This window comes from Rhinolophus ferrumequinum, assembly GCF_004115265.2.
Source record: "Rhinolophus ferrumequinum isolate MPI-CBG mRhiFer1 chromosome 15 unlocalized genomic scaffold, mRhiFer1_v1.p scaffold_54_arrow_ctg1_1, whole genome shotgun sequence".
Taxonomy (NCBI): domain Eukaryota; kingdom Metazoa; phylum Chordata; class Mammalia; order Chiroptera; family Rhinolophidae; genus Rhinolophus; species Rhinolophus ferrumequinum.
Genome location: NW_022680357.1, coordinates 3,113,113 through 3,167,022, shown reverse-complemented (window position 1 = coordinate 3,167,022; position 53,910 = coordinate 3,113,113). Strand labels below are relative to the sequence as shown.

Below are 53,910 nucleotides of genomic sequence, written 5' to 3'. Positions count from 1 at the left end.
CGGGAGGCCGAGGTGCGGGCTGGGACCCCTGCCCGGCTCCTGCAGTCAGGGTCTGGGGGTCCACCCCCAGCCCTTGTGTGAACGCTGGTCCTTCCTGGCCTCGCTGAGTATCTCCCCGTCGGGCCAATTCCCAGGGCCAGCTTCATTGCCCAAACCCCAGCTCTGGGTGGGGAGAGGGCGCTTCCCAAGGTCAGCCCGCTCCGCCCGTGGGCGCTTAGGGATCAGGCCGCGATGGGTGTGGAGGGCGCCTGACCCTAGCCGCGCAGCGGGGGGTGCTGGACAACCCCAGCGATTTGCATTTACTCCTTTCCCTCCCTTTTTTGCTTCCTTCCCTCCCTCCATCTCCCTTCTCTGGCCCTCCCCCCACACCCCCAAGTGCCTCTTTTGGCCCTGTGCTCAGAGACTGTTGGCTTCCCCAGGGGCTGGACCATAGGTCCGGTGTACTATGTCCCACATCTGGCCCAGTGCTCTGAGTGGACGAATTCCATGTGCTCCTAGCCATCCTGTTACTCTGGGGCAGTAAAATGAAGCTGAGGGTCTCCTGGGTGTGGTGGCTCTGCTTGGCTGGATTGGGGGTCTGCCTACGATACCTCCTGGTCAGCCGTGGCCCAGAGAGAAGGCGTGGCTATAGGGACTGGGGTCCCAGGTGACAAAGGCCGGAGGGCCCCTCCGGCGCCATTGAGCAGAATGTGAGCGTTCCAAATCCCTCCCAGACTCTGAACTCCAAAGAGGCTGCTCTCTCCTGGGTCCCCACAATGATTCAGTATCTGCCTGGCCTGGGGACGCTGCCTGCTTCACCCAGGCAGCTATAGTTCTCAACCTCGGGGTGCCAGAAGCATCAAGGGGCTTGTCTGTGACACCCTTTCTCTGGTTCCCCAGCCCTGGTTGGCCAGCTCTGAGTAGTCCTCAAAGTGTGCCTTATATAATGAGTGCCCCGGCGAGGCCTGCCACACACCTCAGCTGAGCTACACTGGAAGAAACCAGCTTCCTGCTGAGGTGCATGGGCCTTAGGTACCAATGCCATCTTTCTCATTCGGGTGCCAGGAGGTTTGTTTGCACAGGGCTGCTTGGGGAAGGCACGCCGCAAATGGCCAGTAAAAGGTGGTGGCCATTGCTGGAGTCAAGAGAAGAACCAGGAGCCCAAGAGGGCTCAGCATAGCCAGGGGGCAGAGGGAGGGCGCAGCTGGTGGCCTGGATGTGGCGTGTCGTGGAGGGCCTGGGCCTCCACATTCTGTGGGCCATGGGGAGCCATGAAAGGTTGTGGAGCAGGAGACTCAGGGTCCTGGGTTCCATGTTTGTGTGTGGAACTGGAGATGGTGAGTCGTCCAGCAGAGAGAACTTCCATCCTGGTGAAAAGGGGTGTGAGGCCCAAAGTCCCTCATGCAGGAAGGAGAATGTTGGGACTGGTAGATGGAGAAGGAAGCGTGTAGCAGGAGGGTGGGTTGGAAGAGGGCAGGGAAGCTACCTCAGATCTGGTATCGTCAGCCCAGGAGCCTGCATCTGGCACACACGTTCTCAGTGATGGCCCCTGAGCCATCCATTCATCAGTCAGTTCACAAGCATTTATCCAGCATTGACTGGCCTTGAAGAAACTATGTTGTAGACGGGGCCACATGGCAGGGCCCTGGGGCAGCATCCAGGAGCTGAGAATGGCCCTCTGCCAACAGCAAGCCAGCCAGCAAGAAAGCAGGGACCTTGAGACTTCAATAACAAAGAGCCGAAGAATGCCACAACCAGTGAGTTTGCAGGAAGTCCCTCAGCCTCAGATGAGGACTGGAGAATGCCACCCCAGACTTTGGAGACCTGGAGCAAAGGACCCCACTAAGCCTGGGCTTCTGATGCACAGAACCTGTGATAATAAATGTGCTTTATTTAAAGCTGCTAAGTTTGTGGTAATTTGTTACACACTAATAATTAAAGTACCTGGTTTAGGTAGGGTGGTCAGGGAGGTCTCTGAGGAGGTGACCTTGAAACAGGAAGGGAGAGCAACATCCAGTTGTTGGGAGGGCTGGGGGAAGAGCCTTGGGGTCAGGAGCTGGAGGTGGGGTGAGGAAAGGCCGAGAGGCTAGGGCAGGGTAAGCCGGGGGATGGTGGTACGGGGTGCAGTTGGAACAGGCAGTGGGGACCAGACCTCGAATGAGATTTCCAATGTGCTGGTAAGTTTGCTGTGTGTCCAAAGTGAAGCACTTCCAGTGGGAGGGGGGATTTGATTGGGTCCAGCTCCCTGAGTACAAAGGAGAAACAGGTTTGCAGAAGGCTTTGTGCAGAATCAGTGAATATAAAACGGGGGAAGGATTCAAGCTGATTGTACCAGGTCATGTGGCCACCTGGTGGGGAGGGAGTGGTAAGTGTGATTGGGAGCTGCCTAGAGTAGGGGCAGTACCCTGTCCCCTGGGTTCTCGCCAGGGGGCCGAGCTGTGGGCACGAAGGTTTGTGTGCAGGGTCCATTGTTCAGGGGCTGGCTTAAAAAGAAAGATCTAGAAGAACGAAGTTGGACTCCTACCTCACACCACATACAAAACTAACTCAAAGGCCTAACGTGAGGGCCAAAACTATAAAACTCTTAGAAAAGAAAACGGGAAAATCTTCATGACACTGGATTTGGCAATAATTTCTTGGCTATGACACCAAAAGCACAGGCAGCTAAAGAAACGGATAAGTTGGATTTCATCAAAATTAAAAACTTTTGTTCCTCAAAGGACTCATAGTAGCAAAGAGGCAATGAACAGAAAGGGAGAAAATATTTGCAAATTACATATCTGATAAGGGAGGTTAATATCTACAATATATAAAGAACCCCTTCAACTCAACAACAACAACAAAAACACCAATTCAAATATGGGGAAAGGGTCTAAATAGACATTTCTCCAAGAAGATACACAAATGGCCAAAAAGCACATGAAAAGATGCTCAAGACCACTAGTCAGTAGGGAAATGCAAATCAAAACCAGCAGGAGATACCACTTCACGCCCAATGGATAGTTACTATCAAAAAATGGAAAACAACGAGCGTTGGCAAGAATGTGGAGAAATCGGAAGCCTTGTGCATTGGTTATGTAAAATGGTGCAGCTGCTGTGGAAAAGTCTGGAAGGAGAGACGGCTGGGGGCCTGAGGGAGCCCATGAGGGCCTGGACCTGTCTCCCTGAGCTTGGGAACTGTCTTTGAAGGATGAGGAGCCCCACATTCCACTCTGGGGGGGGTGCATGCGGACTGCAAGGGGGGGCACCGTCCCCTCCCCACAGCCTCCATCTCCTCCATCCCAGCCCTGGGGCCCTCTGCTTCCTTCTGCTCCAGCTGTGCCGAGGCCACATCCTGGGGCTCTGGGGTTCTTCCTGCCCTGCAGCCCAGACTAGCTAGGTAGAGCCTTTCACACAATGTTCCTATGTAGCACTGACTTGGCTGTGGGAGTGTCGGGGAAGATGCTGGACCAAAGCTGAGCCTAAGCGGAGGGTTCTGGAAGTGCCACCACGGGCATGTGCACCTTCGGACCATGGAGACAGATATCTCCAGGTGTGCCCAGCCCCCCTTCCAAGGGGCTCCCTTTCCAAGCTCCCCAAGGGAACCCTCTGACCCCAAAGGGCTGGGGAACCCCTCTGATCTCTGCCTGACTCCTTGACCCTGGCCTGGCCCCACAGGACACAGGAGTGCCTTCTAGTGGTCCCAAGCTGGGATGCTGAGGCCGCGGGACGGTGTCATGTCCCCCATCCATGCAGGTATGAACCTGGTCAGTGGTCCTGAGCTTGCTCCATCCCACCGGGGTGGTTCCTACATTAGAACAGAGGAAGGAGCAAAGTCTGCGACCAGCTCTGTCTACCTGTGTCATGACCATGGGGTTGATTGCCTCTCCATGCCCCATAAGAAGGAAGATGGTCCTTGGATGCCATCACTGCCAAATCACCAGTCACCAAAGAGAGAGGCTGTGACTAGTTGGGGCACTCAGAACCTGATGGTGGCAGACCCCCTGCTGTGTGCCCCTCCCAGCTGCTACTGCTGGTGGGATCTATAAGAAGGCAGTCTCCATTTTTGCTCCAACTTGGCTAGCAGATAGGTAAGCCATCCGGACTAGAAATATCTGAGTGTTTCCACTAAAAGGAGAGAACGAAGGGACCTCCTGGTGGAGCTAGGATGTCCCCCTCACTACTGTGCAGAAAGAATCTGGCACCAACAGTTTGGCCCTCAACCCCCCTGAAACAGAGAGAAGAGGCCGTGCAGCAGGATGCATGGGGTGGTGGCCTTCTCTGGCCACATTCCTTCCCACCTGGTCATGCATTCATTCATTCATTCATTCCCTGTTTATTGAGCATGGGGCCAAGGAAGGGATTGTTTGTTTTTATTTTATTTTAAGATGGGAGGACATGTTTGCTACTGAGAGAGAGAGAGAGAGAGAGAGAGAGAGAGAGAGAGAGAGAGAGAGAGAGAGAGAGAAAGAACTTTGGGCGCACCTTGGAGTACCTGTCCTGAAGGTGCATATGGCCATGGTGGCATTTCCAGAGCCCTCGGTTCAGCCTCAGCTTTGGTCCAGCATCTTCCCTGACGCCCCCTCAGACTCAGCCCCCCACGTCTAAACGAGGCATTTTGAGGACCTCAGAGCCACTGTCAGAGCCCGCCCTGGCCCACCCGGGTGAGTCAAATCCCCTCTTCTCTGTCCCCCATTGCAGCCGGCTCAGCCTCAAATGAAGAGACTAAACCCGAAGCCCTCAGACGCCAGCAGTCAGATGGTTCCTCCTCACTGGCCTGCCTGCCGCTCCCGCAGGCCCCTTCCTGCCTCGGTGCCTATACCCGAGCCATTCCCTTCCCCTCCCCCAACACTGCAGCCAGGTGGCTCCCTCCCACTTGCTCTAAATCCCACCCCCTCCCGTAGGCCCTGGAAGCCCTCCCAGCTTGTGCTATAGCCATTTGTTTAGGGGTCTGCCTCCCTTCCAACCTGCGCCCAGGTTGGGAAGGTGTTCAAAATCTGCCGGGTGGAAGAATGCAGGAAAAGGAGCCTACCTGGCTCCGGTTACTCCGATGTGGAATCAGCGCTCCGGGCCCAGGTGGCCACCAGGTGGCAGCAAAGAGATTGCAGCTCCCACCGCGGCTGCAACAGCGGCGAGCAAGGCAGGTTCGACCCCAGGCCTCAGCGCCCCATTTTGACGCCGCCCAAGCAGCCCGGTGCCAGCTGACCTAGCGATTGTTTGCTCACTCATCTGGGAAAATAAGCGAGTGTTAAAAGGAGACTGTCCATCACAACGGGAGAGGGATAGACCCTATAGGTTGCACCCATAGAAACATGGTGCAAACCCCACCATGCTGCTGGTTTCTACCTGGGTAGTGTTACCTGCCAAGATTCACGCCTGGTGGGCTCTTTTTCCGAGACTTGGAGAGGTGATAAAGTAACCCCCTTGGCCCATAGTGGAGCCTTTCTCTGTTTTTAACCGGAAGGATTTTACAAGAAATGGGAATGCCTCCTTCACCCTGTAATCTAAGGTTATTTAATGCAGGCGGCTTGAACCCCTGAGAAACATCTGTGGATACATGTTCTCCATGTCCCCACTCTGAATGATGTGCTTAAACACCAACATGCCCCAAGGCCATCATGACATGTCCCCTTCCAGTTTCCTGGTGAGTGCTCTGTCTCCACATCCTGGACTCCAGGTTCTGGTGAAGCTCAAGGCCCAGGGTGTGTGTCCTTGCAGCCGAGCCAGGTCTAGGTCTCTTGCTGCCTGAAGAGGTGGCCTGAAGAGGGGGACAGTCTCAGAGGGGCCAGACACCCTGCCCAGAGCGCTGAGGCAGGGAGGGCAGCTCAGCCACGTTGGAGTCTCCCCTGCTGCAGAGCCAGCCCCACCTTCTTCCCTGGCACCTGGGGCCCTGTCCACCAGGGGCCTCTCCTGGGGCTGACAGCCACGTTTGCCACTTCCCTGGCCTTGCCCGCCCACTCCCTACCTGGCAGGCTGTGATGCTGATTCACCTTCAGTGTGCCTTCTCTAGGTAATGAACTCAAACTGCTGAGGGGCCTCCAACGTCATATTTACTCTCTGTTCCCCTTGAGACAATTGCTGATCCCTCAATGTGTGTTCATGTTATGTGCCCAGCTTGGAACTGGGGAGCAAGGGGTCACAAGTGAGAACCCATCCCTGCCACCCCCCAGAGCCGACAGTCCAGTGGGGAGAGAGCTGAGCAAAGGGGAGCTTGTCACACCCGGGTGGAGGAAAGGCCTCGACATACCGTTGGGCAGCCATCCTGGGGGCAGGTGCTGGGAGGCGAGGGAGGAGTCTTCCACAGGATGACGGCAAGGGATGCAGTCAGAGCGGGAGAGTGACTCAGAATGGCCAGGGTGGAAGGACAGGGAAGGGGGTCCAGCAAGGAACCCAAATGTTATCTTGTGTGTGTGTGTGTGTGTGTGTGTGTGTGTGAGTGTATGTGGCAGGGAGGTGAACAGGGTTTTAGTAACATGGGTGGATTTGTATTCTGGTTAGATCACGGAGTGTGCACAACAGTTGGGAGAGGTCAGGACCGACAGGGAGATCAGCTGACTCGACAGAACTGGGGGTGGGGGATGCGTGGCCTGGACAGGGAAGAGGAGAGAGGTGGGTGGGTGGAAGCATATCTAGGACTTAGAGTTGTGGGGTCGGAGAGAAGGAGAAATCAAGGGTGCAACCTGGCCTTGAGGTTAGGTGGCTGGGAGCGGAAGGTCCTACAGGGGATACCGGGGTATCTGCAGGTCTGTGGAACTGGGGTGGGGGAGCCCAGTGTGGGGCACCTTGGGTTCCGGGTGCCATGAGACACCCCATTCAGGTGCAGAGTGGGGCATCCTTGCTGTGCAGGTGTATCTGAAGCCCCAGGATGGAGGAGCCCACCCAGGAGGGGTGACACAGAGGGCAGGAAGGCTTGTGTGGAGTAGACCCGAGGACACCAGCACTCATCCGTGGTGGTGAGTGGCTCCCACACGTGGCCAACAGAGGAGTGGATACGGGGCAGGAGAGAGGTGAGCAGCCCCGAGGAGAGTAGTGGAGTGATGGCCGCCGGGAGGGCAGGCAACATGGAGGGTGGCTGACTCCTCGCAGTTTGGTTTTAACAGTGAAAGGCCCCTCCCATGTAATGGAGCAATTCCACTCTTAGGTAAAGACTCAACGGAATGGAAGCCAGGCACACCCGCAAAAACGTGTGTTCATGGGATTACTGTTCCCGCAAGGTGGGAACCGCAGGGCTCTCAACGGACATGCCATTAACAGACTGTGATCTGTCCACACAATGGACTATTAGTCGGTTATAAAAAGGAAGGCAGACGTGACACACGCCGCCACGTGGGTGGGCCTGCAGACCATGCTGAGTGAGAGAAGCCAGACCCAACAGGCCGTGCACTGTAGGATTCCATTCAGGAAATGTCCAGAACAGGCAAATCCACAGAGATGGAAAGCAGATGAGTGGACACCAGGAGCTGGGGGAGGGGATGGGGAGTGACCGCGTCACGGGCACAGGGTTTCCTTTGGGGGCATGAAAATGTTCTGGAACTCGAGAGAGGTGGGGGTTGCACAACACGGGGAATGTACTAAGTACCACTGAACCGTTCACTTTAAAATGGTTACAATGGCAAATGTTTTGTGTATTTTACAGTAATAACAATAAAGCCTTGAAATCACGCCTCCTTGGGAAGCCCCTCAGCTATGGGCTGCCAGGATGGCAGGTCACCACCACACAGGGGCTGTGAGGGAGCACGAGCTGTCACGCAGTGGTGGCTGGTGACTTTAGCAGATGACCTGCCCTGTGCAATGGTGCAGGGGCCTGGCTGCAGGGTGAGGGGTGGGCAGGAGAGAAGCCATGGAAACAGCTGGGGGACCAGTGCTGTCTGGCTTTGAAAGGGGAGCAGGGCAGACAGGAGGCTGGGGAAGGCACCCGTCAAGGGAGCACCTTGTGTTGTTTTGTTTTTAAATCCCAGCAATTTGACGTGTGTTTAAATGCTGACCAGAAAGTGAGTAGGTGCAATGCATTGAAGAAAAAAACAACCAGTTTTTTTTCTAAATGGGGAGAGAAAAACATTATCATCAAACGACCCACGAAGAGGGAAGTGACCTTACTAAATGAAGATCCACCAACACCAACAATGAGTAAAACACCGAAACCTGAAAAGCTGGTTGCCTAAGGATGACCAGAAGCCAGTGATTCACAGAAGAGGTACTGAGATCAGGGATAAACAGACGGGGAAACTGAGGCCTGCCCACGGTGAGGCTGAGACTGTGGGTGTGGGGAGACTGGACAGGGCCTGGGGGTGGTGGTGTGGGGTACCCATCCCTGTCGTGCTTCTTGGTGAGCTTCTCAGTGCTGGTCTTTTGTGGGGTGAGTGTGTGAGCAGGAGAGTTTGGGGACCATCAAGAGAGTTTGGGGAGCAAAGATAGCAAGGCAGAGGATAGAAAACCCTACAGGGGGCCCCTTCCCCTCCCAGGTTCAGGGGCAACCTCAGATCCTAACCCTGCTGCCCCTGGAGGCATTAGCCTGCCCCAGGAGAAGGGCAGTGTGTGTGGCCAGGGACCTGGGTTCTCACACCATCTGCTCTCGACTGAATTGTGCCCCCAAAGTCTGTATGTGGACGCCTTTTCCCCTAGGGTCACTGTGCTTGGAGATGGGGCTTTTAGGAGGTGACCGAAGTCAAATGAGATAAGGGTGGGGCCCTCATCCACTAGGATTAGCGGCCGTATAAGAAGAGGAAGAGAAATGACTGCCTCTCTCTCTCTCCACCCTGTGAACACACAGTGAGAAGATGGCCGTCTATGAGCCAGGATGAGACCTTCGCCAAGACCACCCCTTGCTGGCACCCCGATCTCAGACTTCCAGCCTCCAGAACCATGAGAAATAAATGTCTGTGGTTAATAAGCTCGTCTGTGGCATTTGTTATGGTGGCCCACGCACAGTAAGACACTGTCTGAACACCTCAGAACACTCAGGCCTGTCAACTGTCCTCCTACAGGTGCAGCCCATAGGCTGCCTACCGTGGGGGCTGCCTATGAAATGGCACCCATGGGGAGACTGCTATAGATCCCCTTTTTGTTCTGGGCTCCACTCAAAATTGGCGGGTGATAAGTGGGTCCCCTAGCGTATACACTGCCTCCCAACCCCAAAAGTGCCACTAAGTACTGTGTCTCTTTTTCACTGGCAGGAGGTGCGACATATAACTTGTCCTGTACCTCGCAAGGGATGTGTCAGCCATCCCCAAGCACTGCACCCCAAGAACTTCGTCCATGAGTCAGGCCCGCGGCAGGCGGGTGTCTTACCAGAGACTTCCTCCTTCAGTCCAACGATGGTGACGTCCTCCACACGCAGGCCCTCTGCAGGATGGCTAGGTGATCCCGGGCAAGACCGTAGGTGCTCACTGGTGTCCTTCCCAGGGGACTGAAAACTGCTTTGATCCTCTGTTCTAAGGGGGATTGGAGAAAACAGTCGCCAGACCAGGAGTCACCGTCCACGTGGCTGAGGCTGGGTGGCTCTGTCCCAGTGAAGATGCCACCACAGCATCGATGGCTGAAGCGACCAACTACACCGGCTCCACGTGGTGTTTTCAGGGACTGTATCGGTGAATTCACTAGGCCGGGAGGAGGACCTCCACCCCCGTCTCTGACGTCCGAGCGTGGCGCTGTCTTCGCGGCCCTGCCTCGGTTGTACTGCCTCCTGTTACCCGCAGACTGAGCGGGAGGGGAGAAGGGGTGTTTCCAGGGGCTGCTACTTCGTTTTCCCCGCCACAAGAGCTCCAGAGTGGATGGGGAGATCCCGCTGGGAACAACGGAGGCTCACGGCTCTCTCTCCTCTCTGGGTCCCTAACACCTCACTCAACCTTTTACTGACCGCAGGGCAGAGTCAGAACCTGGCAGCAGGCTTTGTTTGCAGTTATAACGTTTGTGTTGTATTTCTATTTATGACAAGAGACAGGGGCTTTCTATTTCTGGTAGTACTTTAGGGTTCCTGTTTTGATTCCAGGTCTTAATGAAACATGTAAACACATTGAATTTAAAGAGAAAACGTGGAGCCAGGACCCGGGGTGGAGGGTCTGGGTGCCCTTGGGGTCAGGAGCCCATAGGAGCCGCAGCCTCTGCTCTCTGCCGCCCTCTGGTGGCTGTGTCTGTGGGTGGGACGCCGTGAAGGCGCAGTTTTCGGTTCACGTTTGGGGGTGCAAACTGAGTGCCCACTCCGCGCTCGGCCCCCTTCCTTCCCTGCTCCCGGGTTCCAGGGATGAACCGGAGACACGGCCCTGCCCTGGAAGAGCTCCCGGGATGGCTGACGTTTTGTGGGAAATGGACGGCGAGGGACTGGGGGTAGGAAAGTGCAGTGGCCTCTGGGCTGGGCTCGGCGCGGTCAGTGGGGACCCATCGGAGCGCACCGGGACCTGAGCCCGGAGCCGCGCCTGCCAGGGCTGGGGGTGTTGGACAGTGGGGACAAGCTTCCGCCAGGACAGCGGGGCGCCTACCTCCCGGTCTTGACCTTTACCGCTCTTGATCCCCTCCTCGTCCTGACCTCCTCGGAGCCCTGATTTCCTGCGCACCGTGACTTCCGCCCTCGGACCTCTGTGCACCGACCTCCTCTGCGCCTTGACCTCCGTTTGCTGACCTCTTCCAAATGCTGACCTCCGCGCTACGACCGTGCCTGCTGAGGTGCTTAACGAGATGGGCCTGCGCCTACTCCGGTCACCGTGGAGCCCAAGCGCTCCGTGCCGGAGGGTTGTGGCCCAGACAGGGCTGCAGGTGGACCAGGCGCCCTAATACCCCGCCGCTGTGCAGGTAGGGGCTGGGCTGCCCACTCCCAGGGGCGATTGACAGGCCCTGTAAACTCCACCCACTTCCAACTTTTAAACTCGAGCTTCCTAGACGGGCTTTCGCGGCTACAGAGAAACTGCTTACTTTTGTGTGCGGGGTGTGTGTGTGTGTGTGTGTGTGTGTGCGGGTGTGTGTGTGTGTGTGTGTGTGTGTGTGTGTGTGTAGCGCATGCTTATTCGGTGCAGGCAGTTTTGGAATGCAAAACGCCCACAATAATTTGGAGGCGCAGGTAACTGAGGTTAAGAAACCTGTTCCCTGCTGTGCCCTCTTGCTAATCTTGTTTAGGTTTTATTCTCCCACACTAGACTAGTCACACACTCCAGGAGGGCAGAGATATTTGTCTATTTGCGTATTCCCAGTGCCTAGAACAGTGCCTGGTGTACGGTGATTGCTCAGTAAGTATTTATGGAATGAATGAATAATGAGCCAACCCTCCCGGGTTAACTGAAAATGTCTGCACTGAGTTGGGCTGACCCAGACCAGGGAATTGAGAGGGGAAAACATGATTTCGGTTATAAGACACAGTTTCACTTTTGCACACCCGTAGTGGTGAACTATGCTGATGGTCACATCTGCACACTTGGCCTGTAGCATTCCACTATTCCTTCTACCCTGGGGTTAGGGAGGCGTTGGAAGGCTGGGGCAGCTTGCTGGGCTGTCCAGAGTGGGAGGGAGACTTGGTGGACAGACAACAGGACCCTTGGCTGAGAAGATGGGTCTTTCCTAGCTCAGCCTTGCCTGTCTCCGGGGAAGTGAATCGAGACCCAGAGGAATTGGCGGGTGGAATTTCTGTTCCCAAGTGATGTAAAATCCGCTCACTTTTCTTTGCTGCGCCCCCTGGTGGAACTCCGCTGCAATACTCGCTGGGGCCGGTCATCCTCCCCGCAGGCCTCCCCTGGGGCCCTGCCCCACGTGTCTGCTTTGATCCTCCTGGAGTCAGGGATTCTGGTCCAGGGCATCCCTCCTCTCAAAGGGATTCCTGCGAGGGTCTAGCTACGTTGCTGAGTGAACTTCCAATTTGTTGCTTGCTCTTCTCTAGGATGCTCCCCTTTTGATGATCTGTGATCTTATTCTCCGTGTAAGAATCTTCTCTGGGCTATTTGCCCAGGGTTGCAAACACCTAATTTCACTCAATATGGCTAAATGATTCCAGACCGGATGGATGTACAAGCTTGTACCCACCCCACTCTGGGGGTTGAATGGTGGCCCCCAAAGTTCTGTCCATGTCATTACCTCCAGAACCAGAGGCTATTACATTATGTGATACACGATGTGATTCAGGATCTTGAGAGGAGGTGCTTCTCCTACATTATGGGGGGGGGGCCTAAATGCAACCACATACGTCTTTATGAGAGACATACAGAGGGGACGCAGGCATTGCAAATGTGGAGGCAGAGAGTACAGTGACGTGGCTGTCACTCCAATTAAAAAAAGAGAGGAAAATCAATACATTCTGTTGTTTTCATCCACCAAGCTTGGCAGTTTGTTATGGCAGCCCCGGGAAACCAACTAATCCCTTCAGAACAGAAAGAGTTCCCATTTCTCTACATTCTCCCAACCTTTGATGTCAACTACGCTTTTAATTTTTCCTTTCTGATGGTTGCGATCTTTGATTTCTGCCTATCACGTGCACCAACGTCATGCTTGCTTTATTTCAGTAACTTTAAAGTCTCTCTCTGTTTAAAAAGAGGCAGCTTTACTCAGGTATAATTTGATAACATTCACCAATTTTAAGTGTATGACGTGGTGAGTTTTTTGACATATACACACAGTGTCGCGAGACTTCATGTCCCCACTGGTTGATATGGCAGAGAAAACAGGGAGCTCAGACCTCTGTCCCATTCTCTCCCGGTTCGAGCATCCTTGGTGCAGAGAGCCGTCTCCCCTCAACACCAGGCCTCCACTGTTCCCTGCCTGTCAATGGGGAATCCTCCCGGTCTCCATCTGACACAACCTTTCTCCCCTGGGCTCTCTCCAGCGTAAGACTGGTGTATTCCTGAGGCTGCCGTAACAAAGTACCACAAACTGGGGGGCGGGAGGGGCTTAGAAAAACAGAAGTTTATTTTCTCATGGTACTGGAGGTCAGAAATCTGAAATCAAGGTGTCAGCATCTTGGTTCTTTCCAGAGGCTCTGGGAAAGAATCTGTTCCATGCTTCTCTCCGCTGCTGGTGGCCCCCGGCAATCCTTGGCGTCCTGGGGCCTGTAGACGCATCGCTCTACTCTCTGCCTCCGTCTTCACATGGTTTTCCCCTCTCTGCCTTCTGTCCTCTTCTAAGGACACCTGTCAGGGCGTTTAGGGGTCACCAAATCCAGTATGACCTTGACTCATTACATCTGCAAAGACTCTGTTTTTGAATAATCACCTTCTGAGGTTCCTGGTAGACATGATTTTGAGGGGACGCTATTCCAACCCTCTGTGTCTGGGAAAGGGAGCCAGGAGTGCACACAGACCTCTTTCCTGGCAAGTGGAAGTGGCATCCCAGTGTCCTTTCCTGAAATCCCTTTTCTGCTGCGGTCGGCCGGAGTTGCTGTCTTGGCTGGTTCCCCGGGTGTCTGAGACAGGAATCCGCAGGAGGTGTGGCCAGGTGGCCAGGTGGCCTGACACTGCCATGATGAAAAGTCACACGTGGGTCAGATGTGGGACAGGGGAGGGTCCAGCAAAGATCTGCCCCCCCTTCCCTATCCTGCAGGTTCAGCCCAGCTTCCTGGGTGATACACAATATCTGACCTGCACATCTCAGCTTCCTGCATACGGGGCCCTGGCTGTGGTCAGTGGTGGGGGGTGTGCCCCATCAACCCGTCTCTCCTGGTCTCCCCACACCTGCAGCAGTTTATCATAGCCCATGGGCGTGTCCCAGGAATTGCACGGTGTCCTCGCAGATACCAAACCATCCTTACCTTCCTTCCTCTCACCCTGCAGACCCCACTTGCCAGGGGTGACCTGCATCGCAGCCATCCAACGGGGTCCACTTCTCTCTCACACGCTCACTATGGGCTGGATGGTGAGGGTTGCTCCTGCCACTTTCTCCTGGGGACGGCTACTCCCAGCAATCAGAGGTGCAAATGCCAGGGTCTCTAGGGGTTGAATGGGGACATCCTACGCCCGGCCGTGCCCACAGATGGCGTGCGCACCTTCACTCCAAGTTCTGCTCTGTGACCACCAACTCCGCCTCACCACTGGTCACCTTCCCATCTGCCACCTCTCTCAGCTCCCTCTTTGCCGTGAGCCCCCCTCAGACCTTCTTTGTTTCCCTAATAAATGAAAAGAAAATGAAAATAGATTTTATTTTTCAGAGCATTTTTAGGTTCATAGGAAATGGTGTACGAAGTTCAGCTCCCATACACACAGTTTCCCTTTCGTGAAGTCTTCCATTAGTGTGGGAAGTTTGTTACAGGGGATGAAGGCATTTGGATACAATCTTATTAGCCGAAGCCCACAGCTGACATCAGGGCTGCCCCTTGTGCGTTCTGTGGGCTTTCACAAATGTATAATGATATGTATCCAATGTCACACTGCACCTTTGGCTCTTCTCCACCAAGCACACTCCCATCTGACCACGGCAGCTCCCAGGAATGCTTTTCTCACAGAAAATTCCAACCTGATGATTATAGAAGTGTGTTTTGTTTAACACACTCAGCGCCTATGTTTGTCACCCTCAGGCTTTGTGGGGGGTCCAGCCCCCTCTCCAAGAGGAGACCAAGTGCACTCCCTGCAGAACCCTCCAGGGGCACGCGGCCAACACTCAGAACACTCTCTTTTCCCTACTCTCTTACTTCTTATCTAATAGCAACTAACTCCAGCCTGCCGTAGGAGTTTCATTTTTCTCTCAAGTAAAACAAGCAGCTGGTGAGAAAAGCGAATAAAAGCCACACTGAAATTCCATTATCTAGACAGCAGATTGACACAATTGAAAGGCCCAAGCACGCCGAGTTCAGGCGAGGCCGGCTTGATGGGACTCACTCTGTTGGTGGGAGTGACATTGGGACGGCCGCCTGTGGAAATGTCACCAGGGAAACCTCCCCCTGCAGTCCATTTCTGGGTAGAAACGCTCTGGCCTGGAGACAGGCACCCTTTCGTCTGGGGCAATGTTGGCCATTCATGGTCATTCTTGGTGACACATGCAGGGTCCCCCACCATCAATGGTGGAAGACGTACAGGATTGACAAGTACAGAGCAACAAGAGGGCATGACGGCAGTGGTACCCAATGTCGGGGTGGATCTCACCGACCTCCAAAGAATCCAAACACACAAGTCAAGAAGGAACACGCACTGCATGATTTCAGAGACAGACCTCAGAGTTAGGGATGTGTGCAGTATACCGAAAAGCAACGAAAGTCAGGATTGGGGGTCTCCAACCAGATGCCCCAAAGGTGTGGTCTTCCCGGGTCTGTGTGAGCTCTGGGTGCCTCGTGTGATCCAGTGTTCCCAGCCACCTGTCCCCTCTCCGCCTCCAGCCTTGGGCCGGTGTGAGGTTTGACCCAGGTTGTGCAGGCAGAGGGGACCCTCGGGGGGCAGTTTGGTTCATGGGGAAGCCAGGCTCCAGGCTCTAGACCCCAGCAGGGATGAGAATGACACCTGGCACGTTCTTGCCTCATAGCCTCCAGATTTTAGCTGAGAAGCAAACTTCACCCCAACGTCCCCCATTATCCTGTTTTATTTCTTTCTACACGCATCCCTTCCAAAAGCATAGTACTTGATTATTCGTACCTGATTACCCCAGAAGGATGCATCTCCTTGGGGACAGCACTTCCAAAATACAGGGTCCGTGTCAGGGAGCTGAGATTATGATCTCGGTCAGCTGACAAAGGTGACCCACGTCCTCCACACCCCAAGTTCCACCAGAGCCTGTCTGCTATGGGGTAGGATGGGGTGGGGGGAGCAAGGACATCACCCTGCTGAACCCAGAGACCCCGTGACACGTTCCCGTCATGTCAGGCTGATCTCCCTCCCTCCAGCCCTGGCCAGACAGGACCTGTGCTGCCCACTCAACCAGGCCCTTATTTGCCTGTAATATCTTTTTCTATCCTTGTACTTTTAGTTTTTAGTTCTGTCTTATAAATACCATATATCGGGTGTGTTTTTTACGTCAGTCTTCAGTATTGGCAGTTTAACTGGTTAGGTTACTCCCTCTGTATGTATGATAATCATTGATAGACTGGTTTCTACCGTCTTCGTTTACTGTTTCATATTGTTCGGCTACTTCTATATCTCTTTGTCGTCCTTTCTTACCTTTCTTCTAGTATAAACTCTCTATGTCACCTCAATAGGACGTTTATCACTCTCTCACATCCCCTGGTCTCACCTCGCCTCAAACCCACCATGCTGATATGATCTAGACTGTTAATTCTGGGTTATTGGATATATCTTCTCTTCTTCTTTGATGCTATCTATTTTTAAAAGATAACAGTAACCTTTATCATGATATTTGATTTCCTTTGCTGAATGTATCTCTTGCAACACTTTTCTCTTATTAGGAACTTGATCTACACTATTTCAAAGGCTGTCAAAGCTTTGAGACAATGTATCCCTCAGAACACTGCTAACCCCTGGCCTTCTTGAGTACTGCACTTTTTTTACATGTTCACATTAATCCATCACATGTGCCCCCTGGGGGTCCAACTGGAAATATTCAGGTGGGCGGTCTGCCCCAGCTTCTTACCAAAGTGCCTTCATTAACGAGGGAAGATGTCATTTGCATGTCTAGGCTTCACATCCAGTTGCACCTGTGACAAGACCCCTGGGCACCTGCACGCACTGAGCCCCAGGCCATGGGCAGGGCCCTGCGGGAGGGCAGCTGGTTGTGGGGCCGGCCTCCTGGGTGCAAGGGGAGCGGAGAACCAGGGCCTGATGGAAGACCAAGAATGGCAGCCATCACCCCAGAGCTCACTCGGACCTTCCTTGAAGCTCCCCAGAACCCCCAAACTGCCCTGCTTGTTTAAAACTGGTGTGAGCAGAAAAGACCAGGATTTTGTCTCCTGCCCTGAGGTTGGGCTGGGGTTTCTCACCCCTTCTTTTGGGCTATGTGGGTGTCCCAGCATCTGCCCCTCATCCCCAGGGCCGGGAAACTCCTGGGTTCAGTTGTGCTGCAACCTGGGCTGGAGCCAGTGGCTTGGATTTGGAGATAGGGGTTGGGTAATGCCCTCTGTTCCCCTCACCTAATCTCTCCTTGCAACACTGCGTAGGGGCCACAGGTTACCTCTGGGGGTGGCTGAGGCCAGCAGAGCGTGGGTGTCCCAGAGGGTCTCAGCCATGAGTCGTGTGCCCCGAATGCCCCTTTATTTGCCCTCCTTTGGGTCTCTCACACGAGGCTGCAACCCTGTACATGAAAGAAAAACAGAGTACAACTTGGTAAGAAGTCTAAGACATCTCAGGGCTTCATTTCTGCCTGTGCACTATCCACGAATCATAGACAGAGCAAAGCATCTGAAGGAACTCCCAGGACGTCAGCCCATCCTAATTTGTTCTGAGATGCCCCAGCTCCGCCATGAGCTTTCCTTGCCCAGGGCCTTCCTGCCAATGTGCTGATGAGAAGCAGGGCACAGGCTGACGAGTCAGCTCAGGTGCCAGAACAAAGCCCACAGACCAGGCGGCTTCAACAACACAAATGCATTTTCTCAGAGTTCTGAAGGCTGGAAATCCGAGGTCAGGGTGTCGGCAGGGCTGGTTTCTCCTGAGGCCTCGCTCCCTGCCGTCTCCTCCCTGTGCTCTCATGTCGTCATGTCTGTGTCCCAATAACCTCACCTTATAAGGACACCAGTCACATTGGATTAGGGGTGACTCATATGGTCCCTGTTTACCTTAATCACCTCTTTAAGGACCCTGAGCTCCTGAGGATTAGGACTTCAACATAGAATTTTGGGGAATGCAACTCAGGTCACAACAGGGGCCCATTCAAGTTCAACATCCTTTCATGATGAAAAACGCTCAACAAAGCCGGTACATGAGGAACATATCTCAACATAATAAAGTCCATATATGACAAACCCACAGCTAATAGCATTCTCAATGGTGAAAAGCCTTTCCTGTAAGATTAGGAACAGGACAAGGATATCCACTGTCACCAATTCTATTCGACATAGTATTGGAAATCCTCGCCACAGCAATTAGACAAGAAAAAGAAATAAAAGGCATCCAAAATGGAAAGGAAGAAGTAAAACTCTCCTTATTCACTGATGACATGATACCATACCTAGAAAACCCTAATGACTCCCCCAAAATCGTAGAATTAATAAATGACTTCAGTAAAGTTATAGGATACAGAATCATTATATGGAAATCTGTTGTGTTTCTATACACCAATAATGAATGATCAGAAGAAGAAATTAAGAAAACAATTCCATTTATAAGTGTATCAGAAGGATAAAATGCCAACACATAAATATAATCAAAGTGGTGAAAGACCTGTACTCTGAAAATTATAAGACACTGAAGAAAGAAATTGAAGAAGAGACAACTAAATGGAAGGATTTACCTTGCTCATGGATTGGAAGGATTAGCATTTTTTAAGATGTCCTTACTACTTAAAGCAATATGCAGACTCAATGTGTAGTCCCTATTAAAATACCAACGGTATTCTTCTCAGAATTAGAACAACCAAAGGATATACAATGGGGTAAAGACTGTCTCTTCAATAAGTGGTGTTGGGAAAACTGGACAGATACATGCAAAAAACAAAATTGGACCACTTTCTTACACCACATACAAGAATAAACTCAAAATGGATTAAAGACTTAAATGTTAGACCTGACACCGTAAAACTCTTACAAGAAAACGTAAGCAATAAACTCTGACATTGATCTTAGCAATATATTTTTGGATATGTCTCCTTGGGCAAGAGCAGCAAAAGGAAAAATAAACAAATGGGACTATATCAAACTAGAAAGTTTTTGCACAGCGAAGGAAACCATCAACAAGACAAATAGACAACCTTTTGAAGGGGAGAATATATTCACCAATGATACAACCAATAAGGGATTAATATACAAAATGTATAAGGGACTCATAAAACTTAACACTAAAAAAACCCCCAAAACAAAAAACAGTCCAATTAAATAAAATGGGCAGAAGACTTGAATAGACATTTCTCCTAAGAGGCCATACACGTGGCCAACAGACATATGAAAAGATGTTCAACGTCACTAATCATCAGGGAAATGCAAATTAAAACGACAATGAGATGCCACCTCACACCTGTCAGAGGTGTGAGGCTTTCATCAATAAATCAACAAATAACGAGTGCTGGTGAAGATGTGGAAAAAAGGGAATCCTCATGCCCCATCAGTGGGATTGTAAATTAATGCAGCCACTATAAAAACGGTATGGAGATTTTTAATTTTTTTCTCAAAAAAATTAAAAAAAAGAGCTGCCATACAACCCCGCAATTCCACTTCTGGGTATATCGAAAGAAAACAAAAACACTAATTTGGAAAGCTATCTGCACCCACGTGTTCATTACAGCATTACTAATACAAGTCAAGGTATGGAAGCAACATAAATGTCCATCACTAGATGAAATGGATAAAGAAGATACGGTATAGACATACCATGGAATATTATTCAGCAATAAAAAAGAATGAAATCTTGCCATTTGTGGCAATATGGATGGACCTAGAGAGTACTATCCTAGGTGAACTAAGTCAGACAGAGAAAGACAAGTACCATATGATCTCCCTGATATGTGGGCTCTAAAAAAACAAATGAATAAGTAGAAGAAAACAGAAATAGACCCATAGATATAGAGAACAAGATGATGGTTGCCAAAGGGGAGGAGATAGGGAATTTAAAAAAAAAAAAAAAAAGCTTCATGGAGGAGGGGGCCTTGAGCTAGATTCCCCGCCCCCAAACCCCAGTGAAGCTAGAGAATGACTCTCCAGGCTTGAGAAATGGTGGGAACAGAAATAAGCCGGTGAGAAGAGGCAAGGTATATTGTAGGGATGGATCCCAAAGGGAACAAAGGGTAAACTAATTTGGCTGGAGAAGAGGGGGAATCCACGTGGATTAGTGAGCGAGAAAGCCAGAGAGCACACGCAAATTTAGGGCTGAGCTGCAGTTCTCATGGTATGCTCCAAGATCCCTAAATAGTGCTGGTATTTTTTTAAAGTCACACGAATCAAAGGCAGCATAAACTTTTATGTTCACAAAGGTCATCTTTTGAATACCGGCTTGTGGCAAATCTATGGGGAGGCACATATTTGTCTTCGTCTCCTTTACATCATTTTTCACTGCTTACGTATTAGAGATTCTTTGGAACTCACTTTTAGGTCACATTACATTAAAAAAACAAAAAAAGGGTGCCAAAAACCCAGAGCCCACTGCTGGCTGTACCCACAGAAACTCTTCCCTTCCCTGGGAAATTGGGAGACATATCTCTGTCTTTTCTGAGACAGGCCGTCTTCTCCCAAATGCACCCAGCTCTCCCCACACACATTTAGCAAAACCTTCTCCAAACCTCAGGCTCTCCTGGAAGACAGCTTGCAGGTGATCTGCAGGCAGCATGGCAGAGGCATGCCAGGCTCCCCAAGGGCTATGAACAGGGGCCACGGACGGACCCAGGGAAAACCCCACAGCCCCCTTTCCTCTGATTTCGTTCGTGGTCTGAAATCTGGAACACCACCAGCCCTCAGCGACCACCCACTCCATATGTCCCCAGATGGGTCCTGCCCTTGGAGGCTGTGGTCAGCGGTAACTATGCTGTCCCTTTGTCTCCTCCAGGTGACAACATATTCCCTGGGCTGCAGGGACCCTGGGTTGGGTCCCCTATAGTCCCGTGGCCCTCTGACAGCCCTGCCCACCTTCTTGTAGCCAGAACTTTATTTAGCCTGAAATTGGAGGCTTTGTTTCGGAGTTAGCATTAATAAATGTGAGAACCACAGGGGCAGGTGTCATCAGCCTCAGGTGCTGGGCTCCAGGCCCACGGGGAGCATCCGTCACCCCCCCCATTGGTACCCAGAAGTACATGATTATAAGCTGGGGGCAGTGACCCAAGGCAGAGGAATGGCAGCTGCAGTTACCCCCGCCCCACTGAAAGGAGGAGAGCTATTTGGCCACAGCACAGACCCGGAGTAGGTAGGGCTGGCTGCTCTGTGCCCACTTCCTGTGTAAAAAGGATAAATGAGGCCCTGGAGGGATAGCAGAGAGGGGTGAACCACGGAGGCCGCACTGAAGGAGCAGTTTGCTCCCATCTGAACATATGTCTGCGCCTCGGGCCTCAGGTCCCAGGAGCTAGTGCTGGGGTCCGAGCTCTCTCCCGCCAGGTGCCCTGTGCAGCTGCTGTGGTTGCTGTTCCCGACCCTCCCCTGCCCGGGGGCTCTATGCCCACGACCCTGAACCCGGGTGAGTCCTGACTCCATCCTGTACCTGTGGGGCTCCCAGGACCCGCCCTAGGGGACCGGGGACCATCCCTTGTGGAAAGCTGCCCCTGTCCTTGAGCCCTGATGGACCCTCCACTTGTTTCCTCAGACCCTGGCTCAGGACGTGAGCGCGTGGGCATCGTGGGTGGGTGCGATGTCTCAGCCAGCAAGTATCCATGGCAGGTCAGCCTGAGGTTCTACAATATAAAGCATCACCTGTGGCAGCACGAATGTGGGGGCTCCCTCATCCACCCCCAGTGGGTGCTGACCGCTGCTCACTGTGTGGAACCGTGAGTAACGCTCACCCCCACCTCCATCCCCATGGCTGGGTCCGGGGAGGGTGCGGGGCGAGGGGAAGTGTGCTGTGCGCAGGGTCCTCTGCAGGAGGTGGGCCCCTCCCCAGCTCTGAGCACCCCCAGACTCCTCTGAGAAGCTCCTCGTCCCTGCCCCCCAGGGAGGACTTGGAGCCCTGTGGCTTCAGGGTACAAGTCGGGCAGCTGAGACTATGACCACGACCAGCTGCACGAGGTGGCTCAGATCATCCGCCACCCCAAGTTCAACTACAGCCTGTTTGCTGAGGGGGGCTCGGACATCGCGCTGCTGAAACTGGAGGCCCCTGTGTCGCTCTCGGAGCACGTCAGCCCTGTCACCCTCCCGTCTGCTGCACTTTGAGTTCACCCGGGGACAATGTGCTGGGTCACCAGCTGGGGTGACGTTACAGACAATTGTAGGTATTAGGGAGACTAGGTGAGAAGGATGAGGGCAGAACGGCTGGGTTTTTACAGAAAGTGGCTCACACTATGAACTTTTGGGGTCCCCAGCATCTGGGACCGATGTCAGGCACTGGGTACTTGCTCTGGATAGCTCTGGGCAGGCAGTTCTGGGTTCGGATTCAGACCACAGCCTAAGGGCAGATGGTGTCGTCCTCTCATGGGGGGAACGTCTGGGCTCCAAGGTCCTAGGCTCCCCTGTTGCTGAAGCAGAATTTGCACGGGGTAGGGAGCTGTAGGGAGAAAATCCTCTCCTCGGATGTCCTGTCCTCAGGCCGGTGGAGCCCAAACTGGCCAATGGAGTCCTGTGTCCTGGAGCTGGAAGGGCATCTAGATATTTACACGTTGTGTGATCAGCCCCATACCATGGGGAAGCTTAGTCCCAGGGCCAGGTGTAGATGGTACAGACGCCAGCGTCACGGCCCACAGAGGGGCTTCCCGTGCCCTCCGCTGACGGCCAGGCGTGGCCCCACAGGAGTGAAAGGAGTACCTGCTGTTGGGGAGAAGCAGGAGCTGGGACCAGCCCTGGTTCTCAGCCAGCCCCTCCCCACAGCGCTGTTGCCCCCGCCCTACCAGATGCAGGAGGTGGCTGTCCCCAGTGAGGGGAATGGGGTCTGTAACGGGCAGTTCCAGAACTTCTCTTCAAATGACAATGACCCAGCCATCAAGGATGAGGTGCTATGTGCCAGGAGCGAGGGCAGGAACTTCTGCAGGGTGAGATCCCCCTGTAGCGTGGGACCCACCAGACCCCTGGCTGTGGGAAGCACCTGCTGAGTCCTGCTTTTTCCCACAGGGTGACTCTGGGGGCCCCCTGGTGTGCAGCTGGAATTGCACCTGGGTCCAGGTAGGGGTCGTGAGCTGGGGCCGGCCGTGTGGTTGTGATGAGTTCCCTGGGGTGTATGCCGGAGTGACGAGCTATGTCCCCTGGATCCGGCAGTACGTCCCTGTGTTCTCCAGACCCTAGATGGGGCCGGGAAGGGTCTGGAAAATGGGAAGACCCTCAGCCCTCCTTGTCTCTCAGGACCCTGTTTTCCTGTCAGTGTGTGTGGGGGAGCACGGGTGGGGCCTCCACAGGTGAGTCGAGGTGTGGGGGCGGAGTCCCAGGAACCACAGATGAGATGACTGCTTGTGATCTGATTCTCATTAAACAACAAGGGGAAAACTGCTTCAAAGCTGCTGTGTTCTAGATTGTGGTGCCTCTGGGGTTGGGGTGGGGGCGCTCGGGACATTGGTTGGCTGCTGGGGTCCCTGCTGCTGGCATCTTCAGGCCAGGAGGTGGATGGCCCCCACCTTTGAGCACAGGTGCTCCGTGCTCCTGTCCCCCCGAGAGTCTCTCAGTTGTGGCTTTAGTCCCAGACCCACAGGCTTTCTCTCACCTTCCTTGGTCTGCCCCCACCCCTTTCCAGGGCCCCCTCATAGCACTCACCAAGCACCGTCCCTTCCGCCACAGACCTTCTGGTCCAGTGGGATGTGGCTGTGAGGAGATGGTGCAGGACGGTGGCAGCTGGTGCCGGAAAGACCAGACCCCGTGGGAAGCCTCCTGGTCCTGTTCCCCCAGGTTCTTTCAGACAACACCCCTCCCCCACTCCTGGAAAACTCTGTAGACAATCTCCTCCCAGACTGTCTTTCTGGATTTTGAAAGTCCTGTCTGATCTAAGTCAAATGTCCCTGGTTCATTCCGCCAACGGGTCCTGTAATGGGGGAAGCATCGACCCAGAAGGTTCCCCGACAACTTCATCAGGAAAACAGTGGTTTCCAGTGTGCCTTTGGATTCTCCAGCTATTTATGATGTGATGTGTCCCATGTTTGGTCACCTTGGACACTTGGCTGAAGGCATTCAGAGGTGCCTCTGGGTGACACAGATGGTGGAAACAGGGTCTGTGGTCTGCTGGCGAGAGCCCTGGGAATGGCAGGTGCCCTGTGGGGAGGGAGTGTGGACTCCAGGTCCCTGTGTTCAAACTCTGCTCTGTCTCTCCCTGGCCCCCGACACCACCCCTTTCCCCCCACCCTGAGGGAATCATATAAAGAATCAACTTTCATGGAAAAGGAACCACTTCCTGGTGTTCTGTCCCAGTGTCTCCCGAGAGCTGTGATAGGATTTGGGCCAGGGGCCTTGGGCTGGGCACAGGCTGGGTGCTGCTCGTGGCTGCTCAGCATCTGAATGACCTCCCAGCACTGAGCCCAGAGGTGGGTGTGGGGGGTCTACTCCAGCAGAATGGGGGGTCCAAATGGGACAGACAAGAGTCCCAGGTCTGTACTCCTGGGGCCCCAGGTGCTGCGGAAGAGACGGGGTCCCGATAGTCATTCCCTGACCTGTGCGTTTCTACGTCATGGTCATGGAATGTCAGACAGAGTGGAGGTTTGGTATCAGGTGGCACTGGATTGTCCCCACCCCCCACTACAATTCAAATGCCTGTTCACGCCCAGGATCAGCCCTCCATTCTGCAGAGGCTCCTGGGACCCCGTCGCCCACCTATGCATGGCCAGTGTCTTCTGCAGCTCGGGGAAGGCCAAGTGTGGGCGGCAGGGCTGAGCACTGGGAACCACATGCGTGGTCTCCCTGACCTCATGTTGCTCAGAGAGTCTCCAGGTCAGGGCAGGGGGCCTGGGAGAAGCCATGTGCAGAGGTTATATCCCGAATTCACTAGACTGCTTACTCTGCCTCTCTCCGTCTGTTTGCTGAAGGCATAGGAGTGTTCCACATTGAAATGCGAGAGGTGGTTGTTTGGTGATCATTCTGGAAGCCAGAGAGTGGGGAAGAGGGAGCAAAGCTCTGGGACCAGGCGCAGGGCCAGCGTGAGGCTAGTGGGGGCGTCTAAATCTCCGTTCCCCTTCTTCCTCTTCGTCACCATCTTAAGGTGATTGCTGGACAGGAGAGTAAAACCCCTGAGCACCCCTGAAGGGTTGGTTTACGCCCCATTTGCTGGAGAAGAAAGGGACTTCTTGGAGAAATGCCGGAGTCTGGGCCCTTCTCTCACCCCCACGAGTGAGGAAGAGAGGACCTGCTCTTCCTAGAAAGTCTCTCCCTCCCACTCAGGCAGACTCTTCATGAAGCAAGTGTGTATATGGGGGGCAGTGAGGCCTAGCTCCCCACATAGGGCCAGAGGGGGCCCCCACATGTCCTAGTGATAGGAGCAGACACACAGAGTATGGGGCCAGGTGACATCGGGGCCAGGATCAAAGCTGGGGCTGTGGTGAAGCCTTCTGGGCCCTGAAAGCGGAAAGCTGAGGGCAGTGGGCAACCGGCACAGCTGTCCGTTACCCAACAGAACCCTTCTGCGACCCTGCCCTGGAAGCTGGGCCAGCGGGGATGGGGCTGGGGGCGCTGCGTTGGCAGCAGTGTGTGCATCCACAGGATTCTCACGTGTCACAGTGAAAAGTTCCATGGGGCCAGAGGTCCTGGGACCAGGGACAAGGATGCTCGTGGAGGCCCTCCCTGGCTGTCCCTTACGGGCTCTACCAAGCCATGGACAAATGCAGTCACACCGACAGTGAAACTCAAATCTCACTCACTCTGCCCCACCTGCTCATAGGGGACACAGGTCCACAGAGACGTTTTGTCTCCATCCACGTTCCAGCACTTCCTCACCTGAGTGCAGCTTCCAGCAATGCCCGGCTCCACCGTGAGGCCCCAGGGGAGGGCTCTGGCGAAGGCCACTGAGTCCTGCTTCCTGCTCCCCAGGAACCATTTCCACGTGGCTGTCCTCTTACCACCAGGCCCTCTGTCCTAGACACCCTGTGCCAGCCTGTGCCAGCCTGGACACCTGGGCCTGTGCTTGGCTTCATTGCAACCATCCCCGCTCCTTCCTCCCGCTTGCTCTCTGCTCTCCACACTCTCCTCCTGCCAGAGACCCAGGCACCCTTGCGTCTGCCGTGTTCTCATACGGCACAATCTTGACTGGCATCACCTGTGCTCACTGGGGTTTCCTACTAAACGGGCCTCCCCGGCAGCTGGAGGTTCCAGCCACCTCTCTGCGGGACCCTCCTAGTCTTGGTCGTCAGTTTGATTGTTTTCCCCTGAGGTCGTTCAGTTTCTCTAGGAGAAGCCCTCAGGTGCTTTCACCTGGCTGCTTCTCTGGCTCCACGGCAGGGCTGGGAAAGGAAGCTGGCGGCTGCACCGTCCCACAGGCAGGGGTCACCCACAGGCGGTGTTTTCAGTCCCAGGTTGGTCTTCCTGCACCAGGAGCCTCCCAGGCATGCGTGTGTGTGCATACTCGTGCACAGGCATGTGTGCGTGTGTGTGTGTGTGCGTGTGTATTCATTGGGTTGCATGGATTGGGAAGGTCCAATTGCTTTCAATAGAAATGAAACGTATGGTCACATGTAACTTTGATAGACGTGAACAGGAGCAGGTTACCGCTAAACATCATTCAATGAAACCACTTTTCACCAAATTCAGGACTGTCTGAATTGGCTGAGGAGGGTCCTATAAATCCTTCTTTTGTTACTGACTTGGGGACATTTGACTTCACTGCCTTCCTTAAAATCCTCAATAAATAATGAGCCTGAATTTCTGCTCTCAGAGCTCACTTATAGTTGCCTTGTATTCAAAACCAAAAACAGGCTGCATTAATTTTTTTTTAAAGATTTTATTGGGGAAGGGGAACAGGAATTTATTGGGGAACACTGTGTACTTCCAGGACTTTTTCCAAGTCAAGTTGTTGTCCTTTCAATCTTAGTTGTGGAGGGCGCAGCTCAGCTCCAGGTCCAGTTGCCGTTGCTAGTTGCAGGGGGCGCTGCCCACCATCCCTTATGGGAGCTGAACCGGCAACCTTGTGGTTGAGAGGACGCGCTCCAACCAACTGAACCATCTGGGAGCTCAGCAGCAGCTCAGCTCAAGGTGCCGTGTTCAATCTTAGTTGCAGGGGGTGGAGCCCACCATCCCTTGTGGGACTCGAGGAATTGAACTGGCAACCTTGTGGTTGAGAGCCCATTGGCCCATGTGGGAATCGAACTGGCAGCCTTTGGCATTAGGAGCATGGAGCTCTAACCGCCTAAGCTACCAGGCCGGCCCTGAGTTATTATTTTAAAGTTGCTCATACTTATGTCAAAGTATGGGCACAAGCCCTACTACATTTGGAAATTTAAAAATACACTTCCAAAGAAATGTCATAATGGAAATCACAAAATATGTATAATTAACAACAGTGAAAATATCACCTACCAATACTCACAGGTACACAGCGACGGGTACCTGGAGGGAAATGACCAGTCATTCCTGGGTTTAGTGAAAATAGAACAATAGAGAATGTCATGTTTAAATCAAGAAGGGAGAAGAAACCCAAAGAAAGTATAAGGAATAGAATAAAAAAGAAATTAAAGGAAAAGGTAATTAAAGGAAAAGGAAGAGGTAATTCAAAACAAATAAAAGAAACACATGGAATAGATAATAAAGGAGACGATAGGATTGCAAAGCCAAAAGTTAGTTCCTTAAATCTATTAAACAGGCCAAGCTCTGGCAAAATTAATTAGGCAGGAAACAAGATGCACCAATAAAATGAGTAAAAAAGCAGTGACCATAAGTACAGACAGAGCAGAGACTTGTAAAAATTGGAAGAGATCAGTATAAACAACTATATTAAACAAATGTGTCACCAGATGAAATGGACAATTTTTAGGCAAGTATAACTCAGGTAAACTGATTTTGGAAGAAAAAGGAAATGCGACTAGCTCTATAATTGTTAGAGACCTGCATGTGGGGGGTTGAAAATCTACCCAGAAATAAAATACAAAATAAAACACCAGTCCCGCATGGCTTCATGGGAGAATTATTCTAAGGCTTCAAGGAACAGATGATCTTCCAGAGAGTAAAAGAGACAAGCTCCCCGGCACATTTTGTCAGGTAAATATAACCCGGATAATAAAACTGGACACAGAGAATGAAGAAAATATTCAGGCCAATTTCAATGATGAAGAGAGGTTCAAAGATCCAAACTAAACACTAACAAGTCAACTCCAACGATGTATAAAATAATTACCAAAAAAAAAAAGCCTAAGAGAGTCTAAACCAGGATGGTTTAACACCGGAAAAACCTATTGGTACAATTTACCACATTAACAGACAGGGGTTGGTGAGCAACCACGTGATAATCTCAATAGATCACAAAAGAACATTTGATCCTTTTGGTTGATAAACTCAGCTATCATTCATGATAAAACTCTTAGCAAACTTGGGCCGAAGGGGACTTCCTAAATTAGATAAGGTGCCTCTCCCCAAGCCCACAGCAAACGTCCTGCTTAGCGGTGACGGCCGGAAGCTTCTCCTCTAAGCGAGTGATGGACAGAGAGGCTCCAAACAGGGCAGGCGGCCCCAGACAGCACACAATGAACAGAAATGCACAAAAGCCGTAAGGATTAGACAGGAAGAAACGAGCCTGCGAGGGACCACATGGCACTCTACACAGAATACCCAAGACCATCTACGGACAACGTGAGAACCTAATATCGTGCCACGTTCCACAAGATCAATGCCAAGTTCAGCATTCTGAAAATCAACAGGGCTTCTGGATACTGGCAATGACCAGTTAGAAGAGTAATCAGTAAGACAGAATTCTCAATAACAACTATAAGTCACCTAGCAAGGAATCTAACAAAACGTGTACAAGACTTTACAGAGGAAATTATCCCATTGAACTAAAGGACAGAAGGTCTAAATGAAAGTGAACAGATATATCGTGACCGTGGATAGAAAGACCCAGCCTCACGTGCCAATAGAAATACTAACTAGATTTTTCGGGAAACATGACCAGCTAATTTTTAAGTTTTGATGGCAGGTTTGTGGGACTAAAAAGTTCTCATTGAACTATTTTGCTTTCATTAAAAAGAGAACGAACCGTGGGTTCCAAGACACAATTGTGTTTGACATGAAAATCCTTGAGTGAAATATAGTTTGTTGACACAAAAACTTTGAGAATCAAAGTGTTAGACTGGCACTGTTCAGTATTCCCTTCCTCCCCTCGCCCCCTCTTCCCAGTGTTTTCTGTTTTAACATCTAATTTTAAGACAAATAAGATCAAGTTGCCTTCTGGACAAAAAGTTCTTGGTCATGAGCCAAAAGAACAAAGTTCTTTATAAAGCTTCAATGTGTGTGGTTGCTTGTAAAAAAAAAAAAAAGTTCTCTTAAATGTTAATGAATTAAGAGTAAGGAGTGTCTGCAATAAATAAATTCTAACTGAGGTTATAATATCTAATCTCAAGGTTGTGTGAATCTCATCAAAATATTTTTCAACAATTGCATTTGTTCCAGTGTTTATTGAAGAAAAATGCTTTTGTTCACTTAAAGTTAGAAACAGTATGTGTCATCGGAAATCAAATTGATCCACTAACTTAGTGCCCCCAACACTTTGTCACGAAAACTTTCAAAGAGACGGGAAAATTGAAAGAAGTTTACAATGAGTTCCCTGCATCCAACCACCTAGTCTCATCCGGTAATATTTTCAAAACACTTTTAAATGAGATATGATTCACATACCATAAAATTCACCCTTTGAAAGTGCACAATTCAGTGGGTTTTTAGTATGTTCATAAATAAAATTGTACAACCATCACCTTTATCTAGTTCCAGAGCATTTTTGTCACCCTCAAAAGAGACCCCTGCTCATGAGCCCCCACCCCGCCCATTTCCTCCTCTCTCAGCCCCTGACAACCACGGATCCACTTTCAGTCTCCATGGATTTGCCTGTTCTGGACATTTCCCATAAACAGAATCATACGCTACGTATGTGTCCTTCTGAGTCTGGCTTCTTTCACTGAACATAATGTTTACAGAGAACATTTTACCTTATAAATGTCCTTGCCTAAATCCTCCCAGGTCCTGAGTGTTCCGGTGGTTTGGAAGGGCCCGCTTTGGGAACATGCCCCCCTCCAACAGGTGTTTGCCAGTCCCCCTCCTCCATCTGCTTCTGTCCCACAACTTGTTGAAATGTCTCATTTGCAGACACCCCCTCCTGCTGTCTCCGCCCTTTGCTGCCATGTCATTGGGTCCAGGAAAGAGAAGCTGTAGAGGTGCTGGCCATTCCATCACAGGTGCCCAGGGGCACAGCCGGGACTTGGGAGAAGGTACCCACAGAGACACACCCATGTGTGAGTGTCTACCTCCCGACAAAGACGCCGTGGGCACCTCCGCTCCCTGTTGCTCTCTGCCGTCCCACCAATTTCCTGTCATCCTTTCCCCTGGAAACTGTTTCAGACGGTGAGCGGTGCCTGCTTGCAATAGTACTTTACATTCACCAATGGTCTGGCGGCTTTGCTCCTCCAGCTTCTCGACAGCTGTGTGAGCTCCTGTAACAAAGTGCCCCACCCTGGTGGCTCCAACAACAGAGATGGATTCTCACAGTCTGGAGGCCAGAAGTCTGAAATCCAGGTGTGGGAGGGGTCGGTTCCTTCTGGAGGCTCTGCCTGTCTCCCAGCTTCTCGTGGTGGCTGGAAACCCTTGCTGTTCCTTGGTTTGTGGCCATGTCGGTCCTGCCCTGTCCTTTTCCTCTTCTGTGTCCCTGTGTTCAAATCTCCCTCTTTTTCCTTTTAAGGATACCCCATCATTGGATGTAGGGTCCACCCGAAATTTAGGACTATCTCATGTCAAGATCCTCAACTTAATTATATCTGTAAAGACCCTATTTCTCAATAAGGCCACACGCACAGGTACCAAGGGTTAGGATGTGGACATCTTTTGGGGGGGACACCATTCAACCCACCACCTTGCTACTCCCTCCTGGGTTTATTTATCTTTCTCTTTCAGTTGTACATCCCACCGAGCCCTTTTGGCGAGAACTCATGGCCGGTCAGCTTCCCGAAGCTTCTCCTGACGAAAATGCCCTGTTTACCCAGACCTCACATCTGACTCCACGTTGGCACAGAGTAAAACATAAAGAAGAATGTAAGCTCTATTCACCCCATGAGAATGACTGTCCCAGCCTCTGTGCAGGACAAGCTCAGGACACTCCAAACCTGGACCTCACCTGAGTCCAGAGCTCCCCCCGCCTTCCCACATCTCTGGCAGCCCCCAGCCACCCTCTGCAGACATCAAGGCTCCCAGGATGTCCCAGGTCCCACATGAGGGCAACGGCACCCGTGATTACTCTGGGCTCTGCTCTCGGGCTGACAAGGATTTTGTCCTAACTGGCTGCCTTCCCTGCCTTCCTGGGACACCCCAGTTGCCTGCCCATCAGGCCATCGAGGGCAAGAGGTCTGGTCTGGGGTCTGGGCATGTTCTGCACCCAGCCTCTGACACACTGCCCCCACCACACCACATTCTCCATGTTCCCGTGTGTGTCTCCAGAAGCTTCTCTCCTCTCCACACAGGGTGGGTGCAGGGCTGGCATCGCAGCAGGTCCATATCCCGCTTGTTTCCACCCTCAAGGAATCCTGTGTCGTCACGTAGAGAGTTCTGCAGCCTCCTCCACCCCCAGATGGGACTGCAGCCTGGGAATCAATGCAGGAGCACACATGGGAGATGGGCCGGCAGGGCTTGGCTCTCCCGGGAAGTGGTTCCCAGCTGCCATCAGACTGTGGACTTTCTCCCTGCATGCAATCAGAGTTTTGTATATAATTGAAAGGGATTTCTGGAACCAGGTCCAGAGACTCTGTAGCATGGGTGAACTCCCCTCTGTGGGTTCCCTGCGCCCTGGCTCTAAGCTGCCTGTGACGGTCCCACGGAGGACAGCGTGAGTGCCAGGCCTGTCCCTTGGGGAGAAGGGCGGAGACGGCAGGGATCGGTTATGAGACAATCTGTCTGGATGCTGAGGTCTGCCTGGCTCCTTGGCTTTCTGGGACTGGCCACCAGAATGGTTGTGATGGCCAGAATATGTGTGTTTGTTCCTAAGCTGGGGATGTTTCGATCTGGGCACTGGGGACATGTGAGCCAGATGAGTCTGGGCTGTGGGGGCTGCCTTGGGCATCACAAGAGATTTAGCAGCACCCCTGGCCTCCAGCCAAGAGATGCTGGAAGAGCCCCAGAGTCTAACACCCAAAAATGTCTCCAGACCTGGCACAATGGCCCCGGGTTGAGACACGCTGGTCTGCATGGGAATCCAGCTGGCCTGTTGTGTTTCTCCCAGAAACTGCTGCAGGCCCAGCCGTGGGGATGGAAGAGTCTAGAAGTGGGGCCAAGATGCTGACGGCCACCCTGGCACCATTTCCCCAGTCCTGCGGCAGGGGGGTGAAGGTGGGGGTGGGGACAGGTCTAAACCCACCCACTTCCTTCTAAAGAAAGATAAAGGGGTCTGAGGGAGGGCCAGGGAGGAGAGCTACGCATCCATCCACGGTGAGGAAGCCAACTGACGGTCTGATACCTAAGACATATTTCCTGGGATCCCGGGGTCCTGGTCTGGCTCTTGTCACCCCAAACCTGTGCTCTCCTCCCCCCGCACCCGCAGACGCTGTGGCTGTTGTTCCTCACCCTCCCCTGTTTGGGGGACTCCATGCCTGTGACCACAGGTGACTCCTACCCCCATGCAACACCTGCCCTATCCCGGGACCCCTGTCCCTGACCCCGGGCCAGCTGACCCTCCAGGACTGGCCAAGAACGGGGAGGTGACCTGTGAGAAAGGCCTGGGAAGCACCCAGGCCGCGCAGGATGGCATGGCCTTATCCCTCACCCTTCACGTTGCCTCCCCAGCACCCGACCCTGAGAACGAGCTGGTGGGCATTGTCGGGGGTAACACCTGGAAAAGGTGCCCCACACCTGGAAAAATTCTCCCCCATGGTTGTGATCTGCGCCCCTCCCCTCAGCTCTGATGGGGTGAGGGCTGGATGCCCCGGAAGCAGAAGATGGAATGCGTGTGGGCTGGCACTTCCAACAGCTCTTGCTGTCCTGGGGCCAGAGGAACAGGGCTGTGGCTGGTCCAGCCTTGCGCTGGGGACAGGGGCTCCAGCTTCTCCCATTGTGTAGGCTGCTTTGAGACATTGCCCCCTCTCCTGCAGCCAAACTTCCTTAGCCATCCTTGCTTCCCCCCACTTGGTGAAAATGTAGACAAGCCCTGACCACATAAAACCAACCAACATTGGTAACCTTGGGGACACACTCAGAAAGAACCGGAATGCATTTCGACAATAGTGTGAGACGGCCCTCGGGGCGTGAGTTCCCTGGGAGGCTCAGGAGAAGAGCAGCAAGGTTGCTTGCCAAAATTTTAAACATAATCAGCAGAAGTGCAGCATTGTAATAACCATTTTCTAAAGCAATTTTCTAAGGAGACAGGGTTGGGGCGGGGGGGAGTAAAGAAAACCTCATCATGGTGGAAGAAGATGGTTGAAAGATAAAAGCACGGGATTGTTTAATAGCATCCTGTTCCACTTCTGCTAGTCAGCGTGGGTCTGGTTTTGTCACTGGGAACCCTGATTGACACAGAAAGAAGCAGAAGTGTCTATTCATAGACAGTGATTTTCCACGTCCAGAAAGTCTACCAACAGTTATTAGAACTAATCCGAGAGGCAAACCTGCTGGAGACAAAATGTACAGCAAGCGGTCACATTTCTCTCACCAGCCACAAAATGGACAGTGTCATGTTTAAAAGATGACACTTGCAACAGCCACAAAACTGTAAGGGCACGCAGGGGTAAAGTTAGCGAACGTTGGATAAGATCTTTATGTGAGAAATGTAAAGTGTAACGAAGTTCGTACAAGGTAGCCCGAATGAATGGAACAAGTGTACAATGATTATGGGCGAGAAAATGCAATGTTGGATTATTCTCCCTTAATTGATCTACAAATCCAATGCAGTTTTGATGACTAACTCAAGGGTTTCGCAGAGGTTGAAGAGCTGACCCTAAGACCTAGGAAAGAACAAATGACCAAGTCTAGCCAATACATTTTGAAGAGGAAGCATAAGGGGAGATTCCGGAATATGAAGATTCCATCAAAAAGCTGGAGTAACTGAGTCAAGGGCAGACAAGAGAAGGGGGTGGATGAGCGACCTGGAAACACGTTGGTGTTCACACGTAGAAACTGGGTCTTGTGTCTTGGTGGGAGATACCTCCTTTGCCCAGAGGGCTCCGGGGTTTCACTGCGTGTCCATGAACGTGTGTGTTATGCTGGGGTCCCACACAAGAAAGCTTCGAGCCTCTGGGTCCCTCAGTTGACCACCCCCCCACCAGGTCCATGGCCACATGTAGCCACCTCTGGACACCGAGGGGTCCAGCAGAGAAGCTCCACTTCCCGCTCAGCCTCTTCTCCATCTTATTCAGGTTATGGAACAGGCATATTATACAGACTCACAGCAAGTTAGTGAACTTGGCATACAAAGTATTAACATAGCAACTTTATCTTTTTTTGTCTCTTTTAATTCCTAAGCTAGGGACTCAGCCATCAGTCACTGCTTTCATTCCCAGACCCAGCACTCACGCCAGCCCAGGCAGCTGGTTACCCCTCAGTTTCCTTGGCTGGAAAAGGGGGGTAAGAGCTGTGTCTTTCCTGCATTGAAGTAAGTGGATTAATGAGTGATTGAGTGAATGGGTGGATGAGTGAACATCTCTGAGGGAACATGGACAAGTCAGATAACGGCTGGCTGGATGGAGGAGGGATGGATAGATGGACAGACGGGTGGATGGATGAATGGATGGATGGATAGAGGGATAGATGATGCAGGAGAGATGGATGGATGGAGGAAGGGAAGGAGTGAGGGAGGAATGGATGGATGGATGGACAGATGGATGAATGGACAGCTGGATAGAGGAGAGATGGATGGGTGGGTGGCCGAAGGGAGGGACGGACAGATCACAGTGGCTCAGTGGTCCCAGCTTGAGTATCATTTTGGGCTCAGAAACATCTGACGGAGCATTGTTGATAATTAGGTGGGACAAATATATCTGCAAGAATGTTTATCCCGACATTATTATCACAGCAAATAACTGGAAACTCCCGAGTGTCTGTCCCTGGAGAACTGGTTAAATAAGTGACCCGCAATTCATACAGCTGAATGCAGTGCAGAACCATTAAAAATGGTGAATTTCTCTGCAGAAGGGCAGTGGTGAAGGGACCTGTGTGCACAGCCCTCCCTTATGAATGTGTGTGTGAAAAGTGGGGAGGGAACCGTGGGTGGCCACATGGTTACTGCTAGTAGGGAATTATGGAGAATTTCTACTTTTAATTTTTGTTTTTTGTAGCCCGAATCTTTGACATTATTTTCATAATAATAATTTAAAAAACTACTAACCCTCTCCTGGGTATCTACCCAAAAAATCTGAAAACATCTACACATAAAGACACGCGTGCTCCAATGTGCATTGCAGCTTTGTTTACGGTGGCCAAGACATGGAAACAACCAAAATGTCCTTCGATAGATGAATGGATAAAGAAGTTGTGATATATACACACAATGGAATATTATTTGGCGGTAAGAAAAGATGATATAGGAACATTTGTGACAACATGGATGGATCTTGAGAGTATAATGCTAAGCGAAATAAGTCAGACAGAAAAAGCAGAGAACCATATGATTTCACTGATATGTGGTATATAAACCAAAAACAACAAAAGAACAAGACAAACAAATGAGAAACAAAAACTCATAGACACAGACAATAGTTTAGTGGTTACCAGAGGGTAAGGGGGGTGGGGGGTGAGAGATGAGGGTAAAGGGGATCAAATATATGGTGATGGAAAGAGAACTGACTGTGGGTGGTGAACGCACAATGGGATTTATAGATGATGTAATGCAGAATTGTACACCTGAAATCTATGTAATTTTACTAACAATAAATAAATAAATGTCACCCCAATAAATTAAAAAAAAAAAAGACAAAAAAAAACAAACTACTTTCATGTGGGTAGAAGAGAAAGTTTTCTGGTTTTTAAAGCTCCATCAAAGTGGGTTTTAAGCCACTCACAGAAGAGTTGTTTATAAGTGGCAGCATCTCAATGGCTCCATCAAGATGGCCTTAGGAAACTGTCCCCTTGCGCCAGGTAGGTGGCGGTCCTCATCATGCGGAAGGGTCTGCATGAGCAGCGGGGGGGGGGGCCCAGTGCATTGGGGCACTGGCAGCTGGAAGTGGAGGAACAGCAGATGGCACATGAGGCTGAGAAGAGGCGATCTCATGCAAAAGCGAGATTCTTTGTGGGGACTCCCAGAAACGCGTGGGGAGGACCTGCCATGTCGTGCCAAAGAATTGGGCCAAAGCCAGCAAGCTTGTGGTTACTTCTAATGTTGTTCATTTGTTCCCAAAGTCTGGGTTACAGTTGGGGCCCTGGAAGAAACAAGGTGGTCAAAGACTTTCTTCCTCCCTCCAGGTCCCACGGCCTCGGACTCTCTGTACCCTGAATTCTCAAACAGCGGCACCCGCGCTCGGTCTCTTGGGCCAATCTTTCACCCAACCTGGTGAAAAACGCCAGCCCTGGTGTTTGCAACACCCACCCTGGCAGCCACATCCTTTACCTAACGAATTCCGTAACCCGCATCCTGGCTGCAGGCCTGGCCTTGACCTCTCATTGGCCAGTCCCTCTGGCCTCGGTCCTGACGGCTGCATGACTCCCACCACGCAGCCCCAGCCCTCCTCTGATCCCATCACTGAGCTTTCATGGGGGTCCAGTCCTGACCCTATCAAGGCGACCAGGTATCCTGTCCCCAGGCCCGGTTGCTTAACAGCCAAAGCAGGACCAGCAGGGAGCAACGGTCTGAGGTTGGTCCCTCCTAGATAAGGGACCCCAGACCCCACGGTGGACAGACAGCAGGACACCAGGTGTTTCTCTCATGTAGCTGGCACTCATTCATGCCCCTGACATCAGTCCCCCTGCCGTGGTGTCTCTCTCAGGTGTGGACACACCAGGCCAGAGGCAGGAGGGTAACTGCCCACCGGCCTTGACTGAGTCTGTAAGAGGCGGGGCATCTGCCTGCCCTCTGGGCCACTCCTGGAGGCCGTTTCCCCTTGGCGAGCCCACGTCCCCCTTCTTCTCTCCCCAGAAGCTGGAAGCAAAGCTCTCTCCATCCCTCTGTCCTCACTGGAAGTGACTTTAGGTCAGTCCAGGTGTGCTGTATTCCCTGTCACCTTCCTCTGGTACTGAGGCACGGCGGACCCAGGTTCTGGCACCGACAATTGCAGAAGTGGCTCTGAGCTGGGTGCTCAGGGAACAAGGAGCCCTGAGCAGCTTCAGCCATGGCCTTCCTGCGTTGCTGTTGGGGACAGCAAGGCACAGCGTGTTCTTGACAATTAGGAGAGGGGCCCGAGGGCAGGCGTCGTGGAGGCCTGAGGGCTCCAGCGAAGGAGGAGGCGATCTGCGGTCTCAGAGTGGGGATACTGGGGTGGGGGCTGGTGGATGGGGAACCTCGGGACCCCTCCCCATGTGGGGAAGGGCCCCCTGGGCCCTATTGCAGTTAACCGCACCTACTGAGACTGGCCAGGCTGGCACTGTCTACATTGGCTGCAAGCGGGAGGAGGGAAGAGCTGGACCTGTCATGGGCTCCAGTGTGTCTGCTGCTCACACAGCAGGATTCAGGATAGCCAGGGTAAGCCCTGGGCCCTGAGTGCCTGGCGCCATGGCCAGCATGGGCCTCCCGGGCCTCAGTCACCCAGGTGGGCGATAAGAAATGTGGCCTCTGCTTTGCTGAAGTTCCACTCCTTCCATAAGGAAGTGAGGACCCCTCTCTAGAGACTGCATGAGCTGGGGTGGGGGGTGGTTCTGGTTGCTGAGAGCCCCTGTGGAGGCTGGGGGTAGAAGCGACATCCTCTCGGTGATGCCAACAGTGTCGCCACAGGCTCGAGGCCCTGGGGAGGTTGGTGACTTGTGTTCAAAGCTGGGAGGTAAGGAAAGGTGCCACCCTGGCTCCTGGTTCTGAGCGTTAGCTCAAAGTAGGGGTGCAGTCCAGCTTGCCTCTCCCAGGGGTAGTTGGCACTTCTGTGAGCTCCGGCCCTCAGTTTTCTCCCTTCCAACTCCTGCCCTGCCTGGGATCCATGTGGCTCAGGAACCCGAGAGAAGGGGTGGTGGGGGGGCGGTTGGGGGCGGGGGCGCTCTCTGACCCCAAACTGCCCTTCCTTCCCGCTCCACCCCCAGGGGAGGCTGACCAAGCTGCCTGCCCACTTCTTGTGGCCCAGAAATAAAAGGGACTCAGGAGACGGGGTCAGAAAGCCTTGGAGTCCTGGCAAGGTAAGGGTGCTACCCCTCAAGACACCAGCAGATGGCTCCCGGCCTCTCCATCCCTGAGTCCCAGCTCCCCTCTCTGCCCCTAGCGATGCTGTGGCTGCTGTTCCTGACCGTCTTCCTCTTGGGGAGCTCCATCGCTCGGACCCCAGGTGAGTCCTGACTCCAGGTGATCACCTCCATTCTGCAGAGACTCCTGTGACCCTGTCTCTAGGATCCAGCCCTTGGGTGGAGGGTTCGCTGCCCACCAGTGCACGGCCAGCTCCTTCTGCAGCTCTGGGAAGGCCCGAGGGTGGGCGGCAGGGCTGAGCACTGGGGGCCAGGCTGTGGTCTCCCCGACCCCTTATGTCGCCTCCCCAGCACCCGACCCTGAGAATGAGCTGGTGGGCATCGTCGGGGGCAACAGTGCCCCCCAAGGGAAGTGGCCGTGGCAGGTCAGCCTGAGGGTCTACGTTTATCACTGGGCCTTCTGGAAACACGTCTGCGGGGGCTCCCTCATCCACCCCCAGTGGGTGCTGACAGCTGCCCACTGCGTTTCCCGGTGAGTCCCTCTGGCTACTGTCCAGTTTGGGTGGGACGTGAGGGGGAGCCAGGAGGCGTGGAGACTCAAGGTGGGACTCTGCCTGGAATTGCTGGGCCCTGGCCCGAGCAGGACCCACCTCTCTGGCTTCCTTCTGACCCCAGGAAGGACGCCGACCCGTCAGCCTTCCGGATCTACGCCGGGAACGTGTATCTCTACGGGGTGAGGCACTACTCAACGTAAGCCGTGTCCTCGTGCACCCCAAATACGTCACTACCAATCTGGGCTCTGACCTGGCCCTGCTGCAGCTATCCAAAGCCGTGGACAACACTGCTTACGTCAGGCCGGTCCAGCTGCCCTCCGCCTCTCTTGACGTCACCCCAGAACACCAGTGCTGGGTGACTGGCTGGGGCACTATCAGCATGAACCGTATGTCTCTGGCGGGGTTACCAAAACCCGTGACCCTGAGGGCTCATGGTGGGTGGGTGGGTGGTCACAGCTTCCAGAAAGGGAAGAGTGGGGGTGCCCAAAACGGTGGCACCTCGGTGTCACCGTCCCACAGCCCTGTACGCTCCACGTGGGAGTTAGACAACTGAGGCCCGAGGTTCCACGACGTGCTGAGGGCGAGACTGAGCTCAGAACTCAGTACTATGGTGGGAAAATGCTTGTTCTTATTCTTCCTTGAGATACATTTGGAAAAAAACCAGAAAAACTCACCTCTCCGTTTCCTTTCTGGTCCTTCTAAGTAAAGACAGAACCTGTTGGTCAGGTCCTAGGAATTTAGAGGTAGATGGGGACCCCCTGCATCCTGGGGTCGCCTACAGCTGTGTCCCAGCAGGGGAGCTGAGGTTCAGATATGCCAGGGGAAGAGGCCCCTGTCCCCAAGACTGGGCCTGCTGGCGGGGTGGGCGGGCGAGGTCACGCTGTCAGACTGTGGTCTCTTCTCTTCCTCAGAGTCACTGCCTCCGCCCTACTGTCTGCAGCAGGTGAACGTGCAGGTGGTGGAAAACGAGGTCTGCAACCAGCAGTACCACAAGGCCTGCGGGCACTTCTTTGGCGACAGCAGGATTATCCAGAGTGACATGCTGTGCGCCGGAAGTGAGGGCCGGGACTCCTGCTACGTGAGTCCCATCCCGTGTCTGTCCCCACGTGGCCTTGGCTGCCCGTCAGCCATGCTCAGCTCCCCTCTCCTTCCTCAGGGTGACTCCGGTGGCCCTATGGTCTGCAGGGTGAGCGGCTCCTGGAGCTTGGTGGGAATAGTCAGCTGGGGCTACGGCTGTGCCCTGCGCAACGTTCCTGGGGTCTACACGCGCGTGGCGACCTACGTGCCCTGGATCACAGAGCAAATCGGGAGGTACCTCTGAGCGGCCTCTCTGGCGTCCACCTCGGTCAGCCCTGAGGAGCGGGCATCTTCCTCCTGACTACTTCAGCCTCTGCCCACTCTCCTTGCCTCCAGCCCCACCTCCCCTTCTGGCCTTTTCAGCATCCAGGACTCCTTGACCGCTGGGGGATGCAGCAGGAAGATGCTGGGGAAGTGACAGGGGGCGAGGCCCCGGAAGCCCGAGATTGCCTCCCTGTACCGTGTGCACCTGATTAAAGAGCTTGAAGAGTGACCAGAGTGGGACCAGTCTTTGTGGGATGGGCTGACCATGGGCCATGTGGCTTTCTGGAGGGAGGGGGTCGCCAAGCCGGATATGCAGAGTGCTGAGCTGGGGCCAGTGCCCTTCTGGGGCGTGGAAGGAGAGAGGAAGGACTGAGTGGCAGCTCCACTCCGGGGCCACAGCCCCTTGCTCTGTCCTCTGGTACCAGAGTTCACCATGCGATGCTGTAGGTGGTTCCAAAGGCAATTTATCTAAGTCCCAAGATGAAACCAACCCATCCCTCCATCCTTCCAGCCATTCATCCATCCTTCTCCGTGAGGCAGGGTCTATTCTCTAAGTGAACCAGTTGCCATGGGAAAAAGGGTTCATGACACGTCACTGAAGCACTCACCTCCAAATACCTCCGTGGCTGGAGGGACAGAGGGGGGTGACTGCCAATGTGGACAGGAACCCTCCTATTTCGGGGGGATAGAAAAACCCCAGAGCCAGATGGCCCCATGGTTTCACAGCACTGTGAATGTTCTAAGTGACACTGAATTGTACACTTACAATGAAGACAGTAGAAAATTTTATGTTATGTGTATTTTACCATATGTACCAAAAAAAAAAAAAAAGTCCTTGGCACACGTTGGCTGCATTTAAAGGGCAGCCCTGGCCAGAGTCAACAGGGGAGCCGTTCCAGGGTTAGGCGGCTCCTGGAACAGCCTGGAACCTCCCAGCCCTCCTCCTCCATATCTGCTTTGCACCTGGACTAGGCAGATACATTAGGTGACACGTAGCCTGGGATTCTGGCCTCAGTTCCCACCCAGTTCCCTGAGAGCTGACCCTATGGCCTGCCCTCTCTCAGGCAGTTTGTCCCTGAGCCTGCTGAAGAGAGGGAGGCCGGGCTGGGAGCCCCTCCAGCCAGAGCCCAGGTCTCAGGCATCACGAGGTCCTGGTGAGAGGAGGAGCAGGAGAGAGCTGCCCAGGGGGAACAGTCTCCAGGGGAGGAAGCGAGGGGTGCCTGGGGCAGTGGCTCCTGCTCGAGCCACTTCCTGGTGAAGGGGGCAGGGCTCAGGCCTGATGGGAGCTAAACCCAGACCAGGGGAGATTTCCCCAGCTCCCCAGGGGTGTGGAGCCAAGTGAGGAGTCGGGACTGGAGGGTGTCATCCTGGGCTGGACGGGATCTCAGCCTAGGGCCTTGACCAGACAGGGCTCTCAGCCAGCGGCAGGGCCCATGTGACAGGGTGAGGCTGACCTTATCTGCAGCCTGGACGGGCAGTGAGGGAATGAAGAGCGTTCTAGGCACATCAAAATTCAAGCAATCACGGTGGCTGGCTGCCAGTATCAGAAAACCCCAGGCCCCCAAAATCCATCCATCTGCTTGACCTGCACACCCTGACATCCCTGTGTCAGCTTCCGGTTCTCCAGGAGTCCGTGGCTTCCTTCCCCGCCCCATGCCTCCAGGACCTCCAGAGGACAGGGACCAGGTGGGAGGCAGAGGGAGAAGATCCAGGTGCAGCTCCAACTCAGGTGACATTACACCAGAGTCAAATGGCACAAAGGTGCAAGGAGAACCTGGAGTCCCCGCTGGGCCCTTGGCAGATGTCTCTCCCAGTTTGGGGGGGGTCTTTGGAGGGCAGGAGGGGCAGGCCTCCACTTTCCCACCTGCCCTGGCCTATTGCAGTTATTCCTGGGACTGGGGTGATGGAACCTCCACCAGGAGAGGTCACAGGGATGGAGCCAGCTCTGAGCCTACGTGTGGGGTGGCAGCCAGGTTCGTGCTTTCTCTAGCATCCCTGGTCTTTCTAGCAGGGGAGACCCCAGCGAGGGCACTGAGGAGACCCCAGTGTGGGCAGCCAGAGCACTTCCTAGCTGTGGCCACAGCTGTGGGAAAAGGCTTGGAAGGGCCATTCCTGCTGCCCTGGTTGCTGGGGCTCCAACCCCGTCTGCCCTTCTCAACCGGCAGATGTGGCTCCCTCTACAGCTCCTTGCCCTTCTCCTCCTGGGAGAAAGGGTAAATCCCGAGGCCAAGGTGTCTGGCTGCCTTGGCCCCCTCCTGCTGGGCACAGTCCATGGCCCCTCTGAGGTGGGGACCCAAGGGTTTGGCCACACCCCTCCCCCACTCCAAGGTCCGTCCTGGGTCCTCAAATCATTCTAGCTCCTTTCTGCCCAGCTCTGTCCCCCCAGGAGACAGGTCTGCAGGGATCACATCTAATGCAATCTGTTCTTGGAGTTTTGTAATGTCCCACGCGTGTGCCCTTTTATAACTTTCAAAGTCCTTCACCCTGTGCCAACTCAGAGGGAACCCACGACCCAGAGCTAGAAACTGAGGCAACCTAACACCGCGCTACAGGCCAGAAACCAGACTCAAGGCTTTCCCGTGTTTCGTGTATGTCAACTCGCTCATGGGAGGGAAATCACACCTATTAGGGAAAGTTAGCTTCATTCTCCAGCCCAGGAGCCACCGGTCACGCACGGGGCCACTTACATCGAAATTCATTAACATTAAATAAGATTAAAAATTTAGTGCCTCAGTTGCACAAGTCCATTTCAAGTCTTCAATGGCCGCACGAGGCCAGTGGCTACTGCCCTGAACAGCAGGCACAGAGGACACCCCCTCATCAGAGAAAGTTCCCCTGGGCAGCACTGTTTGGGATACACTCTAGAGGTGGGGGTGGGAGGACAGGCTCCCTTTCCAGGCCCCACCCCCGGGCCCATTTTCCGAGTGGGGCCTTGCTGGGATGGCCCCGTGACCCTCTCTCTGGCCATCCCCTCTGGTCTCTCTACCCACGAGCGGCTTCAGTCAGAGGCCCACATCGTTGGGGGCACGGTGGCGTCCCCCCCGGCAGTGGCCTTGCAGGTCAGCCTCAGAGAGTAGGGCCAGCAGGTATATGGAGGCAGCCATCCGTGGGAGCAGATGACCGCCCACGGCATCTCCAGCTGAGACCTGCTTCCCACACTCAGGGAGGCTGTGGGCTGTGAAATTCCCAGGGCTGCTACATGCGAAAGAGAATGGGTACCCCTGGCAAAGCCCCAAACCCCACAGGACTCATTGGCCTTTACCACCCCAGCGGGTGGCTCAAGTTCCTAAGGGCTGAGGTCACTCCAGCACCTAGTTCTCGCCTCAGGAATTTGTCTCAGACACTGGCCATTGTCTTCAAACCAGGAAAGAAAATGAATTTTAATTACTTGATAATACTTAGAAGGAGGAATATCTTTCCAAAAATTTTTATGGTGGTTCAATATGCATAACAAAACTTACCCTCCCAACCATTTTTAAGTGTATGGTTCAGTGGTATTAAATATATTCACACTGTTTTGCAACCATGGGGATGGATATCCCCAGAACTCTTTTCATTTTGTAAAAACTGAAGCTCTATATCCATTAAACATTTACTCCCCATTCTTCCCTCCCCCAGGCACCACTCTACTTCCTGTCTCTGTGAATTTGATGACTCTAGGGAAACTCACACAAGTGGAATCACACAGTACTGTCCTCAAGGTTTATCCACGTTGGAGCAGGTGGCAGAATTTCCTTCCTTTTTTACGGCTGAATTGTATTCCATTGTATGGATGGACCATAGTTTGCCTATTTAGCTGTCAGTGGACACTTAGGTTGCTTCCACCTTTTGACTCTTAGGGACAAAGTTGCTATAAACATTGTGCACATGAAAGTAGAAAAATTTTAAAGAGCAAAAAGCTCTTTGAGAGAACGATCCAAGATGGCGAAGTAGATACACGCTGTGAACATATATTCAAATTACAACTAAATCATAGAACAATCAACCTGGAGAACCATCTGAAGTCTAGCTGAACAGAAGTTTTATAACTAAGAACATAAAGAAGAGGCCACGTTGAGACCAGTAGGAGGGTCAGAGATGTGAAACAGGCTGACCCCAACTGTCCATGTGGCGGATGAAAATTGGGGGGGATTTCTCGGCCATGGAGGTTCCCCACGGAGGAGCAAGGAACCCCAGCCTCACACCAGGCTCCCCATACTGGAATGCTGGGAAAGGAGCCCCCAGAACATCTGGCTGTGAAAAACAGTAGTGATTCAGACCATCCAGGTGGGACAGAAGGATGCAGGAAACCCAGACATTCTCTTAAAGAACTGACGCAGGAACTGACCCTGGACTCCGGTGGAGGGACGGTGACTCTGGGGACTGTCACTCGGGGAGTCACGCAGGGTCTCTGGTCCCGTTCCCCACATCAGAACGCAGGACATGGTGAGGCCAAACAGGAACACCCACGGAGCCATAGATAGGGGAGTCAGACCACTATACTCTCGCTGGCGGCTGGGCTGGAGATAGAGGACGCAGGAGCCACACAATCTGCAACCTGCCGTCTGCTTCTCTGCCAACCAACCTCACTTGCCAACTGCAATCCACCTCTCCGCAATCCACAATCCACAATCCGCGCTTGCTAGCTCAGCCACGGCAGTTATATCAGTGGCCAATGGCTAACCGGTAACAGCTGATGGCCAACTAGTCACAGCTGATGGCCATCCACTACCTGAGCCAGCACCTTTCCACGTGAGGCCGAGAGCCTGGAACCTGCTCTCTGGGACTCTGTCCCCACAGGACACTGGAGTCATATGTGCAGAGACTGAGTTCTCTTGGGGGTGAGGACTGGCGGGGCAGTCCCCATTCTCCCTGTGTGGAGGCCTCCTCCGTGCAGCCGGCAGGCGGGCACCGTCTTTCCTGTGTTGAGCCCGCCCCCTACACTGACGGCCAAATCTGAATCTGATTGGCCTGGTCAGCTCCGCAGCTTTATGGGCCACTGAACCTTACGGGAGCTGTCAATCCACGGCAGGAGGCAGCAGGCCTCGGTGTGTCCTGGCTTTTTGCAGAGCTACTCCAGGCCCAGTACTGGAGGCAGCCATCTACAGTTTGCAGCATGGACTCTCCCCTACACCTCCAAGTCTAGGACAAGCAGCAACAAACTGTGGATTGCTTTGAAGCTCCTACCAGGTGGTCCCCCACCAGTCACAGGCAGTGGCTGACCTGGGCCTGCACTGGAGCCCCTCCCAGCAGGCCCCAGAACCAACATACTTGGAGGTTGGCTTCAGACCGCAGCAAAGTACTGCGGCATTAGCCCACACAAAGGATGGTCTCAACAGGCACCAGAGTCCGCTGGGGAGAATCCCCCCAGGTGGTAAGCCCCTGTGAGCGGCATAGCACCCTATGAGCTGTGGATGTGGCCTAACCCCACAGCCAGTCAGCCTAAGGGTCATTCCCACCCATTGATGTGCCAATAGCAATCCAGGCTCAAATATAACAGGAGGGCACACACAACCCATATAAGGGACATCCCGGCTCAGGTGAGCAGGGAGACTGTGCCAGGACCCCACAGTGTACCTACTACATAAGGTTACCCAGCAGGAGACATGGCAGATCCACCTATTATATAGAAACAAACAGAGAGGCAGCCAAAATGAAGAGACAAAGAAATATGTCCCAAATGAAAGAACAGGAGAAAACTCCAAGGGGGAAAAAAAAAAACTGAGCAAAATGGAGGCAAGCAACTTACCAGAGACAGACTTCAAAACACTGGTTATAAGGATGCTAAAAGAACTTAGAGAGAACTTCAACAAAGAGATAGCAAGCATAAAAAATGACATAGAACCCATGAAACAGAATCAGTCAGAAGTGAAGCATACAATAACTGAAATGAAGACTGCACTAGAAGGAATCACCAGCAGACTAGATGAAGCAGAGGATCGAATCAACGATTTGGAAGACAAAGTAGCAAAAAACACCCAGTCAGAACAGCAGAAGGAAAAAGAATTAAAAACAAAACAAAACAAACCTAAAAACTGAGGATAGGTTAAGAGACCTCTGGCCTTGCCTGGTTCCTGCTTCCCTGAGGGCATCTTTTGCTGGGTGACCAGCTGGGAAGACATCAGGCAGAACTGATGGGTGAGGGGCTGGGGGTTGGGGCTGGAGCAGAAGGTGCTTCCAGGATACATGAGTCACCCCAGCCTTCTGTCTGCCCCTTACTCCACCTCCACAGGCCTGGCCTAGCGTTGTCCTTCTTGGGACAGGCACCTGCCTCCCTGTCCCCATGATATGAACTGCCCCACCCCAGGGAGGGAACCCATCAGGCCCCTGCTGCTTTTGGCTGGTTCCCAGAGAGCAGGCCAAACATGCAGCTTTATTGTGGTATAACTTAAATATGCACATAATTAAATGTCACCAATGTTAATCCCTCCGTTCGAGTTGGACAAATACATACAGTCACATAACCACCACTAGTCAAATTATACAACATTCCGTCATCCCTTTGCAGTTAATCCCCGCCCCGCACCCCAGCTGGGGAGGGCACAGGAAAGACCCAGGAGTGAGGGAGGGAGCATGGAGGAGAAGCTGAGGGCCAGGTTCCACGGGCAGGCCCCACCTGTTCCTTCTGCACACCTCGAAGGAAGGGCTTATCACCTCTATTTGCCCCACGTGGACCCTACAGCCCAGGCAGTGAGTGGCCGGTCAGGGGCACACAGTCAGATCACAGCAGGGAAGTCCCGACACCGGGCGTCCTGGCTGCAAACCTGAGGCTTTTCTCCTCACCCGGGGAAGGATGATGGTCAGTGCTATTCCATCCAGGAAGCCCTCCCTAGTTCCTATGGGTACACGGCCCCTCTCCTGCCCTCTGGGGGCCCGGTCTTGGGGCTTCCTCAGGAGGGTTCCAGCTCAAAGCCCAGACTGAACCCGGCACAGACAGCTTAGGCCCCGTGACAAGACTCTCCCCTGTGTCCCTGTCCCCACACCCGACCCTGGGTCCCAAGGTCTCCGCCGCAGATCACATGAGCACAGCACAGGCTGTAGGCCCAGAGCAGACTTTCCTAACCGTCCTCTGTCTGGTCAGGGCCAGATGACCGAGCTGATTAGGGGCCTCCGGGAAGGCATGGGACTTTCCTGCCCCCCACCTCCAGCTCCAAACCAGACGCTGAGTGGGAGGCTCTCGCTAGGTCACGGATACTCGTAGGTGGGGGGAAACTGAGGCACAGGGTGTTTGCCTGGGATCCACCAGGACACAGCTTCTCAGGGCACAGACTTAACGCTTTCCCTGCAGCACGTGGCCCAGGGCCTCGGCTCAGGTGTGTGTGGCACGTTTGACCTGATGATGAATGGGTGACAGTGGCACCGCTGCTGTGTGGGGCCTGTGCTGAACCCAGGATAGGCACACACCCAGGAAGGTGCCCCTGGAGGAAGGGGGCCCGCCCCCATCAGTCCAGCTCAGGGGACCGGGGTCCCAGCACCCTTCCCAGGCACCAGGAGGCCTGATGGCACCCAGTGCTGGGGCGACGGGGCGGGTCTGAAGGACCCAAGGTCCTCTGCCTCCTGCACCCCACGTGACTTCTCCAGGTCCCCACAGGAGATTTCAGGGCCCTCACGTGTCTCAACTCAATTCACCCCCAGCTTGGGAACCCCAACTCCCCATCTGTACCCCGTCGTGCAGCTCCCTGCAGGTCCCTCTTCACCTTCAAGGTTCCAGGCCTGCTCTCCCAGCAAGAAACTCCAAACACCATCGATGTGGTCCCCTCAACCACTGTGACATATATGGACTCATTTCTGTCCCCATTTGACAGGAGAGCAAACAGGCACAGGGAGGGGCGTTCTGTCCTGGAGTGCTCCCCTCTCCTGGCCCTGGGGGGGTCTCCTGCAGCCCGGCGAGCATGGGCCTGCGGGCCTGCATGGCAGCCCCCCAGGAGGACCCCTGCAGCACAGGGAGGGCTGCCCCTTCACAGCCCCGCTGGCCAGCGGAAGGCCAGCTTGACCCTCCCTGATAAGCCAACACTCACTTTTGTCTGTCACTTGCCACTGAGCTGAGCTGGCTGAGTTTCTCCAGATCTGGGGCCAGATAAAGATCCCCTCCCCACTCCCCTTGTCCTCACATCCCCTCTGGTCTGCAGGTCTCAACCGCGGGCCTCCGCCTGGCCACCGTCCTTCCTTCCACCAGCCCTACCCACAGGAGCCATGGGGCATCTCACCCGTCAGTGTCCCCCCAGCATGACCTGCACCTAGAAAAGTCTAGATGTGCTTATCAGGATAGCCGTGCAGGGAGGTCGCCCTAACGACCATAGCGGCAACCCCGAGAAGGTGGGACGGGCGCAAGGGAGGAAGGAGGGAGGGGTCCAGTCCATCTGTCTTTCACGCTTGCTGTACGATGGACCTGGGTTACGGCTGCGGTAAAATAAAGATGAAGGGAAACCCACCGTGGTTTCCACAGCACGAAAGCGCAGGAAGAGTGGGGGCAGAGACCCTTCCCACTAGGACCCCCAAAGACTGCACCATGGCCAGCCGAGCTGCGGGCTATGGGAATCTGTGCTCAGGAGACAACCTGAAATGCACAGCAGACTGACTCAGAAAACCACCCGGTTGTTGCCGTGAGCAGTGACGGGGAAACGTGCACAATGGCTGCCACATCCAAGAGGGTGGAATCCTCGGACGTGGGGCCTGGGGACACTGTCCCTGATATTGAAGGTGGACAGCTGTCCCCTGTCTTGCCATGGGCGAGGGCCCTAATTGTGAAGGGGACTCCTGAATCAAAACTGATAAAAATGATAATTAAAAACTTACTGAGAGGCCCCCCGCCTACCAGAATGGTGGATTGCACGCGACGTGGCACCAACCCCGTTGCTAAACACATCTGGCATCTAGGAAATGCACCGTGGGTGGGATTCGTGCCTCAGCAGCCCCTCACTGGCACACGCCGCAGACATTCGGGCTGTGTGCACAGCAATGGCTGGGCCACCTGGTCCTAAGACCTCGACTGGGGACACCCCAAGTCTCCCGTGGCAGCCTGGACACTTTTCTCCACCTGGGAGCTGACACTGCTGTGAGAAATGGGGACCTCGCTACACACAGCCTGGGGAGACTGTAACAAGATGGAGTTGAGTGAAACGCTGGGCTCAAAGTGCTACCATCCATCAGGTGCAGAAATGGGAAAATGAGGCAGACACACTATTTCCACGTGCACGTGCCTGTGTGGCCTGACAGAGGCCCAGGACAGTGCTGTGGAGGGAGGAGGGGAGGGGGCCGCGTGGTGGGAGGGACACGGGGTGTGGGCAACGAGGCTGTGTATCGTGACCCCGCTGCTGGGCACCTGGGCACCCCTAGAATCATCTTTTAATTGGACTGTGTTGATCTCTGTGTCCCAAGTACATGTGGCCGCTCACCAAGGAGACACAGCCCCGGGCACCAGGCCCTGGGGAGGGGGCCATCCTCATAGCAACACCTGGTGCTCGGGCCGGGGGCCCCAAGTGCCAGGGGCTGTGCCCGGCTGCCCTGGACGCCCTTCCCTGTGCCTCAGTGATGCCCACGATGACACGCACGGCCCCAGCCACGTGTGTTTTCCAAGCTATTTAATGACGGTCAGTGTCTGCACTGGAGCGGCAGGGCTCAGGGCCGGGGACAGGGAAGGTGAGAGAAGGTCACCACGTGGGCAGGAAGCAGTGGTGTGGGGACAGGAGGGGGCTGGCTTCTCCGCAGACCCAGGCGGCAGCCTAGGGACAGGCTCAGGGCTCCTCGGGGACATACTGACGGATCCAGTCCAGGTAGTAGGTGACACGGGTGTAGACACCGGGTCTGTTGGGTTGGGCACAGCCATCGCCCCAGCTGACCACGCCCGCCTGCAGCCAGGTGCCGTTGACCTTGCAAACCAGGGGTCCTCCAGAGTCGCCCTAGGGAGGAGAGGGGTCAGCAGTGGCTCTCGAGGCCAGGGCTGCTGGGGACTCTGGGGAGGACATGGGCCCACCTGGCAGGAATCCTTCTTCCTACTTCCTGCACACATCATGTCATCACGGATAATCTGGATGTTGTCCCCCGTGTACAGGCCAACGTGGTAGTTTGTGTCACAAATGCTGTTTTCTACAATGGGGACCTTCACCTGCTTCAGAGGGAACGGCGGTGGGAGACTTACTGTGGGGTGAGAGGAGAGCACGCAGCGTCGGGGGGAGGCCGTTGCTGCCCTCAGCCGGCTGTCAGGATACCATCCCCCGTGGGAACCCCAGAGCTGGGTCCTGGGTGTTCCTGGTCCCAGCTCCCCCGAGCACTCTGGCTGTGCCTGACGCCTGCTTACCTCCCTGGGACACATCACCCCAGCCTGTTACCCAGCACGGGGTCCCCGAGGGGAAGGTCTCCGAGGCAGAGGGCAGAGTGATTGTGTGGACGTGGCTGCAGATGTCCACAGGGTCCACGAGCTCCAGCAGGGCGATGTCTGCCCCAGTCTCAGGTGTGTAGTAGTTGGGGTGCGCAAGGATCCGGCTGATGGGCAGCAGCTTGTCGTGGTAATAGAGGTGCTGCTCCCGCAGCTGCACCCTCAGGAATCTGGGATCTACAATGTTCCTGGAGAGAAGGGGCACCTACTCAGGGGGCTGAGCAGCCTCCTGGACACCCGGCAGCGTGGGTGGAGCCCCAGGCCCGCCCCCACCCACCAGGCCCTGGACACTCACGGTCCAACGCAGTGTGCGGCGGTCAGCACCCACTGGGGGTGGATGAGGGAGCCCCCACAGACGTGTATCCAGTACGTATAACTGATTCTCAGGCTCACCTGCCACGGCCACTTGCTCTCAGGGGCCACCTGCCCCCCAACGATGCCCACTCGCTCCAGGGCCTGGCCTGGGGCTGGGGCAAGAAGCAACCTCAGAACAGGGCACAGCCTGGCCCCAGTGCACACACAACTCTGGGCTTCTGGGAACCCACCCACCAATCGTGGGGCCTGTGCGATGTGGGGTGAGGGGCAGGGACAGGGCCAGTCGTGGTCAGGACTCACCAGGGGCCGCGTGGACAAGGCTCAGCAGGAGGGGCAGCGCCAGCAGCAGCAGATTCAGCATCTGGAAGGAGCGAGAGGCCCACATGACTGGCTGGGGGCGGGGCCAGGCCGGGGTCTGCAGGGGGTGGGGTGCAGATGGAGTGGGGACCCCAGGATCAGGGCTCAGTCCAGGCCGGGGCCTGAGGTCTTGCTGCTCCAGATGTGAGGGTCACCTGCTTGCTGCACAGTGACACCCCGGTGTGCGGGCCTGGTTAGGGTGCTTACCTTGGCTGGTCCCTGGTGCCATTGCCCAGCCCGTTCTCCCCTCCCCATTTATCCTCCCAGACCAGGACGGGGTCAGAGGAGGGGCGCTCCCTCCTCCAATCCAGAGCGGAGGAAATGGGTGATTCAGGCCCAGGGCCCCCCCGCTACCCTCGCCCTGATGGCGGACCCGATTCCTCGGGGAGTCCGACAACGTCCATCTCCGGGTGTTATCTGACTTCTGCTGATCACAGTGGTGCCTTGTTATCTTGGGATCTGAGTGCCATCCGCAGAGGGCCAGGCAGATGGAAGTGACAGTGAGATAACAAGCAGCCAGTGCTAGCTCCCCTTGGGCACTCCCCCCAGCAGGCCCCACCACCCTGGCCCGTGACCTCCACAGCCAGGGCTGACCACTGTCCCTGCCTGTCCATTCACCCCACCTCCTCAGTCTCCCTCCTGGGCCTCTTGCATCACCCCCCTGCCATCCAGGTGGCCCCTCCTGATCCCACAGGAGGCTCAGCCTTCTGCCTACCTTGCCCAGACACCAGCCTGGCTCTGGGGCCCGCCTGGCTCTGGCTGGCTCCAGCAGCATGTGTCCCAGGTGACGAAGTGATTGGTCCAGTTCCTTTCCAGATTTCAGATTAGCTGTTTGCTCTGTGACCTCAGTTCTCTTATGAAGTCAAGAAATTGTGTTGATTTGCAGTCTGCCCAGAGGTATGAGCGATGCCCTTACCAGCTGTCTACATTTCTGAGCGGAACCAGGTCTTGCATATGATGTGAGGTCAGGTCCACGCTCTGATTTTTCCATAGAAGTATCTAGTGTTTCGGCACATTTGTTGAAAGACCACCCTTTACTCATTGGAGTCCTTTGCCATCTTTCTCAGAACGCGCTGGGCTTCTCGTAGGTTCACTCCTGGACTCTCTTCAGGTGTACTTGTGGGGACAGAGTCCCAGAGAGCAGTTTCCAGGCTCTCGGCCTCACGTGGGGAGGTGCTGGCTCGGGTAGTAGACGGCCATCAGCTGTCACTGGTTGGCCGTCAGCTGTAACCAGTTAGCCAATTAGCCACTGATATAACTGCCGTGGCTGGGTTGGTTGGTCGGTTGGTTGGCAGGCAGAGCAGCCACCCCTTGCACTGGGCAGCTAAGACCTCCCGGAGCCTGGAAGGGCAGTGCCAACATTGACCTTATTCATCATCAGGGCAAATGAGGAACACACAGTTTTGAGCCTCCGCTCTTGGCCAGGTCCAGGCAGGAAGGAGGTAGTCTGTGCCCTAAGAAGCTGAGTCCTGGTGGGTCATCAGGCAAACCCCTTCCACGCCTCAGTTTCCCCCCATCTAAGAGGGGATTGCTGACCTAGAGGGATCCTTCCACCCAGCCTCTGATTTGGAGCTGGAGGGTGGGGGAGCAGGAAAATCCCAGCCCTTCCCAGGGGACCCCAATCCTATTAGTCATCAGGCCCTGGCCGGACAGAGGGCGGTTAGGAAGGCCTGCCCCAGGCTGCGCCGCTAGAGCTGTGCGTGTCTGAAGTGTGGTGGAAACCATGGGACCGGGGTCGGGTGTGGGGACAGGGACACTGGGAGGGCGGGTTGGCACAGAGACGGCCGTCAAGGGGCCAGAGCCGTCTCTGCCGGACTCAGTTGGGCCTGGAACTACTGGGAGTGCCAGAAAAAAGTACCCATTTTAAGAGATGTTTTCTATGTATTACTTTTCAAAGTTGAATTACAGTAGCAACGTGTGGTATGAGGTTCGTGCAACAGATGGCGTGAATCAAATGAATGCTAGCGTTATTCATTGTATTACAATTTTAATACAGCTTTTTTCTTTCTTAAAATGGGTATACATTATTTTGGCAACCTCTGTATATTTCTGTATTTCTTTTCTTTAAGTACGTTTTTTAATAGTAGACCCGGTTTAGATTTATCCCCGCCCCCAATTTCCTCTATTATTCCCATCTTATAATAGTATGACTTATTGTTATAATTAAAGACCCAATATGATACATCATTATAGTAACTGAAGCCCGTGGCTTATTCAGATGTCCTTACTTTTCCCGAATGTCCTTTATCTGTCCCAGGATCCCATCCAGGCCCCACATGACATCTAATGGTCTCCTCTCCTTAGGCTTCTCTGGGCTGTTAGAGCTTCTCAGACTCCAGGCTCAGCGAGTACATTTCCCGCCTCAGTCCTAAAATCAGCCATTTCTCCAAGGACCTTGGTTCCGTATTTTTTTTGGAGATGCTGTTAGAAACCCCAGGGTGGGTACTGGTGTGCTGGTTGCTCTGGGGGTGTCCTGGCCTCCAGGCCCTCAGCTGGCAGAACAAGGCCATGTGTGCGCTAACTGCTGTATAGACATGTCTGTACATGTCTTCCTGTGTGTCCACCTGTATCCATATTAAGCTAAACATGACCTTAAACTCCTGTCTCCATCACCGCAGGGATCCCTCTCACCTCCTCCCGTCTGTCTGCAAACTCCCAGCCGTGCGGACCGGCTCCACCACCCTCCACCCATGCACTTCCTTGTTCACTCCCAGGGTACCTATGGGATTGTCACCCTGGTCCCCTGTGGGAATTATCTTTGTCAGCTGGAGCGTGTGCTGTGTGCATTCCCTGTGCAAATAGTCTTACAGTCTTCACTCATTCCCAAAGTGGCTTAGGTCAGCCACACGCCCTCCAGGGAGCTCGTTTCACACACCTGTGAGACAGGTAGGTTGTTTTATCACCTTCTGCCTTTGTGTTCCTTGTTTTTGTTTTTTAATGGTATGATCCCAAAATTTTTTTAAGTATTTTAAGTCATAAGAAAATAGACTGGGGTTTTACTTTCCATTTACTAA

General features: G+C 53.8%; 4 protein-coding genes across 4 annotated transcripts; 2 read left to right on the top strand and 2 right to left on the bottom strand.

Moving 5' to 3' along the window:
- Positions 1-9,057: 9,057 nt before the first annotated feature.
- On the bottom strand, positions 9,058-17,032 carry LOC117019879 (uncharacterized). Its single transcript, XM_033102115.1, has 4 exons — positions 16,978-17,032; positions 16,537-16,595; positions 10,434-10,721; positions 9,058-9,654 (listed from the first exon to the last, which is right to left on the bottom strand). The coding sequence occupies exons 1-4, from the start codon at positions 17,030-17,032 to the stop codon at positions 9,262-9,264; spliced, it is 795 nt and encodes a 264-aa protein (XP_032958006.1). The 3' UTR covers positions 9,058-9,261.
- Positions 17,033-20,937: 3,905 nt separating this feature from the next.
- On the top strand, positions 20,938-22,870 carry LOC117019704 (mastin-like). Its single transcript, XM_033101773.1, is given in 6 exon segments — positions 20,938-21,113; positions 21,240-21,420; positions 21,585-21,632; positions 21,634-21,857; positions 22,454-22,614; positions 22,694-22,870. Coding segments are annotated over 6 exon segments (807 nt in total). The 5' UTR covers positions 20,938-21,091; the 3' UTR covers positions 22,865-22,870.
- Positions 22,871-36,633: 13,763 nt separating this feature from the next.
- LOC117019649 (serine protease 29-like) lies at positions 36,634-40,097 on the top strand. Its single transcript, XM_033101660.1, is given in 9 exon segments — positions 36,634-36,845; positions 37,880-37,972; positions 38,056-38,118; positions 38,327-38,507; positions 38,651-38,703; positions 38,706-38,915; positions 39,441-39,607; positions 39,686-39,840; positions 39,970-40,097. Coding segments are annotated over 7 exon segments (882 nt in total). The 5' UTR covers positions 36,634-36,845; positions 37,880-37,972; positions 38,056-38,057; the 3' UTR covers positions 40,025-40,097.
- Positions 40,098-49,413: 9,316 nt separating this feature from the next.
- Positions 49,414-51,243, bottom strand: LOC117019883 (tryptase beta-2-like). The gene is made up of 6 exons (XM_033102119.1): positions 51,104-51,243; positions 50,840-50,900; positions 50,520-50,691; positions 50,147-50,412; positions 49,823-49,986; positions 49,414-49,748 (listed from the first exon to the last, which is right to left on the bottom strand). Exons 1-6 carry the CDS (start codon positions 51,149-51,151, stop codon positions 49,584-49,586), a joined length of 876 nt encoding a protein of 291 aa, XP_032958010.1. The 5' UTR covers positions 51,152-51,243; the 3' UTR covers positions 49,414-49,583.
- Between the last annotated feature and the right edge of the window lie 2,667 nt (positions 51,244-53,910).

Excerpts from the sequence above, each read along its gene's own strand:
- LOC117019879 (XM_033102115.1), bottom strand. The coding sequence starts at position 17,032 with ATGGCTGAGACCCTCTGGGACACCCACGCTCTGCTGGCCTCAGCCACC. Across the intron at positions 10,722-16,536 it reads TGCCCATGGCCTGGGGCTCA|GGCGCCTGGTCCACCTGCAG; the intron begins GTGCGTGCAGGT and ends GCGGGGTATTAG. Across the intron at positions 9,655-10,433 it reads GTAAAGGTCAAGACCGGGAG|TCTGCGGGTAACAGGAGGCA; the intron begins GTAGGCGCCCCG and ends CCTCCCGCTCAG.
- LOC117019883 (XM_033102119.1), bottom strand. The coding sequence starts at position 51,151 with ATGGGGAGGGGAGAACGGGCTGGGCAATGGCACCAGGGACCAGCCAAG. Across the intron at positions 50,413-50,519 it reads GCCGCACACTGCGTTGGACC|GAACATTGTAGATCCCAGAT; the intron begins GTGAGTGTCCAG and ends CCTTCTCTCCAG. Across the intron at positions 49,987-50,146 it reads GGGTGATGTGTCCCAGGGAG|TAAGTCTCCCACCGCCGTTC; the intron begins GTAAGCAGGCGT and ends CTCACCCCACAG.